Source organism: Bombina bombina, chromosome 5, assembly GCF_027579735.1.
Source record: "Bombina bombina isolate aBomBom1 chromosome 5, aBomBom1.pri, whole genome shotgun sequence".
Lineage (NCBI taxonomy): Eukaryota > Metazoa > Chordata > Amphibia > Anura > Bombinatoridae > Bombina > Bombina bombina.
The window spans coordinates 335762509-335834597 of NC_069503.1; positions in this window are offsets into that span (position 1 = coordinate 335762509).

Here is a 72089-nt window from a genome sequence, read left to right on the forward strand (position 1 = left end):
TATCTTAGGGTTTATTTTATAGGTAAGTATTTAGTTTTAAATAGGATTCATTTATTTAATTGTAGTAATTTAATTTCGTTTTATTTAAATTATATTTAAGTTAGGGGGTGTTAGGGTTAGATTTAGGGGTTAATAAATTTAATATAGTAGTGGCGACATTGGGGTTGGCAGATTAGGGGTTAATAAATGTAGGTAGTTGTCGGCGATGTTAGGGACGGCAGATTAGGGGTTAATAATATTTAACTAGTGTTTGTGAGGCGGGAGTGTGGCAGTTTAGGGGTTAATACATTTATTAAAGTGGTGGAGATGTCCGGTCAGCAGATTAGGGGTTAAACATTTTAGTTAAGTGTTTCCGATGTGGGGGGGGGCTCGGTTTAGGGGTTAATTGCTAGTTTATGGGTGTTAGTGTTCTTTTTAGCACTTTAGTTAAGAGTTTTATGTTACGGCGTTAGCGTTAGCCCATAAAACTCTTAACTACTGACTTTTATATACGGTGGGAGTCTTGCCAGGAGAGGGTCTACCGCTCACTTTTTCAGGCAATCGTAATACCGGTGTTAGGAAAATCCCATTAAAAAGATAGGATACGCAATTGATGTAAGGGGATTTGCGGTAAGCTAAAATCTCTGGAAAAAAGTGAGCGGTAGACCCTCTCCTGCCTGACTCGTAATACCGTTAAAAAGCAGCGTTGGGACCCCTCAACTCTGCTTTTTAAGGCTAACGCAAGACTCGTAATCTAGCCACATGTTTGCGCAAGAGCAGATGCCGATGCGTGACATCTTTAATTCTTCTTTAATGGAGCTCTCCTTAAAAAAAAAACACAAAAAAAACCAAAAAAAAAACATAACACTTATTGCTTGCACGCTGACAATGTGTAAGACCTACAGTGTTAAACCTGAAGGTAATTATGAATATTTTACATTCCAATATTCTTCAAATAGAGGAAAATTCTCTTTTAATTTTTAAATATATGGTTCTATATATATCTGATTATTGTTGTGTAAAATAATTATCTTTACCTCTATATATACTGATATAAACATAATTTTACAGGTTTTAAGGTGTTTGAGTGGAAAGGGATTCATAATATATATATATATATATATATATATATATATATATATATATATATATATATATATATATATATATATATGTAAATATGTCTTTATATGTGTATATATGTGTGTATATGTGTATATATGTATGCATGTATATACTTATAAATACAAATGTACATACATATATGTATGTATATTTATAGACATACAGTATATATATTCATTATAGCCCTTTTCATTCAAACACCTTGTCATATACCATGGCCTCTATTTATCAAGGTCTGGCGGACCTGATCCGACAGTGCGGATCAGGTCCACCAGACCTCGCTGAATGCGGCGAGCAATACGCTCGCCATATTCAGCTTTGCACCAGCAGCTCACAAGAGTAAATGAGCTGCTGGTGCAACGCCGCCCCCTGCAGACTCGCGGCCAATGGGCTGCCAGCAGGGGGGTGTCAATCAACCCGATCGTACTGGATTGGGCTGATTTCCGGCGATGTCTGTCCGCCTGCTCAGAGCAGACGGACAGGTTATGGAGCAGCGGTCTTTGTGACAGCTGCTTCATAACTGTTGTTTCTGGTGAGCCTGTAGGCTCGCCAGAAACACGGGGCTTGATAAATATGCCCCATATATCTTTTAACTCTTAAACATTTTTCATTAATATTTTATATGAATATTTTTTATCATAAACTGTATATATGTGTGCAACACTTTATTTCAATGTACTTATGTAGTGTTTGATGCACATTTATTTTACTCCTTACACTTTACACTAGGTCATCAGTTGCACTAACTAGACAAGTGCAAGTCATGTTTGCGATTGAGTGCACACATTTACTTTCAACTTGTAATATGCGCTCAAGTTTGCACCATCATGATATTGCTTATCTCGACCCACGCATGCCACTTGCAATCTAGCCCAGGGAGGACAGTACAGGTTAACTGGTCAGTGGTAAGAAAAGGTTTAGGGAAGATGGTATGTAATCACAGGCCAGTTAAGACAATGGACTCCATTTATAAAGTTGTGAATGCAGCTTGGAGGACCTTCCGGTGCAAGCTCACTTATGAAATCCTGCAACCAAAACTAAGAAGCAGCAGTCTTTAGAAACATCCTTAGGGATAGAGAAATTCAACCATATTTCTTTTTGGATTTATTCTGAAATATGTTTTTTATATTTTAAGAATATTCGTCTGCTGCAATTTTTGGTATTCATTTTACTTAAAACTAAATGAACACTGAATGTTTGGTAACATTTACGTTCGTTTTCGTTAAAACGATTGTAAATGTTCCTTTGCTGCAGATGAAAAGGTCCATCTGTAGCCTTATACTTACCTATAGCACTCTGGGGGAGCTGTGCTAATCCCGAGCCTTCTTCACAGAGCCCAGGGCTGTACTAACAGGAGGAATTGCACAGCACATCCAAAAGCCTGCTCTAAAGGACCTTCTATGCCATGCTAAGTCTTCTATGAGCACAGCCCTGGTCTCTGTGAAGAAGGCTCGGGATTAGCTCAGCTCCCCCGCACGCTATAGGTAAGAATTTTACATTAAAAGACTAATTTAAAGTAAACAAAGTTATGCTAATTCATTTCTTTAGTATATATAACAAATTTCCCTATTTTAATAACTAATATACATTTGCAACAAAACAAATGCACAAGCCTACTTTTTATACAATAAATAAAGTTAAAGTGATGGTAAACTCTCCCTTTTTTAAAATCAGATCAGGAATGTTAGTGATATTTTAGATGAAGTTTTATTCATCAGTTGTACCAAAGATGCTCTATAACTTACTTTATAATAAATATAAAAAATCCATATTCCCCGCACTCTGCCTCCAACTTCAAAAGTACTTTTTTCTGTCAATTGTTCTCCAATCAGCACTCTAGCTACAACAAAAGTGCCATATGGGGAGCGCACTGTTGGACAACAATTTAAACTGTTAGATCACAGAAAACTGACTTTTGAAGTGGGCGTCAGAACACATGGTGTTTGAATTTCAGCGCTATATTAAAAAGTAAGTTATAGTGCATTTTCGTTAGTTAAATATAACTAACATTCCAGATCTGTTTTTAAAAAGGCCTTGACCAGCTGAAACACGTAGATGCCTACACTTGCTTGAACTATTGCATGAACTACCAGTTTGGAAGCAGAGCGCTCTGTATACTTTATTGAAAGCTGGATACTTTCTGAAACTGTTTACATTTTACTGCAATTTATACAGCTCACATAGCAGAGTGGCTATTGGAGAAAATCAGAGACGTGATCGCCATTTGCTAGAGAAAGAGCAAATCCCCCGGATGACAGCACGCCAGAGAGGTACAACGCCATAAAGTTGGATTGTAAGGTAATCGACCGGAGTGTTTGGCTTGAAGATGTGCTGTGTTGCTTAGGGAATAATGATCGCCTGAAGTGCCCTGTACTCTGCAATTTGTCAGTTGTTTGCTGTAAGGTAGCGATTGCGGTTGGATCATAAAATTGGATGTAACGATAATCCAGTACACTTCAATCCTTAACCAGCACTTTCGATTGAGACTTCCATACTATGCCTTGCTTGGGACTTTTTTCATGAAGTTTTTATGCCAATTACTATAACTTTTTTAAATCACTGGTGGTTCTGGTGGTTATTATCTATAAGGTTATATTATTGTATATGTGACCACTTTGCCATTAAATTGTATTTAATCTATATCTATCAGTATCATTTACTAATTTAGTATTTATTGGTTTATATATTTCTAATTTAGTGTTTATTAGTTTATACATATCTAGATCCTCAATATTTTGCTCTTGAGCCCAGATAAATGTTTTTGTTATTATTATCAGGTATTTGTAGAGCACTAACAGATTCCGAGCGCCAACAGATTCCATAGCATTTTTAGTTTGATTTTCTTTTAAAACGCTTCCAGAGGGCATTTTCTTTTTTGTTTCCTGCAAATAATCTTGCACTAATATATCTTAACTCTTTTGTTAAAAAGTCAAGAGTTTGCCATCACTTTAATTTAAAATGTAAATCGCATTTTAGGGTATCACTTAAAAAATACATTTACTAGTCTGAACCCTATATCTAAATCCTCTAGATCTCAGCTTTGCAGGAGATATGGCTTTATCTGCAACTTCATTACCCTCAACGAGAGGTTGCACCTGGGTGCTTATTGCTACAATGGAGAGACAGTGTGTTACTGCCCATGGCCACATATATTCTCTAATAGCAAAATTCAATATACATTTATGAAATAGACTATTCCCAATGGCTGCTCTTCTTTTGTTACTGCAAGTGTAAGTTTTAGACTTGTGCAGCCAAGAAAATTTTGGTTTAGATTAAATTTTTGTTCGGAATATTCAGGGGAATTAGTATCCCTGAATATTTGTTGGCAGCAATATCCGGTATTCGTTTAATTTAAAACTAAACAAATACTAAATTTTAGTTAAACATTAAAATTTGTTTTCGTTAAAACAAATGTAAATGTTTCAAAGCTACAGGGGAAAAGCTCAAATGTTCACCTGTAGCTACAATACTTACCTTAATGTGCTCTGGGGAACGCGCTAAGAGAGCTCTCTTCTTGCCAGAGACCCGGCCACGCTAACAGAAGGCTCAGCACACTTGGCTGACAAGATTTGCACTAAAGTATTTTTTAGTTTAATTTAAATTTTGCTGTTGCAATCATCTGGATATTCATTTTAATTTACGAAAATTAATATCCATTTTTTCAGACGAATGTGCATTTGTAACTAAGCGAATGTACATCCCGAGTAAGTGCCATTGAGTCTATAATTACCTTTTGGGTTTTTACAACCTAAATTGCACTTTGTTGTATTTCTGATACTTTAACTAGATGTGTTTTTCAAAATAATTTAACATAGCTTTAGAAATTTCAATTCCCTGTTTAAAATCCTCTTACTTAAAATGTATTATATATGATTACTTCCCTGTTTCCTACATTACATTTTAATAATTTTTTGTAATAATTTCCTACACTTCATCCACTCAATAGCTTTTTGATATTATATAATTATATATATTTGATATTTTTGATATTATATCATTAAGAGAGGGTCATTTAATTACAAAACAGAACTATACCTCTTCCTATGAACCATCACTTTTTCAGACTAATTTTCTCTATTTCAATTGGAAAGGAATGCAGTCCTCACAACTTAAAGGGATACTAAACCCAAATTTTTTTCTTTCATGATTCGGATAGAACATGCAATTTTAAACAACTTTCTAATTTACTCCTATTATAAATTTGTCTTTGTTCACTTTATTTGAAAAATCAGGAATAAAATTAATAATAAATAAATAAAATAGGCCAGTATCCAAAGCTTTTAATTTCTGCTTTTTCAAATAAAGATACCAAGGGAACGAAGAAAAATTGATAGTAGGAGTAAATTAGAAAGTTGCTTAAAATTACATGCTCTATCTGAATCATGAAATAAAATATTTGGGTTTACTATCCCTTTAACAACTGAAATGTTGATAATTGGATTTACCACTAAATTAATCTACCTGGCAAAATATCATAGACTATGAGATCATCTCCCTAATATGTTTTCCTATATTCTTTCTCTGAGATAAAATATACTTTTTTCTTATTTTGTATCCAACAACATCATCACAGAATGTTTTCAACCATTTAATATATGTTTGTATTAAAGGTTGTGCTCTTTATGGTTACATTTCTTAATTCTTCTGTGCAAGTAGATATTCACATTCTTTGGTTTCATACCATTCTGATTTAAAAGCCTAGTTGAACTATTTTATTTTTAACCTTCTTTATAGGTAACTAGAGAAGAAGAAAAATATTGTCTTTTTTTTCCAAATCAAATAAAGTTTAAAAGGATGAGTAATATACATAAGGTACATGAAAATATTCTGGTACATATTTTATTAACCAATGTTAACTTGTTATAAAGAAATAAAAATAAAGTAAATTGAGAATAATAGTTCTTTTTAAACAAATATGAGGAACAATACTGTAGAGCATTGAATAGTTTCCAAGAAGCATATCCCTTCAGAGTACAATTATTATAAAATAAGCTGAGTTCAGTAACAATGGCAATAGGGTTCAAGTGTTCTCAGCTTTAGTGGGATATAAAGAGCAATAATAAAATGTTTAATGTGCTAGATCATTTTAACTATGTCTTTGAAATACACATGAATGGACAAAAAGTTGGTTTCAGATGATTTATTGGTCATAAAAAATATTTTCATTCATTTTGTCCTAAATTTGTATGTGAGTTTATTTGGTCCAGCTTAATTTTGATAACATAGGGCTAGATTACGAGTTGAGCGCATATTTGCGCTTCTGCGAACCCTTTATCTGTGCTCAGTTTTGTTATTTCCATTGGGAAGTGCAGATATCACTCCCTCGCGCTCAAAAGCATGCTCGATCGAGGTTTAAGTTTTCCCCGATAAACTTTAATGGAGCCTCGTTTTCATACCAACAGTCTAATAGCCATGACTCGTATAACCCTGATCACAACTAAATGTTAATATATATGTATATGAATTTATACATATATATTTATGTGTTTATATGTGTATATATGTATAAATATATATGTATATACACATTTAAATACATAAATATTTATGTATATATTTTTATACATATATTTAAAGAGATTTCTATGTTAATAAATGTGTCACAGGATCGCTATGTAAAAGTGCTCTGAGCCCGTCTTACTTTGAGCCTTTATAACTTATCTGTGCAATATTTTTAAAAAACAATGTTTATCAGAATGTGTTTATATGAACGTTTTGTGCAACTTCTTTAACTTAACCGGAGGTCTGAGTTTAGGGAAACATGATCACGACCTTGCGGCTGCATTTGCTACCCACTTGTATTATGAGTAGTTTTTGGGTGCACACAAAAAGACAAATTTTTCTCCCAATGAGAGAGCATGGGAGTGTTACGCTCCAACTGTAATCTAGCCCATAGTTATTTGTTAACAAAAAAATGTTAGCCCATTATTTCCCATGGGGGGCAGCATAGTAACAGCAGCAGCTGTACAGAAGCTTACAAATTAATAAATTTAAAGCAGTGGCTAGTGCCACGGCTATACTCCAGCAACAGCACACTCATTATTTTTATATCTTTTTTCCTGTCTCTCTCTTTTTCCCTACCCTCTCTATATTCACTTCTTATGTCTTATTCTTCTTTCCTTCTGTCTTTCTCCTATCTCTTTCTGCCCGCACTCTGTCTTTGTAACCGTGCATGTGACACTACAAGGCAAACAAGCAGAAAGCTGGCCGAGCAGTAAGTGAAAGAAAATTGACAGGAGGGGACCTTTATACCCCATTTTTGAGCAATCCCCTATTGGGTTCACTAATGGACAAACTTAAAAGCGAAGCTTATGTACTTATTGGCTGACAAAGTAATCAATCAACTGAAAGGGACATTGCTAGATCATTATTAAATACAGTAAATTTGACGCCTGCAAAAAAGCCTTTCAAGACTGCTCACCACAAGTTTACCAAATAAATGATTGCTGCTATTGCACCTGTTTGTTAATGTATTGATTTATTAAATGGAGATCTTGTTTGGTCTTGTCTTTCAAATGTAACAAATAATGATTCTTTTAAACATTTGTCTGAGAAGGAATGCACAAGTCTAGTGTTTAACGAACACATAAAGGGAATTAAACACTTAAAGTCCATTCCTGAATTGTTCAAGGAATAGAGCAATAATAATATGTTCTTGCACACTACATCATTTTATTATTGTGCTTCTCTGTTCCTTTAAATTAGAATTTTTAGTCTCTTCTTTTAAAAGGGACATTGTACACTAGATTTTTCTTTGCATAAATGTTTTGTAGATGATCCACTTATATAGCCCATCTTGGAGTGTTTTTGTAACAATGTATAGTTTTGCTTATTTTTAATAACATTGTGCTGATTTTCAGACTCCTAAACTAGCCTCAAAATATCACATGTAGTAGACTAAGGTCTACAGGTCATGCTGCTCTTGTTTGTGTAATCTGTTTTTTTATATACAGGAAAGGGGGGAGTGTCTGCTCTTCCTGATTTCCCAGCCCCTTTCAATGGGTGTCCCAGCCTAACCTCATCAAAATGCTAAAATTGGAGCTTCTAAGTAAGTTTTTAAAAGGTTTTATACTAGATTTTTACATCAGTATCTATGCATATTCTTCTTTATAGTAGTGTCTATTACATGCAGTTTTTTTGAAAATTGGTTTACACTGTCCCTTTAAGGGGACATCCTTTCTAGAATGCAAACACATCACATAATTTTTATTTGAGATATATATATATATATATATATATATATATATATATATATATATACACATACATACATACACACACACAGATATCACACAGCGAAGGTTAGCGCACAGAATATTTTTGAAACCATTCTCAATGTTAATCGATTTGCGAGAAAAATTACGCTACAAAGGCACTTTTTTTGCCAGTGATGAGGGGACACAGGACAAAACAGACATAACAGTTAATGAGAAATGTGATGTTCAAGAGTCCACAATAATGCCAGTACTTATTTCTCAGAATTGAATACAGTGAGGGACCTAGAGAAACTTTTGGAGGAAAGTGAAGATAATATGGGGGATCTCTTAGAAGAAAGACATATATCTTTAAAATACATAAAAAATAAAAGAACTTTTTTCCCTATTCACATACGCCCTAAAGTAATAGATGTCTTCCAGAAAATGGTCGAAAACAAACTTAGGGATCTGAATGAATCTAACTTGACCAAAACTAAGAAACGTACAAATTTAACATCAAAAGAAAAGAAATTACAGACATTGTCAAATATGCAAGGCATACTAATATCATTACACAGGCAATAGATGAGAAACTGATAGTTCAACATTCAGTTACACCCATCTTTCATCACTTCCCAAAAATCCACAAAAATCCACTTCTGCCACCAGGCAGGAATTGGATCCCTAAATGAGGCTCTCTCTGAGCTTATAGACAGCTTTTTGCAGCCATTAGTCAACCAATTACCCAGCTATATTCAGGATACAACTTCCTTTATTAAAAAAATAGAGGACATTAGCTGGAAATCTAGCTATAGATTTATGGTAGTTGATGTTACCTCGCTCTATACATCTATTGATCATCAGAAGGGACTAACTGCCATTGAATTTTTCATTGATCTTAACTGTAACTTTGAACCTGCAACAAAAATCTTTTTATTGAGAGCAGTTGAATATTTGCTTACACATAATTTCTTTATGTTTCAAACTCAATACTATCTCCAGAGACGCGGGACAGCTATGGGGGCCAAGTTTTCCCCCTCTTACGCCAACCTTTTTATGGGTTGTTGGGAGCTGTCCCACATCTATGGAGATAGTAACCCTTTCAAAGACAAAATAATACAATATTTTCGCTATATTGATGACCTGTTCTTTGTCCTGGACTGTGATGAATGAACAGCAGATAATTTCTGCAAATATCTGAACTGCAATCAATTTGGAATTGAGCTCACAGGGGAACACAGTAATGTAAGCGTTAACTTCCTGGATCTCACAGTCCAGGGCAAAGTTGGTTCTTCAATACAAACTAGGTAGTACAGGAAAGATACAGCCGGTAATACCCTTCTAAAATATGAATCATGTCATCCCAGACATGTCCTTAGAGGTATCCCCAAAGGGGAATACATTTGCATTAAAAGAAACTGCACTAGTGAAATAGAGTATCAAGCTCAAGCAAGAGAAGCCACTCAAAGATTTATTGACAGGGGTTATAAGGAAGAGATACTAAAGAAAGCTAAGGATAGTGTAGATCAGATTTCCAGGGAGCATCTTCTCCAATACAAATAAAAAAAAAGCAAAAGACAAACAGACTAAATTAAAATGTATCACTACCTATAGTGCTGAAAATAACAAAGTATGCACAATTGTGAGAGATTGTCTTCCAATTCTCTATTCTGATCCAGCCATTAAAGAAATTTTATCCTCTGGGTGTGACTTTATACCTAAGAGAGCCAAAACTCTGGCCAATTATCTATCCCCTTCAGACATGAAACCCACCAAGAATATGTGCTGGCTAACTAGGAAAGAAGGATTCCATAGATGTAGGCATCCTATATGTAAAACCTGCAATTTTGTCCTTGAGGGAAGTGGATTTAGGTCATGTACCACAAATAAAGAGTATAACATAAAATACTTTATAAATTGTGCAACAACCCATATTGTCTATTTGCTTACCTGTAATAAATGTAATAAACATTATACCGGGAAAACTAAAAGATCCCTCAAAGATAGGTTTCTCCAACATTTAAGGTCGATAGAGGATGTCGACAGCGATACTCCGATATGTAGACACTTTAAATTGTTTCATAATTCTGATGTATCATCATTGAAAATACAAGGCATAGATCACATCACTAAGTGGAAGAGGGGGGGGGGGGCAACAGAGAGATGGTGCTCAACAAAAGAGAAATCTTCTGGATGTTCACATTGAAAACAAGTGAACCTGATGGTCTCAACATCAGAAGAGATCTTGATGTATTCACCTAAATTCACTATCTTAGACTGTATGAAATAATAATAAAATTCTCTTACTGGTCATTTTTCAGAGTAATTATAAATGCAAAATAACAAATGTTAAGAAGATGTGCTCAAAATTATCAAGCTCAATGATGTAGTACATACATGTAAATATAACCACATATGCTATGCATTATTAAATATAACAGCCTTCAGATGATAAGGAAATTAGAAGTTGGTTCATGTATTGTTTCAATTATAGCGCATAGTGTCTAAGTTGCAGCTATAGTGTCTTTAGAAACATTTCATTATTAAAAGATGAATTTCATCTGTAATCAAGAGCACTTAAGAATGCTTGCTAAGGTTTATCAAATATCTGTTAACATTATGCTTGCTTGTATTTTTCTTAACATTCTATTTAAATATTCTCTCAATTTGTAAAAATAGATTTCATTTAGACCAATGTGCCCTAAACGCATTGCTCTTTTTTCATCATATATGGAGAACCGTTTTCCAATAAGGTCTGCCTCCAATCAGGTGTTAATTACAAAATTTGCATGAATCATACAGCTTTAAAAAGGTGGTTGAGCTGGTCTCCAGGTAAGCAATGAACAAGTGCGCATGGACACGAAACGCGTCTGCGTGGAGATCAGCTCTAACACCTGATTGTTGTCGCTGCTGGCTCTTGCTGTTTGGATGTATGCTTTACCATCCGTTTTAAAGAATAAACTTTGGAATTTTTTTATTGTAAGCCTTGCCTGGAGTCTCCTGTTTATTACCCCTTCAGAGGGTGCTCCATAATCCTAAATGATCTGTGCGCTAACCTTTGCTGTGTGATATCTGTATGTTTCATTGGGGCGTGCTTGGCAGTTCCGCCCAGAGTAGCAGCCTATCGTAGGATTGAATCGCTCTATCATGTCGGTTCCCTGATCTCGCACCGGACTCATAGCGTGCGCATCTCACAGGGTCTTTGTGTAACTCTACATACACACACACATATATATATATATATATACAGTATATATATATATATATATATATATATACTTTGATTGGAGTATTGCTTCAGACTCTTGTTATTTTGATATAGATATATCCTATTATCCTATACTATAAAAGGCCAAGTGTGTTTGTCCGAAGCTGTCATGCGCAGTAGAGACAGCACAAGGACAAACACACCTGTCCTTAGAGTCCCTACCTGATCTGTAGTGTGGGCAGAAATGGGCGTGGCTGGGCATGAAGGGGGCAACGCTGGGCGTTGAAGGGGTGGGGCCCGGGGCGGTCACACACGCGAGATAGAGGGGAGAGAGATAGAGGGGGGAGAGAAATAGAAAAGGGGGAGAGAACAAAAGAGATGGCAAAGAGCAAGAGATAGGATTAGAGAGGGGAAATAGCAACAGGGGATAGAGAGCAAAATAGAGGGGGAGAGAGAAAATAAGAGGGGGAAAGAGAGAGAGCAAAAGAGAGGGGAAGAGAGAGCAAAAGAAAAGGGGGAGAGAGAGCAAAAGGAGAGAGGGGGAGAGAGAGGGGGGAGATAGAGAGGGGGAGAGAGAGAGGGGGGAGAGAGAGAAAGGGGGAGAGAGGGGGAGAGAGAGAGAGAGGGGGAGATAGGGGGGAGATAGAGTGGGGGGAGACAGTGGAGAGATAGAGAGGGGGGAAAGAGAGTGGGGAGAGAGAGAGGGGGGAGACAGAGAGCGCAAAAGAGAGGGGTGAGAGAGAGGGGTCAATCGTTGGTGGCTCAATATGGAAAGAAACACAAAGCCAGAAGGGGCTGTGTCTCCAATGCCAGCAGTATAGAGGATCACTCTCTGCTCTCACTCAGCAGACCAAATCGTTACAGCCGTCGCGGACACTTCAGCCTCAGGTATCTTGCTGTGGACACCTACATTACCCGCAACCGGGCCAGGCCCCTTACAGCATACCCAGAGCCAAGCTAGGCCAAGCAGAATCTGTATGATGGAAAGATTGGTATCTTAGTTACCACTATCAGTTTCGTTTCTCCGTTTAATCGGTTACCAAGAGTGATCCTCTATACTGCTGGCATTGGAGACACAGCCCCTTCTGGCTTTGTGTTTCTTTCCATATTTAGCCACCAACAATTGAAATATTGAGGGTATTATTATTGGAGAGCGTTTTGAGGTGTTTGGAAGTTTCTAAAACTAAAGACAGCAATACCTGAGGATTGTGTGCAATACACAAACTACTGAATCCATACTCCGGGAGGCGATCGATTATACACCATTTACTTACCTCATATGGATTGAGGTCCTTGAAAGTAAGTGCACATCTGATTGGGTGCAGGAGTATCATTTTCTATCATTCATTGGGACTAAGAACTATTTTAACAAGGGTCTAAAAAGGACTTTATATCATATATTTTAATTTTCATATAATAATTTATATATATATATATATATATATATATATATATATATATATATATATATATATATATATATATATATATATAAGTTTTTTAATATATATACACATATATATGAAGTTATTGTTTTTTAACCATGTTATAGTCTGTACCTATACTGTATGGTTGTGTTTACATGTTTTATACAAAAATAGCATGAGCCCCATCCGATATGCAGTGTTGCCTGCAAAAGCCAGCGACACCGTTTTTAGCGCGGGTTTGGTATCCTATATACTGCACCGCATATAAATGCGGCACGTATATTTCACCCGGCGGATGTAGTTTTTCCCCCCCATAGACTAACATATAAAACCCGCACAATTTGGTATCCAATATCCAGCGCAAGGCCTTACGTGGCGAAAATGGAGAAAACTTACTCCATTTTCACCTCGCCATAAAAAGCAGCCGTAGCAGGCCTTGCGCTGAGTATGGGAGCACTGTAACTCCCTAAAATGCCTAAAAAAAACCAAACTAACACCTAACGCATGTGCAATGTCTATCTACCTGTCAACCACAATCCCCCACCGCAATACCTAATAAAGTGTTTAACCCCTAAACCGCAGCTCCCAGAACCCACCGTCCACCTACATTAAATTTATTACCCCCTAATCTGACCCCCCTACACCGCCGCCACCTACATTAAATGTATTACCCCCTAATCTGACCCCCCTACACCGTCGCCACCTACATTAAATGTATTACCCTAACACCCCCTAACTTAATTATTATTTAAATAAATCTAAATAATATTAATATTATTAACTAAATTATTCCTATTTAAAACTAAATACTTACCTATAAAATAAACCCTAAGATAGCTACAATATAATAAATAATTACATTGTAGATATTTTAGGATTTATATTTATTTTACAGGTAACTTTGTATTTATTTTAGCTAGGTACAATAGGTATTAAATAGTTAATAACTATTTAATAGCTACCTAGTTAAAATAAATACAAAATTATCTGTAAAATAAATCCTAACCTAAGTTACAATTGCACCTAACATTACACTATCAACAAATTAATTAAATAAATTAACTACAATTATCTAATATAAAATACAATTAAATAAACTAAATTATATTACAAAAACCAAACACTAAATTACAAAAAATAAAAAAATATTACAAGAACTTTAATCTAATTACACCAAATCTAAGCCCTCTAATAAAATAAAAAATCCCCCCAAAATATTAAAATTTCCCTACCCTAAACTAAATTACAAATAGCCCTTAAAAGGGCCTTTTGCGGGGCATTACCCCAAAGTAACCAGCTCTTTTACCAGCCCTTAAAGGGCTTTTTGCAGGGCATTGCCCCAAAGTAATCAGCTCTTTTACCTGTAAAAAAATAAATACAATACCCCCCCCAACATTATAACCCACCACCCACACACCCCTACTCTAAAACCCACCCGATCCCCCCTTAAATAAACCTAACACTACCCCATTGAAGATCACCCTACCTTGAGCCGTCTTCACCCAGCCGGGCCAAACTCTTCATCCGATCCAGGCACAAGTGGCACAGCCGGACATAAGTCTTCATCCGATTGGGGCAGAAGAGGTCCTCCATCCAGCAGAAGTCTTCATCCAACCGGCATCTTCTATCTTCATCCTTCCAGCGATGAGCGACTCCATCTTGAAGACCTCCGGCGTGGAACATCCATCTCTGCCGACGACTACCCGACGAATGACTGGTCCTTTAAATGACGTCATCCAAGATGACGTCCCTCAAATTCCGATTGGCTGATAGGATTCTATCAGCTAATCGGAATTAAGGTAGGAAAAATCTGATTGGTTGATTTAATCAGCCAAAAGGATTGAACTTCAATCCGATTGGCTGATTGGATCAGCCAATAGAATTGACGTTGCATTCTATTGGCTGATCCAATCAGCCAATCGGATTGAAGTTCAATCAATCAACCAATCGGATTTTTCCTACCTTAATTCCGATTGGCTGATAGAATCCTATCAGCCAATCGGAATTCAAGGGACGCCATCTTGGATGACGTCATTTAAAGGACCAGTCATTCATCGGGTAGTCGTCGGCAGAGATGGATGTTCCGCGCCAGAGGTCTTCAAGATGGAGCCGCTCATCGCCGGAAGGATGAAGATAGAAGATGCCGCTTGGATGAAGACCTGCTGGATGGAGGACCTCTTCTGCCCCGATCGGATGAAGACTTCTGCCCGGCTAGAGGACCACTTGTGCCCGGATCGGATGAAGAGTTCGGCCCGGCTGGGTGAAGACGGCTCAAGGTAGGGTGATCGTCAATGGGGTAGTGTTAGGTTTATTTAAGGGGGGATCCGGTGGGTTTTAGAGTAGGGGTGTGTGGGTGGTGAGTTGTAATGTTGGGGGGGTATTGTATTTCTTTTTTTTTACAGGTAAAAGAGCTGATTACTTTGGGGAATGCCCCGCAAAAACCCTTTTAAGGGCTGGTAAAAGAGCTGGTTACTTTGGGGCAATGCCCCGCAAAAGGCCCTTTTAAGGGCTATTTGTAATTTAGTTTAGGGTAGGGAAATTTTATTATTTTGGGGGGCTTTTTATTTTATTAGGGGTTTAGATTAGGTGTAATTAGATTAAACTTCTTGTAATATTTTTTTATTTTTTGTAATTTAGTGTTTGTTTTTTTTGTAATATAATTTAGTTTATTTAATTGTATTTTATATTAGATAATTGTAGTTAATTTATTTAATTAATTTATTGATAGTGTAGTGTTAGGTGTAATTGTAAGTTAGGTTAGGATTTATTTTACAGGTAATTTTGTAATTATTTTAACTAGGTAGCTATTAAATAGTTATTAACTATTTAATAGCTATTGTACATAGCTAAAATAAATACAAAGTTACCTGTAAAATAAATATAAATCCTAAAATAGCTACAATGTAATTATTAATTACATTGTAGCTATCTTAGGCCTAGATTTAGAGTTTGGCGGTAGCCGTCAAAACCAGCGTTAGAGGCTCCTAACGCTGGTTTTAGGCTACCGCCGGTATTTGGAGTCACTCAAAATAGGGTCTAACGCTCACTTTTCAGCCGCGACTTTTCCATACCGCAGATCCCCCTACGCCATTTGCGTATCCTATCTTTTCAATGGGATCTTCCTAACTCCGGTATTTAGAGTCTTGGCTGAAGTGAGCGTTAGAGCTCTAACGACAAAACTGCAGCCGCAGGAAAAAAGCAGGAGTTAAGAGCTTTCTGGGCTAACGCCGGTTCATAAAGCTCTTAACTACTGTACCCTAAAGTACACTAACACCCATAAACTACCTATGTACCCCTTAACCGAGGTCCCCCCACATCGCCGACACTCGATTAAATTTTTTTAACCCCTAATCTGCCGACCGCCACCTACGTTATCCTTATGTACCCCTAATCTGCTGCCCCTAACACCGTCGACCCCTGTATTATATTTATTAACCCCTAACCTGCCCCCCACAACGTCGCCGCCAGCTACTTACAATAATTAACCCCTAATCTGCCGACCGCAAAGTGCCGCCACCTACGTTATCCTTATGTACCCCTAATCTGCTGCCCCTAACACCGCCGACCCCTATATTATATTTATTAACCCCTAATCTGCCCCCCTCAACGTCGCCGACACCTAACTACACTTATTAACCCCTAATCTGCCGAGCGGACCTGAGCGCTACTATAATAAAGTTATTAACCCCTAATCCGCCTCACTAACCCTATCATAAATAGTATTAACCCCTAATCTGCCCTCCCTAACATCGCCGACACCTAACTTCAATTATTAACCCCTAATCTGCCGAACGAATCTCGCCGCTATTCTAATAAATGTATTAACCCCTAAAGCTAAGTCTAACCCTAACACTAACACCCCCCTAAGTTAAATATAATTTAAATCTAACGAAATTAATTAACTCTTATTAAATAAATTATTCCTATATAAATCTAAATACTTACCTGTAAAATAAACCCTAATATAGCTACAATATAAATTATAATTACATTGTAGCTATTTTAGTATTAATATTTATTTTACAGGCAACTTTGTAATTATTTTAACCAGGTACAATAGCTATTAAATAGTTAAGAACTATTTAATAGTTACCTAGTTAAAATAATAACAAAATTACCTGTAAAATAAGTCCTAACCTAAGTTATAATTAAACCTAACACTACCCTATCAATAAATTAATTAAATAAAATACCTACAATTACCTACAATAAAACCTAACACTACACTATCAATAAATAAATTAAATACAATTTCTACAAATAACTACAATTACATAAACTAACTAAAGTACAAAAAATAAAAAAGAACTAAGTTACAAAAAATAAAAAAATATTTACAAACATAAGAAAAATATTACAACAATTTTAAACTAATTACACCTACTCTAAGCCCCAAAATAAAAAAATGCCCTACCCTATTCTAAATTAATAGAGTTAAAAGCTCTTTTACCTTACCAGCCCTGAACAGGGCCCTTTGCGGGGCATGCCCCAAGAAAATCATCTCTTTTGCCTGTAAAAAAAAACATACAATACCCCCCCCCAACATTACAACCCACCACCCACATACCCCTAATCTAACCCAAACCCCCCTTAAATAAACCTAACACTAAGCCCCTGAAGATCTTCCTACCTTGTCTTCACCTCAACAGGTATCACCGATCCGTCCTGGCATCCGGTGCTGAAGAGGTCCAGAAGAGGCTCCAAAGTCTTCCTCCTATCCGGCAAGAAGAGGACATCCGGACCGGCAAACATCTTCATCGAAGCTGCATCTTCGATCTTCTTCCATCCGGTGCGGAACGGGTCCATGTTGAAGCATCCGACGCGGATCCATCCTCTTCTTCCGGCGTCTCCCGACGAATGACGGTTCCTTTAAGGGACATCATCCAAGATGGCGTCCCTCGAATTCCGATTGGCTGATAGGATTCTATCAGCCAATCGGAATTAAGGTAGGAATATTCTGATTGGCTGATGGAATCAGCCAATCAGAATCAAGTTCAATCCGATTGGCTGATCCAATCAGCCAATCAGATTGAGCTCGCATTCTGATTGGCTGATAACGGAGCGGCAGATTAGGGGTTAATAATAATATGCAGGGGTCAGCGATAGCGGGGCGGCAGATTAGGGGTTAATAAGTGTAAGGTTAGGGGTGTTTAGACTCGGGGTACATGTTAGAGTGTTAGGTGCAGACGTAGGAAGTGTTTCCCCATAGGAAGCAATGGGGCTGCGTTAGGAGCTGAACGCTGCTTTTTTGCAGGTGTTAGGTTTTTTTTTCAGCTCAAACAGCCCCATTGTTTCCTATGGGAGAATCGTGCACGAGCACGTTTTTGAGGCTGGCCGCGTCCGTAAGCAACTCTGGTATCGAGAGTTGCATTTGCGGTAAAAATGCTCTACGCTCCTTTTTTGGAGCCTAACGCAGCATTTTTTTGAACTCTCGATACCAGAGTTAATTTTATGGTGCGGCCAGAAAAAAGCCCGCGTAGCGTTAACAGCCCATCTACCGCCAAACTACAAATCTAGGCCTTAGGGTTTATTTTATAGGTAAGTATTTAGTTTTAAATAGAAATAATTTAGTTAATAATATTAATATTATTTAGATTTATTTAAATAATAATTAAGTTAGGGGGTGTTAGGGTTAGACTTAGGTTTAGGGGGTAATATATTTAATGTAGGTGGTGGCGGTGTAGGGGGTTAAGATTAGGGGTTAATATATTTAATGTAGGTGGCAGCGGTGTAGGAGGGTCAGATTAGGGGTTAATATATTTAATGTAGGTGGCGGCGAGGTCCAGGAGTGGCGGTTTAGGGGTTAATACTAGAATAGGTTTATTGTGGTGTGGGCTATAGCGGTTTAGGGGTTAATAATTAGGCTTATTGCATTGTGTGGGGGTTGTCGGTCTAGGGGTTAATACATTTATTGTTAGGAGTGAGAGGGGGGGATTGCGGATATAGGGGTATACGTGTCGGGATGATGTTTGGGAGGCGTGTTACAGTTATGGGAGATTTCATATATTAGTAAGTTTTTGTAGGCGCAGGCAGTTTCTAAAGTGCTGTAAGTCACTGGCGACTCCAGAAATTTGTACTTACGCTTATTTCTGGACATCACTAGTTTGTCCGACTTACGGCACTTTAGCAACTGCCGGCGGGGTATATGTCATACCCCGATGTGCGAGTTGAAACTACGGGCAGCGCGGGTTCCCTTGCTTGCGCCAAAATTGATGCCGTATATCGGATCGCGCCCCATATATGTATCATATATGTCGTTTTCAGCATATCATATATGCTGTTGATTCCTTGTTAGTGATAGGTATCATTTATAAGGACATCATAAGGCCCACATTTTTCTAAAATCACTTTAATTGTCTACAGCTCATAGACATGATCTGTGTATAGCGCCATCTTATATCTTTTGCACTAATATATATATATATATATATATATATATATATATATATATATATATTTATATTTATAGTATATATATATATATATACACATACAGTATATTCCTCTCTTCCTAAGGTCTGATGAATATGGCAGCTATGAATAACCTTTATAAATATAGTTTATCTATAAAGCATAGACTACTTAAGGCAAAAACAAAACAAACATTTACTGTCCCTTTAATTGTTTTAAAAGCTTTTAAGCTACAATTTTGTTCAATTCAAAATACTGAATTGCTTGTGAACTAAATTCTGTGTGTTTTTTTCTCAACTACTAGTGTGACTGCCTGTTTTCATTACATCGGGGACTAGCCTGTCTGCTACATTTTCCCACATTTAATTAGACGACAGCTATCAAAAGAAGATAGGTTGTCTGTGTTTGGGTGCATTTCATGCACATTCTAGTGACTATGATGTAATTACCTTTTAACAATTCTTGTGTTTTATTACCTTACTGTTTAAAGTTTTTGTAATCATTGACAGAATTGCTACCATTATCGTCACATTTTCCCCCAAACTTAGAATCCTTACTATTGCTAATTATATGCTGATAGCCTGTCAACTGGTTATCAATTAGTGATGTAATATAAACAAATTAGAAATATTACTTTTAAAGCTTTAAGTCTATGACAGGGCAAGTGGCAAAGACACGTCTGACAGCACTGATAAAACACAAACAACCCTCTTAAAATCTATGGAAAAATAACAAGATTGGCTTAACTGCTGGATCCTATTTCTTTTCTTTTTCTTTTTTTTAACATTCAGTGATGGTGCACATGCAGAATAGTTTCATGTTTTAACTACCACAATATTATTATTTTTCATTACTTTTTTCTGTTTTCAGTTTTTTTATTTGTCAAAAATATTAATTTTAACAACATTAATATGTAATATTTTAAAATTTTATAGCACAAAAATATATATGTGAAAAAAACATTCTAGCCGATATATATTCTTACTTAATTTATACACTGTTTATGTGAGTTCATAGTAGAGGAATGATGAATGAAACAGGGAATGTTACTTAAAGGGACAGTCTAGTCAAAAATAAAATTTCACGATTCAGATAGGGCATGTCATTTTAAACAACATTCCTATTTACTTTTATCATAAATTTTGATTGTTCTCTTGGTATTCTTAGTTAAAAGCTTTACTTAGGTAGGCTTATATGCTAATTTCTTAGCCCTTGAAAGCCGCCCTCTTGTCTGAATGCATTTTATTTTTTTCACGACTAGAGGGTGTTAGTTCATGTGTGCCATGTAGATAACATTGTGCTTAAGCCCATGGAGTTACCTAGGAGTCAACACTGATTGGCTAAAATGCAAGTCTGTCAAAGGCACTGAAATAAGGGGGCAGTCTGCAGGGACAGTCAAGCTAAAAAAAATCTTTAATGATTTAAATAGGGCATGCAATTTTTTTTTTTTTTTAAATCTTTATTTTATATATCCAGTAAAGTATACAATTTAAATTAAACATATGCAGTCACAGTATATTTGTCAGAAAAGAGCAACAAAACAAAAAAAACAAAAAAGAGGAAGGGAGAAAGGAAAAAAAAAAAAAAAGGTCACAGAGTACCTATCTGTAAAGAATAAATAAAAAAAAAAAATCTATTTTTTAGGCCAAAGTACTATATAGTGCCCCTTTTAATATTTTTTCCTCTCATTTTCAAAACATCAAGCATTAAAGATTCTCATAATTGGGCTGCACTGAACCTATTATATGGATTCGACTACATCTCAAACTATAAACATGATGCTCTTACTGGAAAGTCTTTTTCTTTTTTTTTTTTCTTTTCTAATATAAACTCATATAGTGCTTGGCAAAGGCCTATATGATCAGAAAAGGACCATAACCGTATCCATTCAATAAAGGCCAGAAAACTAGATCCAGACTTGGACCAAACGAATAAAAAAAATAAAATAAAAAATAAAACAAAACCAAACAGGACAAGACAAAACAAGACAAAAAGTAAAATAAAAACAAACAGAAAACAACAACACCGACACAGAACAAAACAAAAAAAAAAAAAAAAAAAGGGGAGGGGGGAGGGGGGGAGATGGAAAAGAAGAAAAAAAAACCCCAGAAAGAAAGGAAAGAAGAAAGAGAGAAGGGAGGCAGTCTTGTTACCATATGCCTAGTAAGACAAGTTCTGAATTCCTAAATGGATAAATTAAGTGATCAATTTCACTAGGTGATAGAGATTTAATGTATATTGACCACTTAAAAAAAAAAGCAATAACATCCCGTTCATCGTTTAAGTTAGTGTTCATCTGCTCGAGAATGCATTGTTTTTTAAACAGTTTTTAACCTCTGGAATACTGGGGGTCACCCCTCCCTTCCATTTTTTGAGAATTAAATATCGAGATGCTAAAATAGCCATGTTAACAATTTTAGTATTAACCTGCCTTTCCTCTGAGTCCTTCCAAAGGTACAGTATATGTGATGCTGTTAGTGAAAGACGGGAGATCCCCAATGATCTATTAAGCCAATATTGTAATTTAATCCAAAAGTATTGGATCCTTGGGCAGTCCCAGAACATGTGTATAAGATCAGCCGAATAGAGGGAGCACCTAGGACAACGATTGAAGTTGAGGTTTCGGCACCTGAAACCTTTCTCAGGAGTGAAGAAAGTCATAAGGAGTAGTTTAATGTGCGATTCTCTCCAGGAGGAAGAGAGAGTTGTCCGTATTACTTCAGAGATTGAGGCTTGAATGAGACTGATGTCTACATGTTCTGGTGGTAGAACTGCCGCCCATTTAGAGGAAATTTTTTCAAAATTAGAAAGACCATTTTTAGAGCATAAATCTTGGTAGCAAGAGGACACTGACATATGTCCATTCTTAACTAGGATGAGCCATTTCTCTATCTTCCCTAAGTTCCAGTTCCAACCAAAATTACCTGTTAGATTAAGCGCGAAATGCCTAGCTTGTAGATACGCAAAGAAATCTTTTTGAGGGAGATTAAACTCCCCCCTGAGAGAACCAAAATTTTTAATACATCTCCTATCGAGATGCCTTCGATAGACAAGTAAAATCTCTAGAATCAGGGTTCTGTGACCTCCAAATATCTCTAACCCTAAGATTCTGGAAGAGTCTGGTGAACAGTTTTGTCTCTAGATTATCTCTTTTATTTCTAGGGCTGGAGAGGTTTTCTCTTAGTCTATCCAAGGGATATTGGGGTGCCATATTAAAATCCCCTCCTATTATCAAATAGCCCTCCGCATAAGTCATAATATTTGCTTGTAGTGTTTCCCAGAAAGACAAATTAAAAACATTGGGAGCGTATAAATTGCACAATGTATATAATACCTTATCTATTTTAATTTTTACCATTAAGGACCTTCCCTCTGAGTCAGCATTCACATGTAGAACATGACACTTCAATTTCTTCCCTATAAGAATTGCAACACCCCCTTTTCTCTGTATACTAGGAGAAGAAAGAACCTCCTTAACCCATGAGCATTTTAGTTTAAGGACTTCCTCTTGCTTCAAATGAGTTTCCTTTAGGAAGGCAATATCGGTGTTAATTTTTCTAAGATGAGATATTATTGTTTTTCGCTTAACAGGGGATGTGATGCCCCCAATATTCCAGGAGGCCAATTTAAATTTGTTTATCATGTCAACCATCTAATAAAAAAAATAATAATAATAAAAAAAAAAAAAAAAAAATTAAAAAAAAAGTCAATACCCTTTTATACGATAAAGAGACTAAGAAAAACCCGCAAGAAATCACCATAAGATTTAATCAAAAAAAAAAAAAGGGAAGGTAGGACACACTCGGGGAGGGGGAGAAAAAAAAAAAAAAGGAAAAAACACATAACATAAACATGACAATTATCCCAGTATAAAACAAGCCATGATGGGAAGTTTTTTTTCCCCTACTTCCCGCCCAGCCCCTAAGATTAAGGAATCTAATCATTTCAAAACACGTCGAACGTCTTAATTTAAGTACTATACTTTGTCAGAATTTTAAGTTTTATCCTGAAGGATAATTTTCAGCATAGAGTTTTTCTGCATCAGGTGCTGACTCAAAAAAATATGTATGACCATTTAGTATTAGCTTCAATTTTGCTGGGTAAAGAAGAGTTGCATGTGCACCTTGTTTTATAAACTTGGTGCAGAGTGGAGCTAGCTCCCTCCTTTTTGCAGATGTTTCTGCCGAGTAATCCTGAAACAGGAGAATTTTTGACTCACCCAAAAAAATGGGTTGAAATTTGCGAAAAGCCTGAAGCATTGTAACTTTATGCTGAAAATGTAATACCTTCGCAATTATAGGTCTTGGTCTTACATTTGTTTTACTTGCATTTAATGAACCTATCCTGTGAGCTCTTTCAATGACTATCTGAGGATAAGTTTCTGGGATCTGTAGCAACCGAGGTAGTGTTTCTGTAATCAACCTATCTAGATCTTCGAATTGTTTTTCTTCTGGTACCCCAATGATCCTCAAGTTGTTTCTTCTGGATCTATCCTCTAGGTCTTCTAGTCTGCTCTGCATTTTCAAAAGTACTTCTTTTGTAGAGTCAAGAGTAGTTTTATGAGTTAAGTTAAGATCCTCAAGATCTGAGATCCTCTGCTCTGCCTCAGACAGCCTATGAGCAAACTGTTTTACCTCACTTGACAGGGATGCTATATCATGTTTGATCTCATTTTTCAAAACTTCAAATTTAGGAGTCAGAGCTTCTGAGATTCTAACAACCAATGTCTGTAAATCGAGTGTCTCGGGCATAGTTGGGGAATTAAAGATAGGTGGTTGAGTGTCTGTTGATATTTCAGAAACAACTTTGTTCTTTTTATCTCTCTGTCTCCCTGCCATAGCCGAAGGAAAGACCTTTGCGTGAGTGTGAATATATTTGTCCATATGATGCTAGACAAATTGAAAATTGTCCAACAAAGATACGGAGTGACCTATTAGGTGGAGTGTACAAAAAAAAAAAAAAAAAAAAAGAAAAAAGGCAAATAACCCCCTTGGTGATATAATCCTGTGAGAGAGAGAGAGAAAAAAAAAAAAGGGGGGGGGGGGGAAGAGAAAGTGAGTTATAAAGGAATTCTCCTTCCCACGTGAGGAGTGAGTTGGTGCAAAGGGTGGTAAAAAAAAACAAAACAAAAAAAAACAACAAAGAAACAAAAAACAAGAAGGGGTAAAAGTTACCCGTATAGTGAAATCAATTGTGCAGGGGTAGTAACTCCCTTAGTGATATAATCCTGTGAGAGACAAAAAAAAAAAAAAAAAAAAAGAGAAAGTGAATTTATAAAGGAATTCTCCTTCCCAGCTATGCAGGTAGAGACAAAGACCAAAGATTTACTCAAGATGCTACAGTTATGATAATTCTTTCTTTTCTTTTATTCCACCTCTCTTCTTCCTTCCCCCCACAGCTTGTACCAGCACATATAATCTTATAGATATAGGCTTAGGTTCTTTAGATAGGGAATAACTTAGCTTAGTATTTTGTTAATACTGTTTTCCCAGGGGATATATAAAAGAGGCTCCCTTTAATGCAATGTATGCTAGAACTTAGTTGTATTTTTAAGTGTTTTAACCTTAATGGCCAAGAAAAAGACCGCTCTAGTTCATAATCATAAGAGGATAGGTGAAATCAGTTTTTATAACGCCGCTACTACTTCCCTGGAAAAGTAAACAGTGCCAACCACTTTTCCTCTAGGTATTTGCTAAACACCTAAATCTGAGTTCTTAAACTAGAGTTATTGAGGTGACCTAAATTTAGGTCTTATAACATTGTGAACTTAAAGGGACAGTCAAAAAACAAAAAAGAAAACATAGACAAAAAAAAACAAGAAAATAAATAAAAAAGGTTCATAATAAATACAAAAATCTTAGTTATGCCCTCTAACTCTTTCAGATTCTGGGTTAGAGAATTTGTATCAAGCCAGCACACAATACTGTCCCAGTGTCTCTTAGCCTATTCAAGATTGACGTTTTCCTTTTTTCTTTCCTCCTTGTCCTGTTTCTTTTTAAGACAATGTTCCCTTTATTTTTCTTCCTCTTTCTCTCCTTCTCAGCTCAAGATATAGAACAGCACAGCCAATATAACAAGGAGAGAGATAGGGTATTTAGTTAGTTCTGCTTTCTGTTTTTCTTCAGGGTTTATAGGAAAGCAGATTATGCCATTTGAGTAACAATATATGGTAAAGAAGAAAACCTTGGTTATACAATCTAATACCTTTAGAAAAGATTTTTATAGCAAATCATCTCAGAATGTTGCCCAATTATCTCTCAGCTTGCTTGCACTGATGGTTTTAAGGCAAAGTCTCTTTTAATCCTCTTTCTTCCCTTTTTATTCCTTCTCCTCTTTTCCCCTTATAACCAATGTGGCGTTTTCACAATGTATATTCTATACTATCTCCCAAGCCGAAGCTATAGTGCTGAACTGCTGCACTCAAAGAACAGCCCGTCCTCGAAATAGGTAGAAAGAGAAAAAGCCGGCTACCGCTGCTCCCCTTTCTACACACACATGTACTTAGTGACGACCGGTCTTCCCTTCTGTGCACAGTAGACAGACAGTTCACAGTCTTACCTCCGCACTTGTCACCCGCCGCTGATAAGTACCTGGTGGAGTTCCCTGCCGGAGACACGTCGGCTCGATAGATATACAAGGAGAGCCTCCCTGCTGCACACTCTGGCTCCGGAGCCTGGCTGCCGTCCACGTCCGCCCCTCCTCCTCTCACGCAGCAGCGGTGGGAGAGGAGGAAATGAGGCCCAATCAGCAGCTTCCTGAAGATGCAGTGCAGCCAACCACCGTGTTCCTGGGTCCGGCCACTTCCAACACCCACCCCCTCTCACGCAGCACCAGTGGGAGAGGGGAGAGGGTCACCGCCAGGGATGGGAAGAGAGGCGGCTCAGGTAACCTTAAGAATATTCCTCTTGAGCAAGATGATGTATCCGTGCAGGGCTAGGTTTTTCAGCGGGTGTAGTGGGGGTCTAAGGCAAGTAGGGGAGACAGCAGATTTGGGTCAGGTGTATCCTGTTGGTGTGCGGGGAGAGCCAAAGTGCCTTTCCAGGATATAAAAACCTTTACGTTGCTCCTGCCTCCTCCACTGGATAGAGATGTACACCGGGGGAAAAGAAAAAAAAACTGTTTAAAGCAGTGTACTGGGCTTTTGTGTCCAATAGTTCAAGTATTGTAAAATAAAGGCTGAGTTCTAGATGTTTTTACAGACTTGTTTTTTGCCCTAACAGTGAGATGACTTATCACTGTTTTGGGTTCCAGGAGCGATGTTTTAGCTGTCCAGAAAGCAACCCCACTAGTCAGGGAGAGGCGCGAAAAACCCACCGCCAGCAGCTATGGGACTGGAGAGAAGAGCTGAGCAGCATCCACTTTGCTCCTCCTCCACCGGAACCTCCAGGGCATGCAATTTTAAACAACTTCCAAATTTACTTTTATTACCAATTTTGCTTTGTTCTCTTGGTATTCTTAGTTGAAAGCTAAACCTAGTTCATATGCTAATTTCTTATACCTTGAAGACTACCTCTAATCTGAATGCATTTTGACCACTAGAGGGCATTAGTTCATGTGTTTCATATAGATAACATTGAGCTCATGCACATGAAGTGACCTAAGAGTAAGGACTGATTGGCTAAAATGCAAGTGTGTCAAAATAACTGAAATAAGGGGGCAGTCAGCAGAAGCTTAGCTACAAGGTAATTCAGAGGTAAAACGTGTATTATAACAACTGTGTTGGTTATGCAACACTGGGGAATGGGTAATAAAGGGATTATCTTTCTTTTTAAACAACAAAAAATCTGGTGTAGACTGTCCCTTTACTTTAACCTATCTTAAAATTAGTCTGCAGAAAAAAATATTAAAACCCTTATTAAAAACCCTTATTAAAATTAGCTGCTATTGCTGTTTTTTTAAAATGTTTTCTAGAATTTATAAAAGTTTAAAAAAAATTCCCTTAGTAGTTCTATAGCTCATTTAAAGGGGCATTAACTTATACTTTTTAGTAGGAATCATATATATTAGTAACTGATTTTTATATATTGGGCCAGATTAGGAGTAGAGCGCACAATTGTGCTTTTGCAAGTAAATTGTGCGCTGGTATTTGAAGTGGCCCGCAATGCGAATGTGACCTTGCGTTCGCATTGCATGGAAGCTTTGTGCTCAATAGAGCGCGCTTCTATAGGCTCCAATGGAAGCCTTGTTCTGATGCCGTCAGACACTGCACAGAACCTAAGTGCAGCGAAGGGGGTAAGTTGCGCAGTGATGGGCATCAATTTTAAATATATATGTATATGAATATATATATATATATATATATATATATATATATGTGTGTGTGTGTGTGTGTGTGTGTGTGTTACTATGTGTATATACCTCAATGTAATGGCACTTTTCAGTGCTGTTTTTTTCTAACACCCGACACCTGCAAACTTTAGCCCCCCCAAAACTGCCTAATGTAGTTATTTTAATAATTATTTTATAAAAATGCTAATATTTTTTATTTTATAAAAGCACTACGAGCTGTATTTTGGGGGCAATTAGGACACACTTAAAAAATGAATCAGAGTTCTTACCTCTGGTTAATTTTTTTAACGCTAATTGCTACCGCAAACTTGTAATGGCTGGTTAATTATTGCGCGCCCGCAAACGGCAAATAAGCCCATTTGTGGGCACGCAATAAATTAGAGCTCCACTTGCAATATAGTCCATAATGCAGTATATTTTCATGATTTATTCTGTCCCATTTTCATGTAATTTATTATTATTTATTATTCTAATACTTAGAACTTGATATGCACCTGGTTGACTGTTCAAGGCTAAATGTGCTAGATATCTGTCCCTAATTGGCTATAACTGATGAAAATAAATGCATTTTATACTAACTTTATGACCGTGGCTAGCCTGCTAGTCTGCTGACTAAAGCCCAGATTGACTTCTCCAAATAAGGCAAATGGTGGGTGGAGTTTGGCTATTGATAAATAATTACAGAAAGAAGGAGATTGTTTTAAAAGCTTTAAGTCTTGTCTGATGTTATGTCTATAGCAACACATCAGAAATGTATTGTAATTACAAGGTGCTTACTGTCACTTTAAATCTGTCATATGTTAGCAATATTTAACAAACCTTTTGAAAAGAAAATGCTTATCTAATCATCATTGGAGTAATCAGCTGCGGACATATTTAAATGACCTCCTACACTGATCAACCAAATACTGTGTAGAATGTAGCAAGGTAAAGGTTTTTAATCCTGAAGGATGAACTCATTGGGGAAGTGGGGAGGCCATAGTTTTCAACATGAAATTATAGAAAACGTATGCAAAACTAAAAATTTAAATATATTAAAAAAGGTTTTTATACATCTAATTGAACTTTTATTTTATGGGGAATTAAATGATTAATATAATGGGGCATATTTATCAAGCTCCGTATGGAGCTTGATGCCCCGTGTTTCTGGCGAGCCTTCAGGCTTGCCAGAAACACAAATTATGAAGCAGCGGTCTAAAGACTGCTGCTCCATAACCTGTCCGCCTGCTCTGAGGTGGCGGACAGACATCGCCGGAAATCAACCCGATCGAATACGATCGGGTTCATTAACACCCCCTGCTGGTGCAATGATACATGCCGACAGCTTATGCTGTCGGCATTTATCAATGTGCAGCAAAAATGATGCGCAATATCGGATCATGTCCGCTCGCACAATGTTAAATTGGCCCCATTGTCTCTTTAACTGAGTATTTTTCTCATTCAGAAAGCTAGAACACTGAAGTGCAATACAGTAAATTATTTTTTGATCTGAAAAAAATAAATATATTTATCAAATGGTTGAATTGCACAACGTACACCATTATGTGATGGTGTGGTTCATAAGCAGGCTGGATACTGTGAGAGAGGCAGGGCCTGGTTTAATGAGAGGAATAAAATGTATACAGCTAGTAGGGGTGAGATATAGTGACATAGTATAGATGAGACATGATTATCGCAAGTTTAAAGCATTGTCTTTCTTGTTTGCTCTTTTGGACGTTGATGAAGTGAAACTGGAAGGTCTGTTTTAAAAGAATATCGGCTAGATTTAGAGTTTTGTCAGTAACGACCCGTGTAGCTAACGCATGCTTTTTTTTCCCCGCACCTTTTAAATACCGCTGGTATTTAGAGTTCACAGAATGGCTGCATTTTCAGTGCGTTAGGCTCCAAAAAAGGAGCGTAGAGCATAATTTACCGCCACTGCAACTCTCGATCCAGCGGTGCTTACGGACGCGGCCAGCTTCAAAAACGTGCTCGTGCATGATTCCCCCATAAGAAACAATGGTGCAGTTTGAGCTGAAAAAAAAAACTAACACCTGCAAAAAAGCAGCGTTCAGCTCCTAACGCAGCCCCATTGTTTCCTATGGGGAAACACTTCCTAAGTATGCACCTAACACCCTAACATGAACCCCGAGTCTAAACACCCCTAGCCTTACACTTATTAACCCCTAATCTGCCGCCCCCGCTATCGCTGACCCCTGCATATTATTTTTAACCCCTAATCTGCCACTCCGTACACCGCCGCAACCTACATTATAGCTATGTACCCCTAATCTGCTGTCCCGGACCTCACCGCTACTATAATAAAGTTATTAACCCCTAATCCGCCTCACTAACCCTATAATAAATAGTATTAACCCCTAATCTGCCCTCCCTAACATCGCTGACACCTAACTTCAAGTATTAACCCCTAATCTGCCGACCGGACCTCACCGCTACTAAAATAAATGTATTAACCCCTAAAGCTAAGTCTAACCCTAACACTAACACCCCCCTAACTTAAATATAATTATTCTAACAAAATAAATTAACTCTTATCAAATAAATTATTCTTATTTAAAGCTAAATACTTACCTGTAAAATAAATCCTAACCTAAGTTACAATTAATCCTAAGACTACACTAGCAATAAATTAATTAAATAAAATACCTACAATTATCTACAATTAAACCTAACACTACACTATCAATAAATTAATTAAATAAAATACCTACAATTAAATACAATTAAATAAACTAACTAAAGTACAAAAAATAAAAAAGAACTAAGTTACAAAAAATAAAAAAATATTATTTTCTATCAGCCAATCGGAATTAAGGTAGGAAAATTCTGATTGGCTGATGGAATCAGCCAATCAGATTCAAGTTCAATCCGATTGGCTGATCCAATCAGCCAATCAGATTGAACTCGCATTCTATTGGCTGTTCCGATCAGCCAATAGAATGTGAGCTCAATCTGATTGGCTGATCGGATGATAGAATCCTATCAGCCAATCGGAAGGAACCTTCATTCGTCGTCTAGTCGTCGGAAGAAGAGGATAGATCCACGCTGGAGGTCTTCAAGATGGAGCCGTTCATCATTGGATGAAAGAACATAGAAGATGCCTCCTGGATGAAGATGTTTGCCGGTCCGGATGTCCTCTTCTGCCCGCTTGGATCAAGACTTCAGCCGGAGGATGGATGTCTTCAGCCCCCCGCTTGGGCTTGGATCAAGCCTGGACTGATCGCTGATACCCGGCGAGGTGAAGTAAAGGTAGGAAGATCTTCAGGGGCTTAGTGTTAGGTTTATTTAAGGGGGGTTTGGGTTAGATTAGGGATATGTGGGTGGTGGGTTGTAATGTTGGGCGGGGGTATTGTATGGTTTTTTTCCAGGCAAAAGAGCTGAATTCTTTGGGGCATGCCCCGCAAATGGCCCTTTTAAGGGCTGGTAAGGTAAAAGAGCTTTCTATTTTAATTTTAGAATAGGGTAGGGCATTTTTTTATTTTGTGGGGCTTTGTTATTTTATTACGGGGCTTAGAGTAGGTGCAATTAGTTTAAAATTGTTGTAATATTTTTCTAATGTTTGTAAATATTTTTTTATTTTTTGTAACTTAGTTCTTTTTTATTTTTTGTACTTTAGTTAGTTTATTTAATTGTATTTAATTGTAGGTATTTTATTTAATTAATTTATTGATAGTGTAGTGTTAGGTTTAATTGTAGATAATTGTAGGTATTTTATTTAATTAATTTATTGATAGTGTAGTGTTAGGTTTAATTGTAGATAATTGTAGGTATTTTATTTAATTAATTTATTGATAGTGTAGTGTTAGGTTTAATTGTAACTTAGGTTAGGATTTATTTTACAGGTAATTTTGTAATTATTTTAACTAGGTAGCTATTAAATAGTTATTAACTATTTAATAGCTATTGTACCTGGTTAAAATAATTACAAAGTTGCCTGTAAAATAAATATTAATCCTAAAATAGCTACAATATAATTATAATTTATATTGTAGCTATATTAGGGTTTATTTTACAGGTAAGTATTAACTTTAAATAGGAATAATTTATTTAATAAGAGTTAATTTATTTCGTTAGATTTAAATTATATTTAATTTAGGGGGGTGTTAGGGTTATGGTTAGACTTAGCTTTAGGGGTTAATACATTTATTATAGTAGCGGTGAGGTCCGGTCAGCAGATTAGGGGTTAATACTTGAAGTTAGGTGTCGGTGAGGTTAGGGAGGGCAGATTAGGGGTTAATAATATTTATTATAGGGTTATTGAGGCGGGAGTGAGACAGATTAGGGGTTAATAACTTTATTATAGTAGCTGCGAGGTCCGGTCGGCAGATTAGGGGTTAATAAGTGTAGGTAGGTGTCGGCGACATTGAGGGGGGCAGATTAGGGGTTAATAAATATAATATAGGGGTCGGCGGTGTTAGGGGCAGCAGATTAGGGGTACATAAGTATAACGTAGCTGGCGGCGGTGTGCGGTCAGCAGATTTGGGGTTAAAAAAATTGAATCGAGTGGCGGCGATGTGGGGGGCCTCGGTTTAGGGGTACATAGGTAGTTTATGGGTGTTAGTGTACTTTAGAGCACAGTAGTTAAGAGCTTTATGAACCGGCGTTAGCCCAAAAAGCTCTTAACTCCTGTTTTTTTTCTGCGGCTGGAGTTTTGTTGTTAGATTTCTAACGCTCACTTCAGCCAAGACTCTAAATACCGGCGTTAGAAAGATCCCATTGAAAAGATAGGATACGCAATTGCCGTAGGGGGATCTGCGGTATGGAAAAGTCGCGGCTGCAAAGTGAGCGTTAGACCCTTTCCTGACTGACTCTAAATACCAGCGGTAGCCCAAAACCAGCGTTAGGAGCCTCTAATGCTGGTTTTGACGGCTAACGCCAAACTCTAAATCTAGCCGTATATAAGGTTGAAACTTTAAATTAATTTTCACAGCTTGTTGACAGGAGATGTGGTTGAGGGAATCTAAGGAGGGAGAGTAATGGAGCCTCACCCAGAGGTTTATCCAGCAAGAGGGGATAGCCTCAAGGCCACTCAGTGGCAGATGCTAAGCTGGAGGAAGGGTTAAAATGGGACTGGCTTCTATACCTGGCAGTTTCATGGTAAGCTGGGGTCACAGAGGTGGAAGGCTTTGAAAGGGTGAGCCATTCTAGGGTTGAATTCTAGAGCCCAATTAATACTGGGGCTAAATGTACATCTTCAGAGAAGTAGGGATGTGGATATAGGGGAAAGAACAACAGGTATTTCTGTAGTATGATGTTCATGTGATGTTTTCTAGTCTGCTTTCTACAGATATACTGCATCACTTTCAAGTAATTTAGCATATGGGTAATATATCCCTTTAATGCTGGCTCTTGTTCAGATATTTAGAATATATGCTTCTATTTTAAGACAATCTAGTAAAAAATCTGGGCCATATATAGTAAAAGAGGCCTGTAATAAAATAATTTCACTTTATGGCCCCAAGTTATCAAGGTCTGGTCCGCTAGACCTCGATGAATAAGGCGAGCAATACGTATTCAGCACAAGAGCTGCTGGTGCAATGCCATCCCCTGCAGACTCGCGGCCAATCGGCCGCCAGCAGGGGGGTGTCAATCAACCCGATCGTACTCGATCGGGTTGATATCCGGCGATCTGTGTCCGCCTGCTCAGAGCAGGCGGACAGGTTATGGAGCAGCGGTCTTTGTGACCGCTGCTTCATAACTGCATTCGGAGCTTGATACATATGCCCCATGTGATCAATCTATCTTCTGTGTATGGACATCTATGGATTAAACAAAATATACATATTGTATATATGTATATGCAAGTATATGATGACACTATCAATAAAATGAAAGTAGCAGCTAGTCAATAGAACTTAGCACAGTGTAAATAGTGAAAATACATAAATTATCAAAATCAGAGAGGTTGCATTTGATTATTCTAATATTTCACAGTTCCCTTCATTCAAAGTTGAAACATAAAAAGTGGGGTGCATTATATCAGGGAGGTTTTTTTGGAAAATAAAAGAAAATCCCAGAGCCCAGAGAAATTCTGAGTGTATTTTAATGTTAACCTGCATATTTCAATGCCAGTTTTCAGCCCCCCTAACAGGCAAAATACACATAATATCTGATCTAGAGCACAGGTGAAATGATCAGAGGTCCTGCTCTCTCCCATCAGCTGATTATTTTAGCAGTGTTCTAGATCAGTTATCACGAAAATCTGACCTGTTAAGGGGCTAGAAGTGTTTTTTTATGTTTTCTCTGAAAAAAAATTGCAAATGAAAGTATAGTGCAAAATATTTTTATTCAAAAGGGCAACCAATACTGTGCATTTAAAAATTGTCTTCCATGTACCTTAAAGAAGCAGTAATCTTGGTGACAGAAAAAATGTATTTATATATTATGCATAAATAGTATGAATATTTTTTAATAATTCTATAAAAATGTTACCTTTACATTCTTCCTAGCCTTAGCTGCCTAACCCTACTGCTACTTCTATTTTGCTGCGAGCGGTTCAGACCATGAGAAGGCTGCAGTCCGCCCCTTTCTCTACCTTTCTCTACCTCTAATGTGTGTTCATGAGTTTTCAGCTTAAACATATTATTGGGCTACAAAATCAGCACACTGATAGCACAAAGTAAACAGTGAATCACCTTGCTATCCACTGTTTACATTAGTGTGTGCTGTTTGAGAGATGTGGCCGCGCATACACTACGGGCGAGATTATATATATGGCGCAGGCTTCAGCGCAAGCGCTGCAACCTGCGCCACCGGTAATTTCACCTCGCACATCGGGCTGTTACATATATGGCGCTGTTAGATGCTAGACTGGCGTAAGTAGGACAAACTGGCGATTTTCAGAAATGTGCACAAATACACACATACGGAATTAAACTAAAAATGCAAAACGTAATCACGCTATTCAAATTCATATATAAACCCATGCGCAGCCACCATTTTCTTCAGTGTGTTTGGATTGTTCGTTGAGCTACAACACACTGCCCAGGAGTGGAGGATTAGTAAGAGTAGAGAGGGAGAGGCGCAAACAGAATAGTTAGTTAGGTCACATTGTTGTTGAGTAAGCTTGTACACTTACACATATTCTGACATATTGCACACATTGCATACATACATATAGAAATACACCACACTTTTTTTTCTAACACCTCACATATTTTTGTTTAGTTTTACAGTGTGATAGGCTGAGTGTTTGATTGTGATTGTGTGTGATTGAACTGGAAGTGAGTGGGAGTGTGTGTAGTGTGATTAGTGTGAGGATGGCAGGGAGAGGTAGGGATGAGGGGGGGAGGGGAGAGGGGAGGAGAGGAGTGGCAGGAAGACGAGTATTAGAGAGGACAGGATGAGCAGTGGGGTCCCCGTCAGTAAGTGTAGTGGGGAGAGGGAGAGCCAGAAGAAATGATGGGAGGGGAGATGCCAGAGAGCCCCAGAGAGCAGGCACATCCAGGAAAGGGACATAGGGTGCACATGGGGACAGAAGTAGGAGGGAGAGGATAGGGAGGAACCCACATTGCTAGGGACATCACAGGGAGGAAGCCAAGTGACCATGGAGGATGAGAGGCTGAGGTGTCCCAACTTCTCATTTACTGAAAATGTTGCCCTAGTCCAGGCCATCATGGACAATTACAATGCCCTCTTTGGACAGGAGAAGGGCAAAAGCAGTGCCAAAAGAAGAAAGACTGCATGGTTGGCAGTAGAGGATGCCGTGAACAGTGTGGCCCTACAGAGGAGGACTGTAGATGGGGCAGGAATCTGTCCAAAAGAAGGGAACAGGCGGTGGCCCAGACTTGGACATAGAGTACAACGCCTGGCAGGAGATGATATGCAGGTCCCTGAGTATCACAGCTGACCATGGACTTCCAGGGGCTCGTGACTCAGGGGCTGCAACCACAGCCCATCATGCTGGTGAGTAACATCCCACACACTTTTATTATATGCAGTTGCGATACATTATCCTTTAATATCACACATTCATGTACATGATGAGGAGCATTGTATTTGGCATACTAACAAAAACATCTACAATTATACTTGACATTACTGCTATATAACACAATGCAATTCATGATATGAGGTGGAATAGTACAATACTAACATGTCTCAAATTAACACTGGTCAAAAAGCCACATGTAGAGTTTTCATTAAATGGACACTATAGCCATCCCAATACTTTTAGCTCAATAAAGCAGGTTCTGTGCCTAGATCAGGATAAAATAAATTGTGTGACCAGTCACTTAAAGAACATGTTATAGAGTATGACATGAGAATCAGTATAGGCCCTAGCATGTATCAATGTACATTGTATGCCCACATGTACATATATCTAACTGTACTAATCTCTTTTATCCTTTGACTCCTCCACAGAACCTCCTGTCACAAGGATACAAACAGCCATGCCGCCGCCACCACAACAACCACCACCACCATCAGTCTTCAGGCAACTGCACAGACAGTATGCTCCCAGTATGAGCATAGTTGGATGGCTTCAGTTGAGGACTCAAGAGTGATGCCACCACCATTGCCATATGACCCCTGGCAAGATTCCTGGCCAGAGGAATATCTTTCCTTTAGAATTGAGGGGGAGCCAAGACAGCCACAAAGAGTCAATGAATTTACACCCCCCACAACACAATCTCATGTTAGTCATGGATATTAATCACAGACTATGTCACAAGGAGTGTCGATTGTATAGGCTGGGTGGTCACACACTGGTCATCAGTGGGACTACCAATCAACCATGATAGCTCCACCATCCTCATCCATTGGACGAGCTCCACCATCCTCATCCATTGGACGAGCTCCACCATCTGCCGATGGCAATACAGCAGAAACTACAGCTGCCCCTCTAGCAGCAGAATATAAAGATGAACCTGCCCCTCTAGCAGCAGAAGATGCAGGTGAACCTGAGACTCAAGCAGCAGAATATGGAGATGAACCTGAGACCCAAGCAGCAGAAGATGCAGCTGAACCTGAGACTCAAGCAGCAGAAGATGCAGCTGAACCTTATACTCAAGCAGCAGAAGCTACAGTTGAACCTGCCCCTCAAGCAACTGGCAACCCTGTTGCTCAAGAGCCTGAGGAATACATTGCACTCCAGAGGAGGCTCGTGACAAGCACTGAGAGCATGCACAGAGGCCAAGAGAGGTTTTTCAGGAACCAAGAAAGGTTTATAAGGAGCCAAGAGAGGTTACACAAATGCAGCATAGAACTGCAGAGGGACATGGCAGCATCGTTAAGTGCAAGTGTTCAAAACCAGCCAGAGGTGATGCGAATTCTGTCTGATATGCAGTTGAAGATGGACAATAGATGGAGAGAACAAAATCAACTCTTGGGTGTGTTGGTTGAGCGCATTACACACCAGCAGGACACTGTCTCAAGCCTATCATCTGTGGCCAGCACACCAGCAGAAACCCCAGATTCTGCTAAAACCAGGAGAACAAGGAAATCCACCACAGGCACCTCAGCTCCCTCATCCAAGAAGCCAAAAAATAAATGAATATTATTATAGTTCCCCATAAACATTGTCCTTTGTTATTTACTATGTAATTGTCATACACATCCATGTGAGGTGTGTTTTATTACACTAATATTGTTAAAATATGACCTGTGTTGAAATTGCAAAAAAAAACAAAACAGGTGAGATTATCATGTTTATGACATATTCATGTACTATAACTGACATCACATAATTGTGTATGAAGGTTACATATAGTAATATTCACATATAAGATGTAAATCAATGTTTCTCACATCCAATATAAATTGACACATGGGTATATATATATATATATATATATATATATATATATATATATATATATATATATATATATATATATATATATATATATATATATATATATATATAAAAATAATAATGATGTATTTTCAGAAGGTGTAATCATAAGGTATAAACATCCATTTCCATTCTTCTTAATAATGAAAGTCCAATAATCATTGTGACCTAAACATGAATTAAACAATGAGACATTTTCAGTAATTAGGGTGGTTAAGGGAAGGGGGGTTGGATGTAGTAGTTTCACTTACATGTAATGGAAATCTGCAGTATATAATTCTGCAAGACATGATATACACATGCAATGGTTGGGGAGGTACAGTGAAACATCATACTACATGTAAATGTTATGGCTTACTGTGCTTATGAACATGTAACTTACAGGTGAAGTATTCACGGATGACAAAGTCCCTCACTTCATTCCCCCTCAGTGTCCCCCTGTCCACATTCTCAGGTACAGGAACCAGCTGCTGATCTTGCTCTGGTTCAATGTCCCCCAATATACGTGTGTCCACAGCAATGTTTTGTAGAATACAACATGCTTGACAATGGAACACACTTTGTTGGGGTTAGGCTGTAAAGCTCCACCTGTCAAATCAAGACACTTGAATCTGGTTTTGAGAAGGTCAAAGCTCCTTTCTATTACATTTCTGGTATGTATGTGGGCCTCCTATTACCTGACCTGTGGCTCTGTAAGGGGGTGTGCCAAGGGGGTTAACAGCCATGGTCTGCAGCCGTACCCTGCATCACCTGTCATGTCATATGTATTCTGATTACTACAAGTTCATCATGTGAAGTGACATAACATGGATTTCATTTAAAAGATACATTTTTCAAGAACATTAAATTGGTGCATTATAAGCAATATACTTTGATGACAGGATTAGTCTAGACAAAATTCTATTTTCATGGTTCAGATAGAACATGCAATTTTAATCAACTTTATAATTTATTTCTATTCTCTAATTTGCTCCATTCTTATATAATTTGCTGAGAAGCATATTAGATATGCTCAGTAGCTGCTGATTGGTGGCTGCACATAGATGCCTCATGTGATTGGCTCATCTATGTGCATTGCTATTTTTTAAACAAAGGATATCTAAAGAATGAAGCAAATTAGATAATATAAGTAAATTGTAATGTTGTTTAAAAAAGTAATCTCTATCTGAAACATGACATAATTATTTTGTGTTTAGTGTCCCTTTAAGAGAAAAATACAGACAGAATGAAGGTAGTGCATACTCACCGAGCAGCCAACCTCCAGAAACAAAAAGCTGGAATGAGGATGTCTGGCGCAGGATGTAGGAATCATGGGCACTCCATGAAAAGCCTGCATACACATATGTGAATTTCAGAGTGGTATCAAAGACCGTCTGGCAATTCAAGGAGTAAAACCCTTTCCTGTCAATATAGAGGAATGGCTCCTCATGTGGGGCCATGACACGCACATGTGTGCAATCAATTGCCCCCATGACATTGGGAATACCCCCCAGTCAATAGATGCCTTGTTTAAGACTGTTCCATTCCTGGGGGGTACAGGGGAAATGAATGTATCACTGTGTCTGGTTATCTAGAGTAGTCAAAACCTTGCCTAGGAGCCTGAAGAAGGTGGACTTCGCTAGGCCAGACACAAAGCCTGTGTTGACTGGAATGAGCCAGATGCCAGGAAGTGCACAACTCACAACAGCTTCTACATACCAGTCAGAGCCCAGTTCCTATTCGCTTGAGGGTCAATATCATCCTCCAAAACCTCATATAGGTCAATGAGGTTTGCAGAAGTCAAGCGATACTTTTCCCTGACCTCCTCCTCTGACATTCCAAACAGGGTAACCCTAACCCTGTGGATCCTTGGTGCCCTTGCTCTTCCCCTCTGCTGATGCCGTCTTTTAGGCAATGCCGGCCTATGACCAGCTGCAGCAACAACAGCAGCAGCAGGGGCAGCACCAGGAACAGGGACAGCAGCTGGAGGAGCAGAGACAGCAGCCTCCATTACATATGCAGCATCGCCCGCAAAATCCTCCGCCACCAGATTTTACGCGATTTTGGTATTACATATACAGCATAGCATACAAGTTACGCGTGTATATTTCATCCATTGCTCGCAATTATTACTCCCATAGGCTAACATGGGACCTCGTTGTAAATCGGTATCCAATATCCAGCGCAAGGCCTTACGTGGCGAAAATGGAGAAATCTTACTCCATTTTTACCTCGCCATAAAAGGCAGCTGTAGCAGGCCTTGCGCTGAGTATGGGAGCACCGTAACTCCCGAAAATGCCTGCAAAAATAAACTAACACCTAACGCATGCGTAATGTCTATCTACCTGTCAACCGCAATCCCCCACCGCAATAACTAAGAAAGTCTATTAACCCCTAAACCGCCATAGCCCACAACGCAATAAACTTAAACCCTAACCTAAGCTCCCTTAACCTAACCCCCCCTAAATCAACTAAAATTAGCTAATTTACAAAATACTAAAGTTACCATTAAATCTAAAAAAAATGACACTACTTCTAAAATACAAATAAACTAAGTATAAATTAAAGGGGCAGTCTAATCAAAATTCAGGAGTAGACTGTCCCTTTAAGCAAGAATTACAGAAAATAAAAAAAATAAGATTACAGAAAATAAAAAATAAAATTACAAAATTTTAAATAAATTACACATAATCCCTATGAAAATAAAAAAGCCCCCCCCAAATAAAAACACCCCCTAATCCAATCAACTACCAGTAGCCCTTAAAATGACTTTTTGCAGGGCATTGCCCCAAGATAATCAGCTCTTTTACCTGTAAAAAAAGTACAATACTCCCCCCCAACATTACAAACCACCACCCACACACCCAACCCTACTCTAAAACCCACCCAATCCCCCCTTAAAAAAACCTAACACTACCCCCTTGAAGAATACCCTACCTTGAGCCGTCTTCACCCAGCCGGGCACAATTGGACCTCCAGAGGGGCAGAAGTCTTCATCCGATCCGGCCAGAAGAGGACCTCCAGACCGGCAGAAGGCTTCATCCATGTGGCATCTTCTATCGTCTTCCATCCGGAGAGGGTCCATCTTGAAGACATCCGACGTGGAGTATCCTCTTCCATCCAACGGTGTCTGAAGAATGAAGGTTCCTTTAAGTGATGTCATCCAAGATGGCGTCCCTTCAATTCCGATTGGCTGATAGAATCCTATCAGCCAATCGGAATTAAGGTAGGAAATATCCTATTGGCTGATGCAATCAGCCAATAGAATTGAGCTTTCATTCTATTGGCTGATTGGAACAGCCAATAGAATGCGAGCTCAATCCTATTGGCTGATTGGATCAGCCAATAGGATTTTTCCTACCTTAATTCCGATTCGCTGATAGGATTCTATCAGCCAATCGGAATTGAAGGGACGCCATCTTGGATGACGTCACTTAAAGGAACCTTCATTCTTCAGTCGCTGTCGGATGAAAGAGGATGCTCCGCGTCGGATGTCTTCAAGATGGACCCGCTCCACTCCGGATGGAAGAAGATATTTTTTATTTACAGGTAAAAGAGCTGATTTTTTGGGACAATGCCCCACAAAAGGCCCTTTTAAGTGCTATTTGTAGTTTATTGTAGGAAAGGGTTTTTTTTTATTTTGGGGGGGCTTTTTTATTTTCATAGGGCTCTTAGATTAGGTGTAATTAGTTTAAATCTTTGATAAATCTTTGATAATTTCTTTTTTATTTTTGTAACTTAGTGTTTATTTTTTTGTGTAACTTAGTGTTTGTTATTTTTTGTAACTTAGTTGTTAGTTTTTTGTAACTTTGTAATTTTTTAGTGTAGATTTTATTTATTTGAGTAGGGTTAGGTGTTTAAATATATAATATAGTTAATTTAATTTGTAGTTTAATGTAATTTTAGTATAAAAGTTAGGGTAGGTTAATTATTATTTTAATATAATTTAATGTAATTTTAAAGATATATTTAAATTTATTATAAGATAGGGATGAGTTAATATTTAACATAAAGTTAGCGGGTTGTAGGGTTAATAGGTTAATTTAGTTTATGACAATGTGGGGGGCTGGTGGTTTAGGGGTTAATAACTTTATTTAGTTGCAGTGTGCTCCGGGAGCGACGGGATAGGGGTTAATAACATAATGTAGGTGGCGGCAGTGTAGGGGGCAGCAGATTAGGGGTTAATAACATAATGTATGTGGCGGTGGGCTCCGGGAGTGGAGGGATAGGGGTTAATACATTTAATAGAGTTGCGGTGGGCTCCGGGAGCAGCGGTTTAGGGGTTAATAACTTTATTTAGTTGCGTCAGTGTCTGGGAGCGGTGGAATAGGGGTTAATACATTTATTTAGTGGTGGTGGGCTCCGGGAGCGGCGGGATAGGGGTTAAACAGTTTAGTATAGTGGCGGTGCTTAGTGACAGTATACAAATAGAGCTGGGAAAAAGCCAAAAAGCAGCGAGATCGATTACTGTTAGTTAACAACAGTCCGCTACTCATCGCCCCATACTTGGTGCGTGGCTTTTTGACAGCTTTTTTGTTAAATATGGAGAACATATTCAGGTCCGCGGCAGTGATGTTAGGCGATGTCAGGCGAGCGTATTGGTGCCGGCGAATGCAGCACAGTTGACGGCTTGATAAATAAGCCCCATTGTGTAAATATAAAAAGACTATGCACATTTGTTAATAGAAGTAAATTGGAAAGTTGTTTAAAATTGCTGCTTTATCTGAATCATGAAATAAATTTAGTTAGCTTGGAAGGCTAAGTTTAGCTTTAGTGTAAAGATTACACTCCCACCTCTCTTCCATCCCCATCCCCACTGATCATCACCATCTTAGGTACTGGCAGACAGTCTGCCAATGTGAAGGTTTTTTTTTTTTTTTTTTTAAAGGCTTTATTTAGAAATATATAAACGATACATACGAGTAATAAAGATAGTTTCATATGTAACAGAGCTCTGTTATCTTGCAAACATTAAACAATTACAGTTTTTCCTTTGCATAGGTTATGTACAAAGCTTGATTATGGGTATGTAGATCACTGTACGTACAACTTTAAAATGCATAAGATGTTGTATGAATGAGTGGAGAAAACAACGTAAAACAAAAAGTAGTTGTTCCTGCAGAGAAAAGCGTGTGTATTTTAATTTGTTGGGCTAAAAAGATAACTTTCTGACCGGTTTGGGGAAATGAGATGTGGCTTCAAGTCTGTTGGTGGGATGAGGTAGGCGGCTTTGGGTTTTGGAGAGATGGAAGGGTGCTGGTTGTGGGTGCAGAAGGTGTCGAGTTAAGGTATTCTTCCCATAGGAAGCAGATTGAGTGGTAATCGTCTATTCGCTTGTTGCGAGTATAATGATATTTCTCCAATTGGAAGGATTGAGAAGTTGTTTCCAGACTTGGATAGATGTGACATTGTGGCTTTTCCAATTTTTAGGAATTAGCCTTTTTTTTATCTAAATGTATTGACAGATATTCTGCCTGACAACTGCTGAGAATCCCTTGCATCTGTTTTTCGATTGAGAATGATATCGCCGAAACGAGGCTTCCGGTTTCTTTTGACTGGAGGTCACGTGATTGGAGCGGTGTTTAAAAGCTGATGGTTTAGGTCACACTATCAGTCACTATCGATAAAGCTACGGCGAAACATGTCTAGTGACGCACTACAGGAGTCGGAGGTATTTATGACAGTACACAGTACTTTAACAAGAAATATCCAGTCTGTAAATTTTATTTCAAGCTTTTAAATAAAAGTTATGTTTTACTTTAAATGAAATGGATATGAGACCAAGTTTTTCATGGATGTTCGAACAGCAATTTGCTGACAGGTGATATATATATGAGAACCTGTATTACTATTGAAACAACACAGTGTGTTTTTTCTCGTAAACTGCATTTCTTGTATACATTCACCCATAAATGAACTTTCTGGTAAATAGACGACACACTCCTGCAGCATCATCAGCAGTAGGATATGTTTTGTTGTCTTAATTTGTGCTAATTTTTTAGGGTTAAGCACGGGCGGATTGTATGACACAGCTGCTATAGAGATAACCTGGACATTACATTTATCAGGCTCTTGTTAGCTTGTTATTAACCCTTATATCTATGAGTTAAACAGCAGTTTTGTATAACATAAATAAGGGATAAGAGGACAGTGTGTTTATCACATAAGCATTTGGAGCAAAGGGAAATTTATACATCTTTAGAAACACAGAGTAATAAATGGAAAACAAAATTACCTCTTTGCTTTTGTCAGATGCAGTTCCCTTATCTATGGACATTTCTTATTAAAAAGATATAAATTTATTACAAATAAGAATTTGTTCCTAGGTTGAAATTATTTAAGGTCATTTTGCTATTTATACAATAGAAGCAAGTACAGCATTGCAAGATCTAACAAAAAGATCTTTAACAAATGACCTGACAAGTAATGTCTCTGACCCCCAAACTACACAGACTACAAACCACCTAGGTCTGATGTTTTTCAAAATGGAAAAATTAAGGATTAATGAACTAAAATCTTGGTATGAAATAGTGTACTTGGATAAATATATTAAACATCAAATTATACCAAGAGGGCTACGTATGAAAAAATTTCCCACTGCAGATAGAGATGAGGAAGATTTTATGTCAGAATGGAATACTACACTCACAGAATGTTCCATGAAATTAATGTCACAATTGCTAAAACAAAAAACATAAGAAAATAAATCTGGCCTTAGAGGAGATCAAGGAGCTACAGATACAAATGAAGACCCCAACTATGTGGAATATGACGAAAAGCTCAGTAAGGAATTACAAGATCTGGAAAAGGAGCTGGTGACCCGCAAGAATAACAAATTTGCGAGGTATGAGAAAGATTATTCCCTGAAAGTAGTCTATAGTTGGACTCAAGCAATTAGAAAATCATGGACACCAAGAAGAAACAATGGCTCTGTAGGACATCAGAGTGAACACACAGGCTACACAAGAGGCTATCAATATCAACCACAACAGTTTAAGAACAATAAAAATAAAAATAATAACAACAGACAAGGAGGAAATCCCCAAAAGAAAGTCAGTTTCTCTGAGTCAAATATATCTGGCTCACACTCAGGCCCCTATTTATCAAAGGTGTTGCGGACCTGATCCGACAGTGCAGCTCAGGTCTGCAACACCTCGCAAGAGTTGATGGTGCAACGCTGCCCCCTGCTGACTGGCGGCCAATCGGGGCCAGCAGGGGGTGTCAATCAACCCGATCGTACTCGATCGGGTTGATTTCTGGCAATTCCTGTCCGCCTGCTCAGAGCAGGTGGACAGGGTTATGGAGCAGCGGTCTTTAGACCACTGCTTCATAACTGCTGTTTCTGGTGAGTCTGAAGACTCACCAGAAACAGGGGCCCACAAGCTCCGTTCGGAGCTTGATAAATGGGCTCCTCAGCATCTACTCACATAACAAGATCACTTGACTCCACAGGCTTTGCAGCAAGCGAAATAGTGGATGACATTGACAATTTGGAGGAGTCAAAAAATGACAAGGTCAAGTCCCAATAGAAGAAGGAAAAAACAAACACAACTACAAACAGATGCCAATTGGTTCTGAGACACAAGAAGGAGAGCAAGAAGAAATACGGACTGTGATAAATCTGTCTGAGCATCAGTTGGATGATTCAGAAATAAGCTTACTGGAAAAGGGACTAGACTTTTCCCCTACCACTGACTTTAATTTGTTTGATACAATTGTGGACGTTAATACATTTTTCGAGAAAGATAGTCCTAAAAAAGCATTTTTTTGATCATGAAGCAGTTACCAAGATGTGGGTAATGAACCTCATCAAGTAGAAATTAGAGATCACAATCCATTAAATGATAGCTTAAGATTTATAGATCTTTGTGCTGGGCATTCTCTTTTAGAATTACAGTCAGAGTCAGGAAGAGAAATAGAAGATTTTCAAATTCATAAGAGAAAAAATAGTTCTTTAAAAAAATAGAAGCAAGTTCTATCCAGTAAACAGCAGAGATAGAACCATAGAATTATTCCACTAGAAGAATTACAAAGATTTAATTGATCTTAAAGAAAACTCTGTACAAAGAGAGAATAGATATGACAAAAATAACCTAACAATAAAGGAAAGGTTGGCACTGGAGAAATTAAAATCTAATAAATAGATAACAATAACCCAGGCAGATAAGGGGGTTCAATAATACTACAGAACAAAGAGGATTACTATTTGGAGGCCCAGAGGCAATTAAGTGACAAAGTTACATATAGGGAACTGAAACATGATCCGATAGACAAAATAAAACAAGGGCTTATCCATCTAATAGATGAAGGTAAACACTTGGGTATCCTAGATGGGGAAATAGGAGGATACTTATTACAGGAAACCCCTACAGTACCTAATTTTAGGCTTGTACCAAAAATACACAAAGACCACCTGAACCCTCCCGTAAGGCCGATAGTCTCTGGGGTGGGCTCACTGATAGAACATCTCGAGGAATTATTATTATTATTATCGGTTATTTGTAGAGCGCCAACAGATTCCGCAGCGCTATAAGCAAAGGGGGAGTGCAACAAAACAATTATAGGGATTAAATGGGTAGAGGGCCCTGCCAAGAGTTGCACTGTTGTAGTCAGCTCTTAAGAAGGTGATCTACAAACAGCTGGACTTTTAGGCTTACATGCTAAGGGGCTGACAATCTATTACAGCCTTGCGTTATTCAACTACCTGGTTTTCTGAGAGACACAACCAATTTATTGAATAAAATTAAAAATGAAAGATGGGATAAGGAGCATGTGTGGCTCACTGTAGATGTCAGCTATTTATACTTATGTATTCCACATGTTTTGGGTCTTAAAGAAGTACGGTACATCTTGGGTATTTACAGCACATACCCAGAAGAGCTGATAGACTACATTGTAGAAGTGCTGAATTTCTTATTAACAAATATTTTTTTTCCAATTTGATGGAGCATATTTCTTGCAACAATGTGGTACTGCGATGGGGACAAAATTTGCCCCATCATATTCAAATATATTTTTGGGGTGGTTCGAGTCACAATACATTTTCTCTTCAAGAAATCCATTTGCAGAGAATATTGTCATGTATACCAGATACATTGACTATTTGTTAGTTATATGGATGGGAGGGAAAGAAGCAGTACAAGGATTTCATCTCTTATCTGAATAACAATGGCTATAATCTTAGGTTTACCTGGGAATACCATAATACAACAATTAAGTACCTAGATATAAGTTTGATAGGTGATTCAACTCAAGAAAAATTTGTCACAGAATTATATAGAAAATAAATAACTGGTAATACCATTTTACGCGCAGATTCATGTCATCCAACACATTTAAAAGCAGGGGTCCCTAAGGGCCAATTCATACGTATTAGGCGGAATTGCTCCACTCTAGAAGCCTATGATAGACATTCAAATCAATTGACTGAAAGACTAGTGAATAGTGGTTACAATATAGACAATTTGAAAAAAAACTCAAAATGAATTAAAAGGAATTAACAGGAAATCATTATTAAAGGTAAAGAACAAGAAAAAACACCAAAAGAATCAGAAGATTAATAAACAAAAGGGTATAAATTTTATCACGGCATATAGTAAACAGTTTAAAAAAATAATAAACATTGTAAAAAGCAATTTAAACATATTACAAACAGATTCTACATTAAGTAAAATTGTGTCTGAAGGCTGTAGATACATAGCCAGGAGATCACCCACAGTAGGATACAAAATAATTCAATATGTTTATACAGGTAACACTAAGAAACTAACAAAGGAACACTGGCTATCTAAAAAAGGATGTTTTAAATGTGGCCAACACCCATGTTTAACGTGTATACATATCAAGGTAATGGAAATGTTTAGCTCTTCAAGCACAAGTCTGGAATACAAAATCAGATATCGTTTGGACTGCACATCAAAATATATAACTTATTACATACTCCATTTGTAACAAACAGTATGTAGGATGCTCTAGTTGTATGTTGAAGGACAGAGCCAGGGAACATCTCAATGACATACAGAGTAATCTACCTAAGACTAGAGTAGCTAAGCACTTTTGCATTCATCCAAACCCCATTAAAGCATTCCAAATACAAGCAATAGATTATATTCCCAGATCTCCTAGAGGAGGTAATAGATTTAAAGATTTATTGTTTAGAGAAACTAAATGGATATTCTTTTTACAAACGAAGGAACCAAATGGAAAAATTGAAGTTTTCTTGATATTTGTTTGTTGGGAGCAAAATTTGGACATTATAGTTAATTATTGAAATAAGTATATTTAAATCATTATGGCTATATATATATATATATATATATATATATATATATATATATATATATATATATATATATATATATATATATATATATATATACATCCAATAGTAGAAAAAACCCAGCGAGTCATACAAAGCACAAAACAATATGAAATTCAAAAAATCTTTAATAGAAAAACATGGAGTTATAAAAAGGCGTAAAATACAGCAGAGAGCAAGCTGTGTTATGCGTTTCGGCCGTTAGGCCTTATTCATAGTCATGGGGAGCATCAGTACATTCAAATGTAAATACACTTAAAACCAAAGTGATTGGCTGCTGTTCTATTACGTCACTGAAACACCTGTGCTTATAGGGACAATGCTAATTTATATTTTGTTAATATCCAATGGCAAATTCATATTGGAAAATATTACATTATTGACATTTTCTACTAATAAGCTTAATAATTAAATTGGATTGTGTGACAAAAATTGTGCCATAATTTAAATATATATGAACAATTTTAACTTTATAAAGTTGTACACAAATTATAGAACACAAGTCAACACTAACTGATAGCAGCTAATTAGTGCCTAATGGGAGTAAAGAGTAAAGGAAAAAAAATAAATAATAAATAACAATAAGGATGTAACTTCTTTAGCAGAACAGAAATAAAGGGGTATGTTTATATTTACAAATGTCAGTTTTTGGAGAAAAAAGAAAAAAACCAAAGTAATTTAGATACATTTTACCACTGGTGGTGCTATATATCACATGTATAGATATGTATGTTTAAGATTTATTTGAAGCCCACACTACCTTTGCTTTTAGCTTTTATAATGTTAATGCTGCCATAAATTTATAATGTCTCCATCTATGTTTAGACCCTTTGGTCTTCTAGTTTGCAAACAGAAAATCCAGAAAGCCTCTCTATGGAGTAGTCTATTGGTTCTGTTCCCCCCTCTTGGATGTGGGCGAACGTGTTCAATGACCTGCCAGCTGAATGAGGACACATTTTTGGCATGGCGATATATAAAGTGTCTCGCCAAATCATATACCTTCCGACCATTACTAATGTTATTGAGGTGTTCTCTGATTCTCACCCTACCTTCACGGGTGGAACAACCTGTATACTGTAGACCACAACTTATGCATTTAATTAGATAAACAACCTAAGTGGTTCTACAGTTGGAACAACAGTCAAGGTTATACACCTTCTGTGTTTGTCTTGATTGGAAATGAGAGCCTACTTTAGCATATGAGCAGGCAATACAACTTGTAAAATGACACTTAAAGTGTCCCTTGACTGTTAGCCAACTGTTCAACCCAACCTGGCTGTTTAAGTACACTGGGAGATACCATGTTACCAATAGTACATCCTCTTCTCGAAACAAAATTGCATCCTTTACCAACATAGTCTTTGAGGCTGTCCTCAGCAGTGACTATGGGTAGGTGTTTAGAACTGATCCCACAAATTTCAGTAAATTGGGGACTAAATGTAGTGGAAAAGAGGGGTTTAGACCTGTCAAATCTGTTTTTATCATGGTCAACTTTACGATTACTCAAAAGGGTCGCTCTATTTAAACATGAAACCTCTAATAGCGATCTATTAATGGTTTTAGGCTTATATCCCCTTGAAATTAGGGCCAATCTCATCTTCTCACTCTCCACTAGAAAGTCCGATTCCTCCGAACAATTACACTTGATTCGTATGAAGTGGTCTTTGGCAACTCCAAACCCAGTGTGCCTCGGGTGACAGCTATTGGCGTGTAAAGTGGTGTTAGAAGAAATCGGCTTTCTGTAGAGTGTGCTGATGATTTTGGAGGTATTAGTTTTACCAGTCAAAAGGACATCCAAGAATACTATATTAGTTTGGTGATATTGATGTGTAAACTGCAGACCAAACTCATTCTGATTAAGGGTTCCAACAAAGCTAAGTGCCTCATCCTCATTACCAGACCAAATAAGGAGGAGATCGTCTATATAGCGTTTATACATCTGTATAGAATCCCTAAAAGGGTTCATTTCTCCAAAGACGTGGGACCGCTCCCAAACTCCCATATAGATGTTTGCATAGGCTGGTGCAAATTTAGCGCCCATGGCAGTCCCACGTCTCTGGAGAAAGAACTCACCCTCAAATTGGAAAAAGTTATGGTTAAGAAGGAAATCAAGAACCCTACAAATATAACTTCTAAGCTTAGAATCATAGTTGCTGTGTTTAGTTAGGAATGTATCTACGGCTTCAACTCCCAATCTATGGGGTATAGCCGAATACAATCCCACATCTATTGTAAGCCAAGAGTAATTATTTTTCCACTCAATATCATCCAGATTTGAGAGCAAGGGTTTGGTATCACATAGATATGATGGCAGTTGGTATTCAAGTGGCAACAATAAAGACTCCACCCATGAGGATAGATTCTCAAGTAGAGAACCTATTCCAGACACAATGGGTCTTCCCCTTACCTCCTCCAAGGATATGTATATATATATATATATATATATATATATATATATATATATATATATATATATATATGTATATATACATGTATAGCTGAGCTACAAGATACAAGACATGTATATTGACATCTATAATTGCCCTCTCTCTTTTTTATTTTAGTTTATTTTCCTTACAATTCAGATTATTTAGCTTTTAAATATATGAAGTATTTTACATATTAGGTGATTTAGCAAGGAACATATATATGTTCTCTTTTTCTTTAATTGCTCTGTATACAATTAAGTTATTTAAATATAATACAAAATATAAGTGTGCAAAGTGGATGCTAAAGTATACAATTAAAAAGGTTTTTTTTAATTAAACTCAGAATTCTGAATGTTTGACCATGTGCAAAAATTCAAATCTAGTATATTCAAAATGCAGAGAGGCCTTTATGGGTCCTCACACCAAAGGGTTAAAATTAATTCCCATATACTTCGATTAAATTAAATTAATGGTGAATACAAACATGAAACAAACCACATATGATTAAAATATATATTGTATTTTATAATGCTTAAAATTGAAATAAACAATTTGAAAATACTCTTTCTAAAATTATGAATCTAACATTTATTTATTTAATACAATTGATAGTGACCGGCCCTAACTTAAAAAACACATTTAAATTAATAACACATCTAAATTAATACCACATACATTGATAAAAGGACAAATATGATCACAAAATAAAGTGTAAATTTTTAGGACTCAGATGGAAACTTTGTAATTAGTCCCAAAAGGAAAGTCCCAAACAATGTCCTTCCCAATCTTTCCACAAAAGCACAATGCACAATGATAGGCAAGAAAAAACTTCTGATTCCTCCCAGCTGGTCCTGAGCAGCGTCTAGGTGGGAGACAGAAGCGTCCACTTGAAATTGGTGTATATAGTTTATACAACAAACAAATATCAGTACTTACACATAGGTACCGAAAGATCAGCGCCGCGCCCGGCTCTCATCAAACACAGGTGTCCCGGTGTGTATAGGATCCACACAGGCTCTTCTCACAGCCTTAACACCAGCTCACTACAGAGAGTAGCCCAGAATGATGTAAAAATCAAGGCGCCAAACAGGATACACCTGTGAAAGGTGGATAAAAACTACAAGAAAGCAGCAAAAAAGTTGTTTTAAAATTCAAATTCAAGTTCATAAATTCAAATTCTTAGAGTGACCAATGTTCAATATTAATATAGTTCAACTGAGCAACGCGTTTCAATTCCTTTTTCAAGCTCAGTTTGTGAGTCTCAGATGCTGGCTTTTTATACCCTCAGGGAATCTTCAAATTCTTAAAGGCATAGCCATTCCATTTGTTTTTGTCTCAGAAGTGCACAATTTCTTATTTCTGCATCAACAGTCTTACTTGATACCTCTCTATAATGATTGTCCTTATAAAAAAAAACCAAAAAATTTAAGTTAAAAAAAAAAAAAGAGCACATTTCAAGAAACCTTTTTCAAAAAAATTGAGGAAATAGAGAAATAAATAAAGAAATAAATAACAGAACAACTGTATATCTACTGAGTAAAAACAGTATCTGAAAATTGAATGATAAATAATAATTCATTAATTCATAAAAATATTTCTAAGAATATTTAAAACCACATTTAAAATGTCATTTACATATTTTTTTTTTGTTTGTTTCATGCTCATATTCACCCTCAATATCTAGGAATGAATAAAAGAAACCTCCACAAAGTATGAAACCCCAAAAAACCTCTCTCTCAATTACTAAATATATAAAAAATTAAAAATTAATGCATATAAACAATCCATTCAAAAATCAGTAATAATATATTTAAAAAATACTAAAAAGTATTTCTTGAAAAGCTATAAAATTTATTATTATTATAGAGATTCATAAAACTTATAAAAATTATTTCATAAAAACACCCAAATCGAAATCTAAGTTCAATCCATCTGGGTGTAGAGTTTTTAAGTCAAAAATCCATTTGGCCTCTAATTTTAAAAGCTCATCCCTCACATTGCCCCCTCTCCAGTTTGGCCTCACTTTATCTATGATAGTATATTTAAAATGATTTAAGTTTCCTCCTTTGCATGTTTTAAAATGTTTAGGAACTGGTAAGTCCTGATTCCTTATATTATTCATATTTTCGATTGAATTTAAATGCTCTCTTATTCTGTCTTTTGCAGTCCTTTCGGACTCACCAATGTATTGGGCCCCACACGAACATTCTATCAGATGAATAATATTGGTGTCTGTACATCTAAAAACCCCATTGATTTTATACTCTTTTTTTTGTTCTAGTAGAAATAAAACTTTTTCTTTTATTAGCATGTTGACAGGACTTACATTTTAAACACGGATAAAATCCATTGAGGCTATTCCCTCTTAGATCTAAATCTGTCTTTGAGGCAGTATTTTTCTTCCTCTTCAAATCTGTGGGGGCTAAAATATTCTTCAAATTTTTATTTTTCTTATATACAAATTGTGTTTTTTTTGGTAGAACAGAACCTAGAACTTCATCTTCTAATAGAATCGGCCAGTGCCTATATAGAATTTTCTCAATATTATGAACTTCACTGTTATATTTAGTGATAAAAGGAATAAAAACATCTTTATGTTCTACATTAGTATCTCTCTTTTTGGGTTTCACAGCTAATAGATTATCTCTACTTGTTTCTAGGGCCTCTTTCTTAGATTGATTGATGAGGTCAGTACTATATCCTCTTTCTAAAAACTTATTTTCCAAAATTTCTGATTGACATAAGAAATCAACCTCTTCTTGACAATTTTTTCTTATTCTTTTAAACTGATTCCTTGGAATATTTGTTTTCCATGTATTATGATGGCAACTAGTGGCGTGGATGTAGCTGTTAGCATTCACTTCTTTAAAATTGGTTTTACTAATAAAATTGCAATCTTTTACCTTAATTTCCAAATCTAAGAATATAATTTTTTCTTTACTTATATCATATGTAAACTTTAAGTTTTTCTCATTATTGTTCATCCTGGAGAAAAACCATTCTAAATCTTCAACTGACCCTCGCCAAACAATTATAATATCATCTATATAACGTTTAAAGAGGACCAGATTTGCCCCCAGATCTGTAGAATCTTAAAAGATCCTTTCCCATAAAAAGGTTTTCATAACTGGGGGCAAATCTGGTCTCCATTGCCGTTCCACATTTTTGCAAATAAAATTTGCTTTCATAGTAGAAATAATTATGATTAAGGATAAATTTTATCCCATCTAAAATAAACTGTTTCTGTACTACTTCAAGTTTGGAATCTGAGTCTAAAAAGAACTTCACTGCCTCTAAACCGTCATCATGCCTAATGCTGGTGTATAGGGCAGAGACGTCACAGGTGGCTAAAAGCATATTATCCTCCCATGTCAGATCTTTAAAAATTCTTAAGACATCTGTAGAGTCTTTAAGGAAACTAGGTAAATTCCTTACATAACTTTGTAAATAAAAATCTATGTATTCAGACAAATTAGAGGTGATAGATTCAATGCCTGATATGATAGGCCTCCCTGGTGGGTCTAGTACTGACTTGTGTATTTTTGGTAAACAATATAATAGAGGTTTAAACTTCTCTGTAGGATCCCTTAATAGTACTTCATATGTATCACTGTCTTGGAGTAACTTATTACCCATATTTACATAATTTACCTTATCCATTAGAACAATTCCACCACCCTTATCCGCAGGTTTCACCACTATTTCATTATTATTTTCCAATTCCTTAATTTCAGCTAGTTGTTTTTTAGATAGATTCCATTTAATTTTACCTAGTTTGTTAACATTAATATTTTGAATATCTCTAGTTACTAACTTTTCAAATGTTTCTAAATGGCATCCCTTAATATGTTTAGGATAGAAATTTGACTTCCTTTTTAGATTTGTGTGAATGTATCTATCCTCATTTGGTTCTATAGTTGCTGGTCTCTCAAAAGGACTGCTCAAAAACCATTTTTTTACAGTAAGATTTTTAATATATTTATGTGCATCAATAAAAACTTCGAATTTATTCATTCTTTTGGAAGGTGCAAAAGATAAGCCTTTGTTTAAAACCTCTATCTGCCTCTCTGTCAATTCAATCTTGCTGAGGTTATAAATTCCACTTTTTTTATTATTACTCATTCCTTCTTTACTTTCCTTATGTTTATTTGTTAAAACCTTTGATTTTTTACTCGTCTGTAAACCTCTTCCTCTATTCCCCCTTCTTCTGAAGCTCTTCTTTTTCTTCGATTGCTTTCCCCCTTGTGTGGTGTATGACCTCTTTGCTGATTGCCTTCGCCTAAAAAATGAGTGTTAGAAGCACTTTCTCTATTTTGTTCCTGTCCCTGCTTTTTATGGGTAGTGGACACTTCTTCTACTTCATTATACAAGGGGTTAAAACGATTCCTCATTGGGATCTTATAAGGGGAATCCCTACCCTGTTCATAAGCTACATTTGCTTTTTGTTGTTGTTGCTTATAATAATTTTGATTTTGAGAATTCTGAAATCTATTGTTAGAGTTTTGTTCCACTCTTCTCCATCTATTGTCTAGTTGTGAATTGTAATTTTGATTTTGATATACATTTGGATTAAAGTACGAATCTGACCTATATGGGAGATATCCCCTATTCCAATTAGTGTTTCTATCATTCTGTTTCCAATGCATTTGTCTTTCTTGGGCTGTAAACCTCCTTTGTTGATTATATCGAAACCTATTTGTGTTCTGATTATTATAAAATGGCCTATCTGTATGTTGGGTATTCTGATAAAATCTGTCCTTAGTGTGTTCATATTTTACCTCACTCTGACTGGAGCCAGCATTTTGATTTTGTATATTGTTATTGTTCCCTTCATTTTGGACCTTATTGTACCTCCAAGAGTGTGTGATGTATAATTCATTATTTGGTTCTTTTTGAAAGGCTTTATAATCTTCCCTATCCCTCTGCAATTTTTTAACTTTCATTTGAATTAGTTCCTCCTTGTTATTCTTAAGGGCCACTTTCATTTGGGCTTCTTTCTCTTCATACTCCCTATGGTTTTTAAAGGGGTTTAATTTTATTTCTAGAGTCTTGATTTTATCATTTAATTCTTCCAATTTTTTTTGTCTATATTCTTTAATTAGTGCAATTAATTTTATGGAGGCTTCTTCTAGAATTTCTCTCCATCTTGCTTTAAAGAAGGGGGAATAGAAGAAGAGGTTTACAGACGAGTAAAAAATCAAAGGTTTTAACAAATACACATAAGGAAAGTAAAGAAGGAATGAGTAATAATAAAAAAAGTGGAATTTATAACCTCAGCAAGATTGAATTGACAGAGAAGCAGATAGAGGTTTTAAACAAAGGCTTATCTTTTGCACCTTCCAAAAGAATGAATAAATTCGAAGTTTTTATTGATGCACATAAATATATTAAAAATCTTACTGTAAAAAAATGGTTTTTGAGAAGTCCTTTTGAGAGACCAGCAACTATAGAACCAAATGAGGATAGATACATTCACACAAATCTAAAAAAGGAAGTCAAATTTCTATCCTAAACATATTAAGGGATGCCATTTAGAAACATTTGAAAAGTTAGTAACTAGAGAAGAAAAAACAATTCACAGAGTGAAACAGAAAGACTAGGGGGAGCTGTTACCATGCGCAACTGGCAGGGAGTGTATGAGAAATAAACACTGTTCATTCAGGATTTCAACTACCAAGCCAAAATAAAATAAAACCGTTATGTCCCACACAATAATAATGGCACACTGGTACTAATACGGTAAAACTCTGAAGTAAGGATGATATTGCAAGTCACAATGAAGACACAACATGCATGAAAGTTATAATAGCCACACTTCAGTGACTTATATGATTGCGTGTATACCGCTTTAAATATCCAGGCTGTATCAGCTAAAATTGCTGCATGACGTATCCAAAGTCAGCTGTCAGCAAAAAGCACAGTCTGCAGGTAATTCACAGCCTTAAGCACAATGTTGTCAATAATTCAAAAGAATGCATGAGAAATTGCTGTGTTAAACGTTACCGTATGATTTCAGTGCCTCTTCTCTTGTGTGGGTGTAGTCCGGTGTAAGCAGTTCATAATTGGCTGGAGTCACAATAATTATTCATATACTCACTCTGCGCGGCTCCTCACTAACAGTCCAATACCTCCCAAGCAAGTAGTGACGTGTCAGGCATCCTGAGCTCCCAAACAATCCTGTAGTGCTAGGAAAGGAAGGAATCCCTGATTTCCTTATGTAATGAAACAAGAATAAAATAACCCAGCACATAGAAGGTAGGATCCAAATGATGAATAAAAGTTCCAGTGAAAAAAAGGATAAGAAACCGTAGCCTTTATTCAAGTCAGTAAGACTTATACATAAAACCTGCAAAAACACATCTGACCGGTTTCGGCGTGGATAGCTGTAATCCTAGATGTACAATTAGTCACACCTGAGCACCTTTTTATGCACAGGAGTACCTCCCTTTGGGAGTGGTTAAAAACAGCAGAAACAGAAGCAGGTGTAAAATTTTTTACATATGCATACATATAGCCAGAATAATAGTGTAGCCAATGAGTACGGTTGCAAAAACAGTTAAACCTTAATACTATTTGGCTGACTAAACTATGTATCTATAAACTTTGAAACAGATCTAGATAAACCATGATTGAAAAAATATGTATTAAACAACTATGAACAGCTATATTCTTATTAATTAAAGCTGAGCAATGGATTCAATAAATATATAAATATGAATATAAAGTGAGCAAATTAATGGAAGGCTAGGAGTAATGCATAGCAGACTGAGGGTATATATACATATTCTCAAAATTTGGCTGCTAAAAAGATGTCTAGATAGTAGTGAATACAAAAATGCAATTTAAGTTAAACACATAGTAGGATCATATCAAAGGAGTCACAAAAATGAAACTACCATGGAGGCAATAACTATATATGATTACATGTTAACAATATAGCGATCTTATTCAATGCATACACACAATAGAAAAATATGTTTGTGTTAAACACATGGTAGGATCATAACAAAGGAGCCACATGTTAAATGAAACTACCATGGAGGCAATAACTATATATGATTACATGTTAACAATATAGCGATCTTATTCAATGCATACACACAATAGAAAAAGATATTTGTGTTAAACACATGGTAGGATCATAACAAAGGAGCCACATGTTAAATGAAACTACCATGAAGGCAATGACTATATATGATTACATGTTAACAGTATAACGGTCTTATTCAAAACTTATTCAAAAATTCAATTTTTGTTAAACACATGGTAGGATCATAACACAGGAGCCACATGTTAAATGAAACTACCATGAAGGCAATAACTATATATGATTACATGTTAACAATATAACAATCTTGTTCAGTGCATACAATTAAAGAGATTATAATCACGTTAAAAAAATAAAAATAAATTATTTTTGTTATACACATAGTAGGATCATAACAAAGGAGCCACATGTTAAATAAAACTACCATGAAAGCAATGACTATATATATTTACATGAAATATATATAGTCATTGCTTTCATGGTAGTTTCATTTAACATGTGGCTCCTTTGTTATGATCCTACCATGTGTTTAACACAAATATCTTTTTCTATTGTGTGTATGCATTGAATAAGATCGCTATATTGTTAACATGTAATCATATATAGTTATTGCCTCCATGGTAGTTTCATTTTTGTGACTCCTTTGATATGATCCTACTATGTGTTTAACTTAAATTGCATTTTTGTATTCACTACTATCTAGACATCTTTTTAGCAGCCAAATTTTGAGAATATGTATATATACCCTCAGTCTGCTATGCATTACTCCTAGCCTTCCATTAATTTGCTCACTTTATATTCATATTTATATATTTATTGAATCCATTGCTCAGCTTTAATTAATAAGAATATAGCTGTTCATAGTTGTTTAATACATATTTTTTCATTCATGGTTTATCTAGATCTGTTTCAAAGTTTATAGATACATAGTTTAGTCAGCCAAATAGTATTAAGGTTTAACTGTTTTTGCAACCGTACTCATTGGCTACACTATTATTCTGGCTATATGTATGCATATGTAAATTTTTTTACACCTGCTTCTGTTTCTGCTGTTTTTAACCACTCCCAAAGGGAGGTACTCCTGTGCATAAAAAGGTGCTCAGGTGTGACTAATTGTACATCTAAGATTACGGCTATCCACGCCGAAACCGGTCAGATGTGTTTTTGCAGGTTTTATGTATAAGTCTTACTGACTTGAATAAAGGCTACGTTTTATTATCCTTTTTTTCACTGGAACTTTTATTCATCATTTGGATCCTACCTTCTATGTGCTGGGTTCTTTTTTTCTTGTTTCATTAGTAACTAGAGATATTCAAAATATTAATGTTAACAAACTAGGTAAAATTAAATGGAATCTATCTAAAAAACAACTAGCTGAAATTAAGGAATTGGAAAATAATAATGAAATAGTGGTGAAACCTGCGGATAAGGGTGGTGGAATTGTTCTAATGGATAAGGTAAATTATGTAAATATGGGTAATAAGTTACTCCAAGACAGTGATACATATGAAGTACTATTAAGGGATCCTACAGAGAAGTTTAAATCTGAAATAAGAAATTTAATCGATAAGGCTAAAGATACTAATATTTTAAATGAAAAAGAAGCTGATTATCTAATACAAAACACTCCACGTATCCCTCTATTATATTGTTTACCAAAAATACACAAGTCAGTACTAGACCCACCAGGGAGGCCTATCATATCAGGCATTGAATCTATCACCTCTAATTTGTCTGAATACATAGATTTTTATTTACAAAGTTATGTAAGGAATTTACCTAGTTTCCTTAAAGACTCTACAGATGTCTTAAGAATTTTTAAAGATCTGACATGGGAGGATAATATGCTTTTAGCCACCTGTGACGTCTCTGCCCTATACACCAGCATTAGGCATGATGACGGTTTAGAGGCAGTGAAGTTCTTTTTAGACTCAGATTCCAAACTTGAAGTAGTACAGAAACAGTTTATTTTAGATGGGATAAAATTTATCCTTAATCATAATTATTTCTACTATGAAAGCAAATTTTATTTGCAAAAATGTGGAACGGCAATGGGGACCAGATTTGCCCCCAGTTATGCAAACCTTTTTATGGGTTTATGGGAAAGGATCTTTTTAGATTCTACAGATCTGGGGGCAAATCTGGTCCTCTTTAAACGTTATATAGATGATATTATAATTGTTTGACGAGGGTCAGTTGAAGATTTAGAATGGTTTTTTTCCAGGATGAACAATAATGAGAAAAACTTAAAGTTTACATATGATATAAGTAAAGAAAAAATTATATTCTTAGATTTGGAAATTAAGGTAAAAGATGGCAATTTTATTAGTAAAACCAATTTTAAAGAAGTGGATGCTAACAGCTGCATCCACGCCACTAGTTGCCATCATAATACATGGAAAACAAATATTCCAAGGAATCAGTTTAAAAGAATAAGAAAAAATGGTCAAGAAGAGGTTGATTTCTTATGTCAATCAGAAATTTTGGAAAATAAGTTTTTAGAAAGAGGATATAGTACTGACCTCATCAATCAATCTAAGAAAGAGGCCCTAGAAACAAGTAGAGATAATCTATTAGCTGTGAAACCCAAAAAGAGAGATACTAATGTAGAAAATAAAGATGTTTTTATTCCATTTATCACTAAATATAACAGTGAAGTTCATAATATTGAGAAAATTCTATATAGGCACTGGCCGATCCTATTAGAAGATGAAGTTCTAGGTTCTGTTCTACCAAAAAAACCACAATTTGTATATAAGAAAAATAAAAATTTGAAGAATATTTTAGCCCCCACAGATTTGAAGAGGAAGAAAAATACTGCCTCAAAGACAGATTTAGATCTAAGAGGGAATAGCCTCAATGGATTTTATCCGTGTTTAAAATGTAAGTCCTGTCAACATGCTAATAAAAGAAAAAGTTTTATTTCTACTAGAACAAAAAAAAGAGTATAAAATCAATGGGGTTTTTAGATGTACAGACACCAATATTATTCATCTGATAGAATGTTCGTGTGGGGCCCAATACATTGGTGAGTCCGAAAGGACTGCAAAAGACAGAATAAGAGAGCATTTAAATTCAATCGAAAATATGAATAATATAAGGAATCAGGACTTACCAGTTCCTAAACATTTTAAAACATGCAAAGGAGGAAACTTAAATCATTTTAAATATACTATCATAGATAAAGTGAGGCCAAACTGGAGAGGGGGCAATGTGAGGGATGAGCTTTTAAAATTAGAGGCCAAATGGATTTTTGACTTAAAAACTCTACACCCAGATGGATTGAACTTAGATTTCGATTTGGGTGTTTTTATGAAATAATTTTTATAAGTTTTATGAATCTCTATAATAATAATAAATTTTATAGCTTTTCAAGAAATACTTTTTAGTATTTTTTAAATATATTATTACTGATTTTTGAATGGATTGTTTATGTGCATTAATTTTTAATTTTTGATATATTTAGTAATTGAGAGAGAGGTTTTTTGGGGTTTCATACTTTTGGGAGGTTTCTTTTATTCATTCCTAGATATTGAGGGTGAATATGAGCATGAAACAAAAAAATAAATAAATATGTAAATGACATTTTAAATGTTGTTTTAAATATTCTTAGAAATATTTTTATGAATTAATGAATTATTATTTATCATTCAATTTTCAGATACTGTTTTTACTCAGTAGAAATACAGTTGTTCTGTTATTTATTTCTTTATTTATTTCTCTATTTCCTCAATTTTTTGAAAAAGGTTTCTTGTAATGTGCTCTTTTTTTTTTTAACTTTAATTTTTTTTTTTTTTTTAATAAGGACAATCATTATAGAGAGGTATCAAGTAAGACTGTTGATGCAGAAATAAGAAATTGTGCACTTCTGAGACAAAAACAAATGGAATGGCTATGCCTTTAAGAATTTGAAGATTTCCTGAGGGTATAAAAAGCCAGCATCTGAGACTCACAAACTGAGCTTGAAAAAGGAATTGAAACGCGTTGCTCAGTTGAACTATATTAATATTGAACATTGGTCACTCTAAGAATTTGAATTTATGAACTTGAATTTGAATTTTAAAACAACTTTTTTGCTGCTTTCTTGTAGTTTTTATCCACCTTTCACAGGTGTATCCTGTTTGGCGCCTTGATTTTTACATCATTCTGGGCTACTCTCTTTAGTGAGCTGGTGTTAAGGCTGTGAGAAGAGCCTGTGTGGATCCTATACACACCGGGACACCTGTGTTTGATGAGAGCCGGGCGCGGCGCTGATCTTTCGGTACCTATGTGTAAGTACTGATATTTGTTTGTTGTATAAACTATATACACCAATTTCAAGTGGACGCTTCTGTCTCCCACCTAGACGCTGCTCAGGACCAGCTGGGAGGAATCAGAAGTTTTTTCTTGCCTATCATTGTGCATTGTGCTTTTGTGGAAAGCTTGGGAAGGACATCGTTTGGGACTTTCCTTTTGGGACTAATTACAAAGTTTCCATCTGAGTCCTAAAAATTTACACTTTATTTTGTGATCATATTTGTCCTTTTATCAATGTATGTGGTATTAATTTAGATGTGTTATTAATTTAAATGTGTTTTTTAAGTTAGGGCTGGTCACTATCAATTGTATTAAATAAATAAATGTTAGATTCAGAATTTTAGAAAGAGTATTTTCAAATTGTTTATTTCAATTTTAAGCATTATAAAATACAATATATATTTTAATCATATGTGGTTTGTTTCATGTTTGTATTCACCATTAATTTAATTTAATCGAAGTATATCGGAATTCATTTTAACCCTTTGGTGTGAGGACCCATAAAGGCCTCTCTGCATTTTGAATATACTAGATTTGAATTTTTGCACATGGTCAAACATTCAGAATTCTGAGTTTAATTAAAAAAAACCTTTTTAATTGTATACTTTAGCATCCACTTTGCGCACTTATATTTTGTATTATATTTAAATTTTTTGTCCTTTTGGAAGTAATATTGGGAATCTTCCTTATATATAGGTGTTTGTATTCAATTCATTTTGCGCTGGTCTCTAATTGTTTTATTTTCTTCTATACAATTAAGTTATACACGTAACAAACTAACATTTGGGATTACATTTGGGCAATTGAAACAAAATTGCGGTGGAAACTAAATGTTTACGTATATAAGTGTATCGACAGATATTTTGCCTGACAACTGCTGTGTGTTCCTTGCATCTGTTTTTGATTGGGAATGATATCGCCGAAACGAGGCTTCCGGTTTCTTTTGACTGGAGGTCACGTGATCGGAGCGGTGTTAAAAAGCTGGCGGTTTAGGTCACACTATCAGTCACTATCGATAAAGCTACGGCGAAATGCGTCTAGTAACGCACTACAGGGGACAGAGGTATTTATGACAGTACACAGTACTTTAACAAGAAATATCCAGGTCTGTATATTTTATTTCATACTTTTAAATAAAAGTTATGCTGTACTTTACATGAAATGGATATGAGACCAAGTTTTTCATGGATGTTTGAACAGCAATTTGCTGACAGGTGATATATATATGAGAACCTGTATTACTATTGAAACAACGCAGTGTGTTTTTTTCTTGTCAACCGCATGTCTTGTATACATTCGCCCATATATGAACTTTCTTGTAAATAGACGACACACTCCTGCAGCATCATCGGCAGTAGGATATGTTTTGTTGTCTTAATTTGTGCTAATTTTTAAGGGTTAAGCACGGGCGGATTGTATGACACAGCTGCTATAGAGATTACCTGGACATTGTAATTTACATTTTACTCTGGTAAATTTGTTAAAGAGGAAAAACCATATATTAAGCTCAAGGGTTGTGGACAAGATCTTCTCGAACTCAATTTTGATAGTTTCTCAATATGCTTGGGCAGTTAAGCAAGTCCACCAAATGTGTGTGGGGGTATCAATTGCTTTACAGCCCCTACAGTATTCTGATGAGAGTGCAGGGAGGATAGTGTGTATACGGTATGGGGTATAGTACCATTGATATAATAGTTTAATGTTCATTTCCCTTACATAGATGGACGACGAGGATTTTTTCATATGGGAGAAAATATTTAGCCATTCCTTTTGGGTTAGAGTGGTGCCAATTTCTCTCTCCCATTTGTGTGTTATTGAAGGGAGGGACATATTGTATGGTTGCATGAGCATTTGATATGAAAAAGATAGGAAACCCCTATTGAGTGTGTCAAGGATGCAGCTGCTTTCAAAAATGGTAAGGGAGCATACAAGTTGCATTTTTTGAGGGTGTTTAGACAGGAAATCCGCAAGTTGTCGAAACCAGTTTAAATGTGAATTTCCCAGAATGGGAGCAATTTCAGTTAGAGGTTTGATTTTTCGGTCATGAATAATTGTAAGGCAGGGGAGAGAATTAGTGATATTGGGTGTTTGGGTCATTTGGCTTGGTGTTTGAAAGGGAGGTCTAGATTTTTGCAAAGGGGTGTGAGTGGGGAAGATATTGTGGAGATGTGGTTGCATTGTCTGATAGATATGTCCCAAAGTTTAAAGGTTTCTCTGGTGATTGTTGGGAGGCTTGTTGGTAATTTCCTTTTGTTAGTGGGTAGCCAGTATTTGCTGCCGAGGTGGGGAGTGTAAAATAATGAATGTTCTAGGAGGATCCATGCATTATGGATAGAGTGTTTACACCAATGTATAATTCTGGTGTAGAAGGAAGCGATTCTATATTGGGTGAGGTTTGGGATCCCAAGGCCGCCTAGTTCCTTAGGGGCGGTAAAGTGTGGCAGTAGCTATTCTATTTTATTTCTCTTTATTTTAGTGTTGTAGCTTAAGTTAATTAATAATTAGATGCCAGCTGTCATGAAAAAAGAAAATATTTAAATTTTATATTTTTTTGTGCAGAAAAATAGTTATTGTAGTCAGCTAAATTTTGCTATTTTGGTAGATAAAAAGGAAAAAGAGGAGATGGATGAAAGGAGAGGTTCTAGGTAATAAGCAAGCTGTTGCTGATCTGACATAATGCTTTTGTGAAATTTGGTGTGAGGAGTAGAAGGAGGGAGAATTGTAGGGAGGGATGGGATGTTGCAAGTGAGGAGATGGCGGTCAGAAAGAGAAAAAGGGGAGTTTGTGAAGTTTGAAATAGTGCATTGAAAGCTAAAGATCAGGTCAAGGGAGGAGTGACTAGTAGACGATGATAATCCGACACAAAAGTATAGGTAAAATCAGTTTCTTTATTCAGCATCAAATGTTAAAAACATTGGAGGAAACAGCATATTCTGTCAAAATGACTGGCATTCACGGGCATAGCACTGAAGGGCTTACGCGTTTCGGATTTACATCCGTAGTCATCTTTGTGTGAGTGGGAGAGTCAGTCCATTGTGACAGACTGAAAGAGGAAGTGAGTTGCAGAAGTTGTTTTGCAGAGGAGGCAGTAGGATTGTCAAGAGGGATGTTAAAGTCACTATGAATGAGGGCAGGGGTGTCTGAGGAAAGGAAATAAGGTAGCCAGGCAGCAAAGTGATTGAGAAATTGAGTTGAGGAGCCAGGGGATCAGTATATGACTGCAACACATATAGAGAGGGGAGAGAATAAGCAAATCATGTGGGTTTCGAATGAGGAAAATGTGAGGAAAGGAATAGGTTGTATTTGTTGGAAGGTGAAGCGAGAAGAAAGTAAAATGAAAGAGCGGGAGATAAAGAGGTCATGGATAAAAGTGAGCTTGTTGCAAACAGAGCGAGAGTTCCAGAGTGCACAAGTGAAGAGGTAGTGGCTTTAGATACAAGAGGAATGTGAGTAGGGTTACCAGAGTTTTGTTTTCTGAATCTATGGAAGGGTGCACATGGATGTGCATGGCTAGTAAGTTGTTAGGAACCAGGATTAGGGGAGATGTCACCAGCAGCTAGTATAAGCAAGAGGGAGAGTGACATGAGATGAGATACAGATTTGCAGGAATGAGACAGTTTTTGAGACAAGGTGCAGGGGGGAGAGAGTGTTTAGGAATAGGTAAAGTTCATGAGCACAAAAGTAAGGTAAGTTTAAGAGAGATGGGCTATAATGAACAGTGCAGGTGGTGAGGGGGTATAAGTAGTTGAATAAGGTAGTTTGTTATAGAAACAATAGGTAGCAAAAAGGAATATGAAGATATTGAGCATTTTTACAAAAGTGGGAACAAATTAAACACATAAAACACAGTATTACAGCTGTGCTTGCATAAGGAAACAATGAGATACTTAAAACACAAAATTACAAGGGTACTTGCCTTGTGTCTTGCCCCTTGGCGAAACCTTGATCTAATTCTTGTATAATTCTTATCTTAGTGCCTCACTTATAAAATGTTCACTTCAAAAAGGTGAACATATGCTATTGTGACAATGCACTCCTGTGAAATGCACATCCCAAACTAGTGTTAAGTATATACAGGCAGGGCAGTCAGCTGGGTCCACTAAATTAGTTGATTGCTAAGTCAAAGACAATTTAAAAGGCCAACTGGAAAGTTAGATTCTGGTCTGGTCAGGGTGAGATAAGTTAAGTAAACAAACAGTAACATTTGACAGCTATAAATGTAAGAATAATAGCATTGATATGGATTAGTATAGTAGCAATAGTATTGATAAGGTTTGAACATCACATGGCAATTAACAAAACATTAGAAGTAAGACATTGGGAATAAAATTACAATAAATGCAGGACTTATTTAACAACCTAAAATCATTTGCTCAATATACATATACACATACCAAAAGAGAGTTACAGGAGAGGAAGAAACACCAGAGTGCAGGTGAAAAGTTCTTAGTAACTCAGAGACCTGTGCCATGAAATTTTCTAGATAATTAGTAATTATATTGTTCTGGAGATACCGGGAATTGATACCTTTGGATTTGCCAATATTGGTATAAAGACAGAAATAATTTATCTGTATGGTAGCAGTACTCTACAGAGATACAAAAAAAAAATATTTTCCTGTGCCTTTATATTACCTATAATAGTATGAAAATTCTGCAATCAACTGGATATCTTGCATATACCAACAAATGGTTCCCTTATATATAGTGAGGGATATCTGTGGTCTATATCAGATGGTTACCGCAATATATAGGTGTCTCTGGTCTGCTGGTCTGCGCAAATGATCTCTGCCTTCCCCAATGTTGCCGCAACCTACCTACACTTCTTAACCCAATAGAATGCGAGCTCAATCTGATTGGCTGATTGGATCAGCCAATAGGATTGAACTTGATTCTGATTGGCTGATTCCATCAGCCAATCAGAAAATTCCTACCTTAATTCCGATTGGCTGATAGAATCCTATCAGCCAATCGGAATTCGAGGGACGCCATCTTGGATGACGTCCCTTAAAGGAACCGTCATTCGTCGGGAGACAACGGAAGAAGAGGATGGATCCGCGTCGCCTGCTTCAAGATGGACCCGCTCCGCACCGGATGGAAGAAGATTGAAGATGCCGCTTGGAGAAGATGTTTGCCGGTCCGGATGTCCTCTTCTTGCCGGATAGGAGGAAGACTTTGGAGCCTCTTCTGGACCTCTTCAGCACCGGATGATGGATCGCCAACCCCCGCTTGGGTTGGATGAAGATGTTGGAGCCAGGACAGATCGGTGAACCTGGTATGGTGAAGACAAGGTAGGAAGATCTTCAGGGGCTTAGTGTTAGGTTTATTTAAGGGGGGTTTGGGTTAGATTAGGGGTATGTGGGTGGTGGGTTGTAATGTTGGGGGGGGGGGTATTGTATGTTTTTTTTTACAGGCAAAAGAGCTGAAATCCTTGGGGCATGCCCCGCAAAGGGCCCTGTTCAGGGCTGGTAAGGTAAAAGAGCTTGTAACTTTTTTAATTTAGAATAGGGTAGGGAATTTTTTATTTTGGGGGGCTTTGTTATTTTATTAGGGGGCTTAGAGTAGGTGTAATTAGTTTAAAATTGTTGTAATATTTTTCTTATGTTTGTAAATATTTTATTATTTTTTGTAACTTAGTTCTTTTTTATTTTTTGTACTTTAGCTAGTTTATTTAATTGTATTTATTTGTAGCAATTGTGTTTAATTAATTTATTGATAGTGTAGTGTTAGGTTAATTGTAGGTAATTGTAGGTAGTTTATTTAATTAATTTATTGATAGGGTAGTGTTAGGTTTAATTATATCTTAGGTTAGGATTTATTTTACAGGTAAATTTGTTATTATTTTAACTAGGTAACTATTAAATAGTTCTTAACTATTTAATAGCTATTGTACCTGGTTAAAATAATTACAAAGTTGCCTGTAAAATAAATATTAATCCTAAAATAGCTATAATATAATTATAATTTATATTGTAGCTATATTAGGATTTATTTTACAGGTAAGTATTTAGCTTTAAATAGGAATCATTTATTTAATAAGAGTTAATTTATTTCGTTAGATTAAAATTATATTTAAGTTAGGGGGGTGTTAGTGTTAGGGTTAGACTTAGCTTTAGGGGTTAATCAATTTATTAGAATAGCGGTGAGCTCCGGTCGTCAGATTAGGGGTTAATAATTGAAGTTAGGTGTCGGCGATGTTAGGGAGGGCAGATTAGGGGTTAATACTATTTATGATAGGGTTAGTGAGGCGGATTAGGGGTTAATAACTTTATTATAGTAGCGCTCAGGTCCGCTCGGCAGATTAGGGGTTAATAAGTGTAGGCAGGTGTCGGCGACGTTGAGGGGGGCAGATTAGGGGTTAATAAATATAGTATAGGGGTCGGCGGTGTTAGGGGCAGCAGATTAGGGGTACATAGGGATAACGTAGGTGGCGGCGCTTTGCGGTCGGAAGATTAGGGGTTAATTATTTTAAGTAGCTGGCGGCGACGTTGTGGGGGGCAGGTTAGGGGTTAATAAATGTAATACAGGGGTCGGCGGGGTTAGGGGCAGCAGATTAGGGGTACATAAGTATAACGTAGGTGGCGGTCGGCAGATTAGGGGTTAAAAAAATTTAATCGAGTGGCGGCGATGTGGGGGGACCTCGGTTTAGGGGTACATAGGTAGTTTATGGGTGTTAGTGTACTTTAGGGTACAGTAGTTAAGAGCTTTATGAACCGGCCTTAGCCAGAAAGCTCTTAACTCCTGCTATTTTCAGGCGGCTGGAATTTTGTCGTTAGAGCTCTAACGCTCACTTCAGAAACGACTCTAAATACCGGCGTTAGAAAGATCCCATTGAAAAGATAGGCTACGCAAATGGCGTAGGGGGATCTGCGGTATGGAAAAGTCGCGGCTGAAAAGTGAGCGTTAGACCCTTTAATCACTGACTCCAAATACCGGCGGTAGCCTAAAACCAGCGTTAGGAGCCTCTAACGCTGGTTTTGACGGCTACCGCCGAACTCCAAATCTAGGCCTAAGATAGCTACAATATAACTAATAGTTACATTGTATCTACCTTAGAGTTTATTTTTATTTTACAGGCAAGTTTGTATTTATTTTAACTAGGTAGAATAGTTATTAAATAGTTATTAACTATTTAATAACTACCTAGTTAAAATAAAGACAAATTTACCTGTAAAATAAAACCTAACCTAAGTTACAATAACACCTAACACTACACTATAATTAAATAAATTAACAACAATTAAATATAATTAAATAAAATTATCTAAAGTACAAAAATAAACAAACACTAAATTACAGAAAATAATAAACAAATTACAAGATTTTTAAACTAATTACACCTAATCTAAAGCCCCCCAAAATAAAAAAGCCCTACCCTACACTAAATTACAAATATCCCTTAAAAGGGCCTTTGTGAGGCATTTCCCCAAAGTAATCAACTATTTTACCTGTAAAATAAATTACGAATCCCCCCCAGCATTAAAACCCACCACCCACACAACCAATCCTACTCTAAAACCCACCCAATACCCCCTTAAAAAAACCTAACACTAGCCCCTTGAAGATCACCTTACCGGGAGAAGTCTTCATCCAACCGGGCCGAAGTCCTCAGCGAAGCCGGGAGAAGTCTTCATCCAAGCCGGGCGAAGTGGTCCTCCAGACTGGCAGAAGTCTTCATCCAAACGGCATCTTTTATCTTCATCCTTCCGGCGCGGAGCGGGTCTATCTTCAAGACATCTGATGCGGAGCATCCTTTTCAACGAAGTCTTCTTACTAAATGACGGTTCCTTTAAGTGACATCATCCAAGATGGCGTCCCTTCAATTCCGATTGGCTGAAAGAATTTTATCAGCCAATTGGAATTAAGGTAGAAAAAATCATATTGGCTGATCCAATCAGCCAATAGGATTGAGCTTGCATTCTATTGGCTGTTCCAATCAGCCAATAGAATGCCAGCTCAATCCTATTGGCTGATTGCATCAGCCAATAGGATTGTATCTGGTGTAACATTAGTGTAAATTTAAAAAAAAAAAAACTTTTACATCAGTCTTCTAGTGTTATTTAATTTTAGTTGCCAGGCCAGCCTGCCAGTGCCACTAGTGCCAGCCTGTGGTGTCAGGCTGTCAGCATATACTGTACCTACTTCCATCCTCAGTGCCACCACTCCTATCTGTTGGAACATTAGTGTAACTTTAAAAAAAAATAACTTTTACATCAGTCTGCTAGTGTTATTTAATTGCAGTTGCCTGTCTGCCAGCGTGTGTGGCAGGCCCACTTTCCAACTAGTGCCACAAATCATATTTGTTATAACAGTAGTGTAAAATTGTAACTATTTAAAATAAAAACTTTTTTGACTGTGAATTATCAGTCTGCTAGTGCAATTGAATTGCAGTTGCCTGCCTGCCAGCGTGTGTGCCAGGCCCACTTGCCAACTAGTGCCACCAATCATATTTGTTATAACAGTATTGTAAATATTTAAAATAAAAACTTTTTTGACTGTGAATCATCAGTCTGCTAGTGCAATTGAATTGCAGTTGCCTACCTGCCAGCGTGTGTGCCAGGCCCACTTGCCAACTACTGCCACCAATCATATTTGTTATAACAGTATTGTAAATATTAAAAAAAAAACTTTTTTGACTGTGAAACATCAGTCAGCTAGTGTAATCTAATTGCAGTTGCCTGCCTCCCATCGTGTGTGCCAGGCCCACTTGCGAACTAGTGCCACCAATCATATTTGTTATAACAGTAGTGTAAATATTTTAAAAAAAAACTTTTTTGACTGTGAAACATCAGTCTGCTAGTGTAATCTAATTGAAGTTGCCTGCCTGCCAGCGTGTGTGCCAGGACCACTTGCCAACTAGTGCCACCAATCATATTTGTTATAACAGTATTGTAAATATTTAAAACAAAAAGTTTTTTGACTGTGAATCATCAGTCTGCTAGTGCAATTGAATTGCAGTTGCCTGCCTGCCAGCGTGTGTGCCAGGCCCACTTGCCAACTAGTGCCACCAATCATATTTGTTATAACAGTATTATAAATATTTAAAAAAAAAAACTTTTTTGACTGTGAAACATCAGTCTGCTAGTGAAATCTAATTGAAGTTGCCTGCCTGCCAGCGTGTTTGCCAGGCCCACTTGCCAACTAGTGCCACCAATCATATTTGTTATAACAGTAGTGTCAATATTTAATAAAAACACTTTTTTGACTGTGAAACATCAGTCTACTATTGAAATCTAATTGAAGTTGCCTGCCTGCCAGCGTGTGTGCCAGGCCCACTTGCCAAGTTAGTGGCACCACTCATATTTGTTGTAACAGTACTTTTAATATTTAAAAAATAAACATTTTTGACTTTGAAACATCAGTCTGCTTTTTTTGTGTCAGGCTCACAGTGTATACTGTGCCCACTTGCCCAGTGCCACCACTCATATCTTGTTTAATAGTAGTGTAAGTGTACATTTAAAAAAAATAAACTTTTTGGATTGTGAAACATCAGTCTGCTTTTTTGTGTCCGACTCACAGCGTATACTGTGCCCACTTGCCCAGTGCCACCACTTATATCTTGTTTAATATTACTGTAAGTGTACATTTAAAAAAAAAAAAAAATGGATTGTGAAACATCAGTCTGCTTTTTTGTGTCAGGCTCACAGCGTATACTGTGCCCACTTGCCCAGTGCCACCACTCATAATTTGTTTAATAGTAGTGTAAGTGTACATTTAAAAAAAAATGACAGGCAGAGGCAGGCCACCCCACAGGTGCCGTCTTAGTCGTGGTGCTGTGATTCCCTTAGACCCTACAAGTATGCACAGTGTTCAGAGGCCACGTGCCATGGACATGAAAAGTTCTGAGGAGGACCTAGTTGAATGGCTAACACAGGACACCCAATCTTCTACAGCTTCCGCTCCTAGTCCTAACCTTGACGCACCATTCACCTCCAGCTTAGCTTCGGGCACCTCTCAAGTGACCAGTGCCACTCGCCAGCCTGCCGCCACCACCAACATTAGCACCACAGCCACTTCACTTGATCTGTCAGAGGAGTTATTGAGACATCAGTTGGAAGAAATGAGTGATGCGCAACCATCATTGACAGAGGATGTAGATAAAAGTGATATGTCTCAGTCAGGCAGCATTATAGACATGGACGTACGGTGTGATGATGATGATGTTGTACCCGCTGCTGCTTCCTTTGTTGATTTGTCAGATACAAGTGAAGCGGTTGATGATGATGTGTCCGTGGATGTCACGTGGGTGCCCGCTAGAAGAGAAGAAGAAGAGGAGGAAAGTTCAGATGGGGAGACAGAGAGGAAGAGACAAGTTGGAAGCAGGGGGAGGTCATCGCAAGGAGCTAGTGGCACAGTCAGACAGCATGCATCGGCACCCGGGGTCAGCCAGAGAGCACACCAATCAACGCATGCTGTTGCCACCACCAGAATGCCGTCATCGCAGAGCTCAGTAGTGTGGCATTTTTTTGTGTGTTTGCCTCTGACAACAGCGATGCCATTTGCAACCTGTGCCAAAAGAAACTGAGTCATGGAAAGTCCAACACCCACCTAGGTACAACTGCTTTGCGAAGGCACATGGTCTCACATCA